The 70,324-nt window shown below is 50.7% G+C and overlaps 1 protein-coding gene across 5 annotated transcripts; it reads left to right on the top strand.

Annotated features, from left to right (window-relative positions):
- The first annotated feature begins 10,494 nt into the window (after nt 1-10,494).
- On the top strand, nt 10,495-67,279 carry LOC100354652 (C-C motif chemokine 24). 5 transcript variants are annotated; one of them, XR_011384572.1, is made up of 10 exons: nt 13,516-13,751; nt 21,421-21,532; nt 24,976-25,201; nt 37,676-37,839; nt 49,371-49,618; nt 56,706-56,818; nt 57,329-58,397; nt 65,292-65,400; nt 65,493-65,610; nt 66,343-67,279. XR_011384572.1 is itself a non-coding variant. In XM_070064496.1 (4 exons), the coding sequence occupies exons 1-4, from the start codon at nt 10,749-10,751 to the stop codon at nt 37,680-37,682; spliced, it is 426 nt and encodes a 141-aa protein (XP_069920597.1). In that variant the 5' UTR covers nt 10,495-10,748; the 3' UTR covers nt 37,683-38,845. The 5 variants fall into 5 exon arrangements, 3 of the variants coding, with proteins under 3 accessions (XP_069920597.1, XP_069920596.1, XP_017194619.1); XR_011384573.1 differs by lacking the exons at nt 13,516-13,751; nt 21,421-21,532; nt 24,976-25,201; ... (2 more) ...; nt 56,706-56,818; nt 57,329-58,397 and adding exons at nt 60,687-63,046; nt 63,884-64,066; XM_070064496.1 differs by lacking the exons at nt 13,516-13,751; nt 49,371-49,618; nt 56,706-56,818; ... (2 more) ...; nt 65,493-65,610; nt 66,343-67,279 and adding an exon at nt 10,495-10,829 and having other exon boundaries at nt 37,676-38,845.
- Nucleotides 67,280-70,324: the final 3,045 nt, after the last annotated feature.

The raw sequence follows: 70,324 nt of genomic DNA, 5'->3' as shown, positions 1-70,324 counted from the left end.
TTCCCTCGATTTCTGTGTTTATTGCTTGGCATGGTTAATTCTTTTACCCTCACTGTGAGGTTTTTTTTTATTTTATACTATGTCTGTGTTAAGTGGACTGCCTGCTGTTGGAGGAGCCTTAGAGGCTGAGATGGGTGTGGCCTGAGAGCTCTGCTTGGTTCTTCAGGGTTACAGGTGTGCAAAGGTGACACCCTCAGGTTATGCGTGGTAAATCTCTCTTTATTTATTTATTCATTTATTTTCTTTTCTTTTATTTTATTTTTTATTCAAGAGGTAAGTAATACTGCAAGGCTCAGCAGAATGGATGGTATTTAGCTTCCGATCTCTGGCTTCTACCCAAAGAGTCTGTGCAGGCTCCATTTCTCCTGCGGACTCCCACTGGGTTGCCTAGGCTACAGAATTGTAGCCTTAACTCTCCCCTTTTATTATGTATATCCCAGCTCTTTGTCTCTTGCTCGCCTTTGCAAGGTTGGTGGAGAAAGGAACTTGTCTGTACCAGTACACCCCCACCTTTTTTTTTTCTTTTCCTTCTCTCCTGTAGTCAGTCTGTTGAACTTTCCCGCTTCAAAGCCCGCTTCCCTCTAAAATTCTGTCCACCGTTTCCCCGCCAATGTCTCCTGTTACTGGGCTCACCTCCGCTTCCAGCGCCGATGTGTGGACTTGGAGCCCTGGGGGTCCCTCCTCTACCCGCTGGTGTCTGTGTCACATCGTCTCCCCTTCCCGCACTGGCGCTCAGACTCTGCGGCTCCCGCGGTTCGGCTTCCGCGTGGTGGGCGACCCTGCTCTCCCAGTAGGTCCTCTGAGTCATAGCCACTAGCTCCGGAAGAGTTTCCTCTGCAGTTTTTTCCTGATCCTTTTTCTGAGGCTACCGTAACTCCGCTTTTATTAAATTAAATTTACCCGGACTATAAGTGCGTGCCCTCACTATTCCGCCATCTTGGCTCCGCCCCCTGAGGTCTTTCTGTACAGAATAGTTTATATCAGATGAATGTGTGTGTGTGTGTGTGTGTGTACACGTGCATTCTGAAGAGGAAAGGGGACCATAAATAGTTGAGAACAAAGGACTAACTAATCAAAATGCAAATGTCATCCTATCTCTCCCTTTGTATTTTCAGAAAAGAGTTATTTGCCAAAGAGTGAATATCAAGGCCTTGACTAATGTTCTAGGGAGGGCACAGTGATCCACTCCCAAAACAATGTAACCCAGTGGTTTTTAGTAAGACAACGGCTGAATTTCGCAAAGGAATTCCTTACTGTTAGTAAGACTTCTGAAAATTCACTAGTGAGAATAAATGCCACGAAGTCTAACATTAGTACTCTGAACTGAATTTGCTTATGCCGGACCTCTAAGAAATCAATTGTATTCTGCTGTGTTGCTATGCCCGTTCATGAGGCATAGCCATTTTAAAGTAAAGCATCTTGTGGATTCCAAACTAGCAGAATAGGGAAAGGGTGGACTGCTTCAGGCTGGGGGGAAAAAAACGTGGATGAAGTGTATTCTTAGGGGAGACTTGGAGAGCAAAGCACAGGAAGTGCTGAGGAAGGAAGAAGGACACCGTGGATCGTGGTGGAAGGCCCACGTGGACGCAAAGCAGCAAACACAGACCCAAGACACGACCCCAGGAGCCGAGAGTGGGAGACTGCACCAGCTTTGGAGAGTGAGTGAGATCAGAGTGCAGAAACCCGTGACACTGGTGATCCAGCTGGAGGGAGAGCCTGGTCGACTGCACTGTCTGTGAATGCGGCCTGGAGTCCTGAGTGCGACAGGGCACCCACTTACCCAGTGGGACAAAGGGGCACATTTCCCTGTCCCCACATCCCCACAAACAGGTGGCTGAGAGAGGGCAGGTGGAATTGTGGATGTAAGTAGCAGCTGAGCAGGTCTTGGGCATGTGCCAGCAGCTGACAGTTCAGCTGGAGGATGGTGGGGAGAAGGTGCCATGTGAAACAAGGAGGGGCCGTGGGGAGTGACTCTTGGTGCACGTGTGGGATCCAGGGATATTGCCAGAGAGCAAAGTCCCTGTTCCCCACTGACCTTGAGTCTGGCTGGGAGGATGGCTGGGGGCTGTGCACCCAGGGAGGACTGTGAGGTAGTCCCAGGCACTCAACATAGCAGAGGCTCAGGGGCTCAAAATCCCAGGTGGAGCAGCCACAGAGAGCTGGTTCTGGGAACATGGCTCTCTCTCCACGGATGGGACAGCTTAATGAGGTGGAGCAGACCTTCTGACCCATGACTCGGGGAGCTTCCCCCAGGTATCCCAGTTGGATGCAGAGGCCCAGAGACATGGGCCATCATCTCTGCTTTCCCATGTGGGAGATGTGAATGAAGCTCCTGGTTGCTGAGTTCAGTCTAGCCCAACCATGGCATCCAGGATTCTCCTGGTAAACTTCTCTTTGGGGGAGGGTGTGTGGCACAGCGATGACACCACCTGGGGGGACGCTCCCATCCCATACCAGAGGGCCTGAGTTCAAGCCCCAGCTCTACTTGAGTTGCAGTTTCCTGTAATACCCCCAGGAGACAACAGGTGGTGGCTCAAGTTGCTGGGTCCTTGCCACCCACATGGACCCAGGTTGAATGCCTGGTCCTGGCTTCTGCCTGGCCAGCCATGGATGTTGTGCATACTTGGAGCGCTAAACAAGGATGGACGGTCTCCCGACCTGTCCCTTTCTCTTTTGTGTGTCCCTGTCTTTCCAATCAATACAAAAAATTTGGGGCCAGTATTGTACATAGTAGGTTCAGTCACCTTTGGTAATGGCAGCGTCCCATATGGGCACTGGTTTGTATCCAGGCTGTTCCACTTCTGATCTGGATTCTCCCTGATGTCCTGGGGAAAGCAGTGGCAGGTGGAACAAGTGCTTGGGGCCCTGCCACCCTCACGGGAGACCTGGAAGACTGGACTCCTGACTCCTGACTCCTGGCTTTGGCCTGGCCCCATAGTGGTTGTTGCAACCATCTGGGGCGTAAACCAGTTGGATGGAAGATCTCTCTGTGTCACACTCTCTGTATCTTGGGCTTTCAAATAAATAACTAATCATAAAAAAATAAAAAGAAATTGTTTGCACACTGGTCTCCACTGTCCCAAAGTGCCTCTAACCTCTGGCCAGCAGGACTGCCACTTTCTTGTGAATCTGTCCTGTGAAGTTTGCTCTTTTTACTGGCGAGGACCTGAGCACGGGTTCCTTGCTCTCCCCTCCACACCATGTCCAGCAAACAAAGCTGCTGGTTTTCATAGACAGCCCCACCCATCTGGTAGCACCACAAGCTCAGGGTGGGGAGGAGAGGGACACAGCTCCAGGCCAGCACACCACCTTCTCCCACTCTTCTTTCCTGGACGGTCACCATTCATCCATCCATCCATCCATCAGTGCTGTCTGTTTTGTTGGTTGGTTAGTTTTTTTGGTGGATTCCCAGAGTCCTTAACGGTTGTTGGTTTTGTCTTGTTTCATAGCTGTTGGACATATGACATGAAAGCAGACATGGGAAAAGCAGACATGAGCGCCTCCTTCAGCACCGGACACAGCCTAGGATCCGGCTGGGCTCAGGACCTCCCCTCCCATCTCGAGTCCCACGAGGTGAGTCGGCCCTCTTCAGTGAAGCTCTCCACTCAAACCCAGGCCTCCCCCAGCTGGCAAGGGGAGGTGCCAAAGATTGTATGTATGCCTGTGTGGGTCCCAGCACTGCCTCAGGCAGTAGTGCCCAGTGTGGTGTGCAGGTGAACTAGCAGATGGAACACCACCTTCCATCCCTAGGGTGTGCAAACTCTTACACTCAATTTCACTTCACAAGGGAGCCCACCTTTTTGGAGCTTCTGCTCAGCTAAGCTCCCCCATTGGAGCACTATTTCAAGTCCCAGCTGCTCCACTTCCCATCCGATCTCCTGCTCGTGTTGCTAGGAATACGGCAGATCCAGGCCAAGTACTTTGGCCCTACCACCCATTTAGGAGAGTAGTAGGAGTTCTCTGCTCCAGGCTCCATCCTGGGCCCTCCCTGACTGTTGGGGTCCTGTGGGAAGTGAACCAGAGGAAGGAAGACCTCTCTGTCACCACCTCTTTCACTCATTTCCATTTCAAATGCATAAATCTTTGTGAAAAATTACACACCACATGGTCATTTTCAGATCCATATGGAACCTTTATCAACACAGGCAATGAGTTGGATCTGGTTCCAGGGATTCAAACGCTTGCCACGTCACAAGGGAGGGAAGGCCAGGTCGGGTTGAGAAATACCCAGCACTCTCCCCACGTACCCATGGTGCAGCATGCACACCACAGAGAGCCCTCCATCGCCCCCCAGTCTCTTCTTCCACTGCTCTCCCCATTGTCCTGGATCCAGTGCCCTGTAGTGTTGATTTCTCAACACTGTTGCAGTGGATTGGTTTCTGAGAGGAACAGCGTGGTGGGGGCAAGAGGCGCGGAGTCACCACACAGACCCCGGGAGTCGGGTGAAAGCAGGCTTGAGGCGAGCAGCCGGCAGACTCGTTTATTTCAGTTGGACGTACATCTTACATAGCCAAGACCAGGCAATCTGGTCAAGGGGCGGTCTATGCCCCATCCGATCACAGCCTGCCAGGCAGTTTCCAAAGCCATCCAATCACAGCCTGTTGCCAGGTGGCTTTCAAAGCCATTCCTGAGTAGGTACTGCTCCCTTGCCAGTGGCCACCTTGGCGTGGCCCTCTCATTCCACCACATTTCCTCCTTTTCGTTTATTTTTGAGCAACGGGAGGCATGATTCTTGGCCATACCATTGTTGACCCCGTTTCCATGTGGTCTGCATACGCAGCTGTGCCTGTCTTAGGTTGTCCCCCAGGGGATCTTACCCGTCATTGACTAACCAGCGCTGAAATCGAGAGACCACAGGAGTACTTGCTCAGATGAGGGTAGGAATGAGGAAGAATGGTTATCAGGAGTGGCATGACCGCACACAGGCTGTGGGCCATTTGAGTGGCTGACCAGAGCTAGTGGGGCACAGAACAGTAACAGGCATGGCTATGGGCAGTTTCTCAGGGTTGGATGATAGGGCAGGTGGGTCTGCTACCAAGGCAGAGTCTTGGTCTTGTTGAGCTGGTTCTGGTAGACTGTCCCAATTCCACACTAAGCACAAGCTCAGCCTCCCCAAGCCCACCCTCCCCCTCCCTTGGCCCACCCTCGCCCTCCCTCGGGCCTCCCTCTTCCTCCCTCGGCCCTCCCTTGGCCCATCCTAGCCCTTCCTCGCCCACCCTCAGCCCTCCCTCGCCATCCCTCGGCCCACCCTTGCCCTCCCTCTCCCACCCTCAGCCCTCCCTCGCCCTCCCTCTCCCACCCTCAGCCCTCCCTCACCCTCCCTCGGCACTCCCTCACCCTCCCTCTCCCACCCTCTGCCCTCCCTCAGCCCTCCCTCACCCACCCTCGCCCTCCCTCAGCCCTCCCTCACCCACCCTCTGCCCTCCCTCAGCCCTCCCTCGCCCACCCTCTACCCTCCCTCAGCCCTCCCTCTCCCACCCTCTGCCCTCCCTCAGCCCTCCCTCGGCCTACCCTCGCCCTCCCTCTCCCTCCCTCGACCACCCTCAGCCCTCCCTCGCCCACCCTCTGCCCTCCCTCGGCCCTCCCTCTCCCACCCTCTCCACCCTCGGCCCTCTCTGGCCCTCCCTCTCCCTCCCTCGGCCCACCCTCGAACCACCCTGGACCACCCCTGGCCCACTCTGTTTGTCCCCATCCTCCATTACCCTGCCCGTGCCCATACCCCCATCCTGCCTTCACCCTTCCCTCACCCGTGTCCGCCACTCCCTTGCTCCCCGGGCCCTCTCCCCACAGACTGCTCTCCCTGCTCTGTCCCTGCCCTCGGCGCCTGTCCCTGTGCCACAGTGCTGGCAGCGAGGCCTAATAACTGCCACAGAGGATGACATCACAGAGGGGCTGGCCTGTGCCAACATGCTGTGCAGGTGACGTCATCGCCCTCAGTGGGACTGTGAGCCACGTGTGGAGCACACTCGCTCGTGTGCACTGGCCACTCTGCACATTGGTCCACTTCCCAGCCCATCACGGGGTGGCAGGTGTAGATGGGCTCTTACAGGGCTCGTGACCAATGGAACCTAGTTTTAAACTAACCCCAGAGCAGGGAGGAGTAAATGTACAGCATTCCTTCAGATCAAACACAAAGTGCTGCCCCTTCTCTGCTCACAGGTCTTCCTCAGGCTGGGTGAGAGGTCAGTGCCGTGGGCTTTACCCTCAATTGGCAGTCACCAGAAAACGATGACAAATTGAACATGCCATAGTGGGACATGGACACTGGCAGATGACCCTTCCCAAATACAACTACTCTGATGTTTTCTGAGTCTTTTTGCAGGTGGAAAATCCAGAAAGCAGGGCATTTTAAAAAATGTATTAATATAAAGATAACAGATTTCATGTATTTCATAGGTACAATTCTTTTTTAGAAAAGATTTATTTATTTGTAAGATTTTTTTTTTCTTTGAAAGATGGAGTTACAGAGAATGGTAGGGACAGAGAGAAAATCTTCCACCTGCTTGCTCACTTCCCAGATGGCTGTAATGGTCAGAGGTGTGCTGATCTGGAGCCAGGAGTTTCTTCTGGGTCTCCCACGTGGGTGCCGGTGCCCAAGGACTCGGGCCATCTTCTACTGCTTTCCCAGGCCATAGCAGAGAGCTGGATCGGAAGAGGAGCAGTGGCATTAGAACCAGTGTCCATACGGGATGCCGGCGCTTCAGCCCAGGGCTTTAACCCACTGTGCCATAGTGCCGGCCCTATTTATTTATTTATGTCAGAGTTACAGAGAGAGAGAGACCAAGAGAGAATCTTATTTTTTTAAGATTTTATTTATTTCAGAGATGGAGTTACAGACAGAAGGAGTGAGAGACAGAGAGGGAGAGGTCTTCCATCCGCTGGTTCACTCCCACCACATGGCTGCAATGGCTGAAGCTGCGCTGATCTGGAGCCAGGAGCCAGGAGCTCGTTCTGGGTCTCCTACGTTGGTGCAGGGGCCCAAGCATTTGGGCCATCATTACTGTTTTCCCAGACCATCAGCAGGGAGCTGAATCAGAAATGGAGCAGCCGTTGGGACCATCTGGGGAGTGAACCAGCGGATGGAAGACCTCTTTGTCTCTCTGCCTCTCCTTCTCTCTTTGTGTAACTTTAACTGTCAAATGAATGAAAAAAATCTTTTAAAAAGGACTACATAGAGCCAAAGACAACACACTTTTGCTTTCTTTTTACATTTTATTCAATTCTTTACTTAATTATTTTTGTATGTGAGGGACAGAGAGTCTAGTAGTGGTGGGGAGGAGAGAGAGAGAGAGAGAATTTCTCATCAGCTGATTGATTTCCCAGTTGCCTACAACAGCTGGGGCTGAGCCAGGAGCTTACAGTCCAGTCTGGATCTCCTCCCACGTGCGTGTCAGGGACCCAAGTACTGGCGCCATCACCACTGCCTCCCAGGGTGTGCATGAGCAGGAAGCTTCAGGAGTGGAGTGGGGACTCACACCCAGACACGGGGATGAGGGATGCTGGTGTCCTGTGTGGTGTCCTAACTGCTGCACCAAATGCCCCCCAGACAGCAGACTTCTAACAGGGAGTTGCAGGCTGTGTCCTCATCACCTAGTTATGAAGAAGGCCTTGTGGTCCATGTATGATATGGTATTTAGCTAACACTTAAAATCTCATAAAGATTTTAATACACAGCATGTAAATGTGTACTGCATTGGCACAGATACTGGTGTGTTTGGATGAGGTCACGGGCATGAGCACAAAGGGGTTGTTTAACAGTTACCTGCCATCCCCACTTGTCTTCAAATGTTGTGATTGAGATGGAACTCTAGCACATGAAAGCACTTGTTCGCAGAGCCCTTTTTAGAACATAAATTGATGTTCTAACAGAAGCCCTCTCTTAGCTCAGCATAATAGATAGGAGCCATCATGTGCTCCTGACCCAGGTTATGCTATGAGAAAGAATTATTTTATTAACAGCTCTTCCAAGTAGCATTAGTGATAATGAATGAAGAGATTTAATGTAATATTGATAATACTATGCATGCAAAATAGCATACTGAAAAAACATCTGAAAGCACGGCTGAATGAAAACCCAGAAGGGGAAAGGCTGTTATCAAATGATCCCCTAAAACAGACATCAGACAGGCAGTGAATATACATCGTGTTTGATGTAATTGTAGAGCAGTGAATTTTTCTCTCCTTGCACTCTCTACATTGCTCAAGTCTCAGTTAATAGGCTCGATTCTCTATAGAGAATACGTTATATCAGATGAGTGTGTCTGTGTTTGTGTGTGTGTGTACAAGTGCATTCTGAAGAGGAAAGGGGACCATAAATAGTTGAGAACAAAGGACTATCTAAATCAAAATGCACTGTCACTCCTGTCTCTCCCTTTGTATTTTCAGCAGCAGAGTTATTTGCCAAAGAGTGAATATCAAGGCCTTGACTAATATTCTAGTGAGGGCACAATGTTCCACTCCCAAAACAATGTAACCCATTGTTTTCCAGCAAGAAAACGGTTGAATTTCCCAAAGGAATTCCTTACTGTTAGTAAGACCTCTGAAAATTCACTAGTGAGAATAAATGCCACGAAATCTAACATTAGTACTCTGAACTGAATTTGCTTATGCCGGACCTCTGAACAATAAATTGTGTTCTGCTATGTTGCTATGCCCATTCCAGAGGCGTAGCCATTTTAAAGTAGAGCATCTTGGGATTCCAAACTGGCAGAATGGGGAAAGGGTGGACTGCTTCAGGCTAGGGGGAAAAAACGTGGATGAAGTGTATTCTTAGGGGAGACTTGGAGAGCAAAGCACAGGAAGTGCTGAGGAAGGAAGAAGGACACCGTGGATCGTGGTGGAAGGCCCACGTGGACGCAAAGCAGCAAACACAGACCCAAGACAGGACCCCAGGAGCCGAGAGCGGGAGACTGCACCAGCTTTGGAGAGTGAGTGAGATCAGAGTGCAGAAACGCGTGACACTGGTGATCTAGCTGGAGGGAGAGCCTGGTCGACTGCACTGTCTGTGAATGCGGCCTGGAGTCCTGAGTGCGACAGGGCACCCACTTACCCAGTGGGACAAAGGGGCACATTTCCCTCTCCCCGTTTCCCCACAAACAGGTGGCTGAGAGAGGGCAGGTGGCATTATGGGTGTCAGTAGCAGCTGAGCAGGTCTTGGGCATGTGCCAGCAGCTGGCAGTTCAGCTGGAGGATGGTGGGGAGAAGGTGCCATGTGAAATGAGGAGGGGCCGTGGGGAGTGACTCTTGGTGCACGTGTGGGATCCAAGGATATTGCCAGAGAGCAAAGTCCCTGTTCCCCACTGACCTTGAGTCTGGCTGGGAGGATGGCTGGGGGCTGTGCACCCAGGGAGGACTGTGAGGTAGTCCCAGGCACTCAACATAGCAGAGGCTCAGGGGCTCAAAACCCCAGGTGGAGCAGCCACAGAGAGCTGGTTCTGGGAACATGGCTCTCTCTCCACGGATGGGACAGCTTAATGAGGTGGAGCAGACCTTCTGACCCATGACTCGGGGACCTTGCCCAGGTATCCCAGTTGGATGCAGAGGCCCAGAGACATGGGCCATCTTCTCTGCTTTCCCACGTGGGTGATGTGAATGAAGCTCCTGGTTGCTGAGTTCAGTCTAGCCCAACCATGGCATCCAGGATTCTCCTGGTAAACTTCTCTTTGGGGGAGGGTGTGTGGCACAGCGATGACACCACCTTGTGGGACGCTCCCATCCCATACCAGAGGGCCTGAGTTCAAGCCCCAGCTCTACTTGAGTTGCAGTTTCCTGTAATACCCCCAGGAGACAACAGGTGGTGGCTCGAGTTGTTGGGTCCTTGCCACCCACACGGACCCAGGTTGAATGCCTGGTCCTGGCTTCTGCCTGGCCAGCCATGGATGTTGTGCATACTTGGAGCGCTAAACAAGGATGGACGGTCTCCCGACCTGTCCCTTTCTCTTTTGTGTGTCCCTGTCTTTCCAATCAATACAAAAAATTTGGGGCCAGTATTGTACATAGTAGGTTCAGTCACCTTTGGTAATGGCAGCGTCCCATATGGGCACTGGTTTGTATCCAGGCTGTTCCACTTCTGATCTGGATTCTCCCTGATGTCCTGGGGAAAGCAGTGGCAGGTGGAACAAGTGCTTGGGGCCCTGCCACCCTCACGGGAGACCTGGAAGACTGGACTCCTGACTCCTGACTCCTGGCTTTGGCCTGGCCCCATGGTGGTTGTTTCAACCATCTGGGGAGTAAACCAGTTGGATGGAAGATCTCTCTATGTCACACTCTCTGTATCCTGGGCTTTCCAATAAATAACTAATCATAAAAAAATAAAAAAAAATTGGTTTGCACACTGATCTTCCCCTGTCCCAAAGGGCCTCTAACTTCTGGCCAGCAGGACTGCTGCTTTCCTGCATTCTGTCCTGTGAAGTTTGCTCTTTTTACTGGCGAGGACTTGAGCATGGGTTTCTTGCTCTCCCCTCAGCACCGTGTCCAGGATACCAAACTGCTGGTTTTCACAGACAGCCCCACCCACCCTGGTAGCACCACAATCTCAGGGTGGGGAGGAGAGGGACACAGCTCCAGGCCAGCACACCACCTTCTCCCACTCCTCTTTCCTGGTCAGACACCATTCATCCATCCATCCATCAGAGCTGTCTGTTTTGTGGTTGGTTGGTTGGTTGATTTGGTGGATTCCCAGAGTCCTTAACGGTTGTTGGTTTTGTCGTGTTTCCTAGCTGTCGGACACATTGCTGGGGAAAGCAGCCATGAGCGCCTCCTTCAGCACCGGACACAGCCTAGGATCCGGCTGGGCTCAGGACCTCCCCTCCCATCTCGAGTCCCACGAGGTGAGTCGGCCCTCTTCAGTGAAGCTCTCCACTCAAACCCAGGCCTCCCCCAGCTGGCAAGGGGAGGTGCCAAAGATTGTATGTATGCCTGTGGGGGTCCCAACACTGCCTCAGGCAGTAGTGCCCAGCGTGGTGTGCACGTGAACTAGCAGATGGAACACCACCTTCCATCCCTAGGGTGTGCAAACTCTTACACTCAATGACACTTCACAAGGGATGTCGCTCCCCCTCTTCGTGGAGGAACGACACAGGACCCTGCGTTGTTCTTTCATCTGCTCGGCCCTCCCCTGGTTTGCTGCTGGTTCTTCCCGGGTTGGCTACCGACCCTTCCACCTCTGTGGAAGGGCGGTTCCCCCTGCCACTTTCCCCACTTCCGCGGGGGAGCAGCACACCGCCGGCCGGCTCTCTCGGGGGCTGCTCAGATGTTCCTCAGGTGTTCCTGGTGCATGTTGTCTCTCTCTTCCTTTATAGTCCTCTTCCACCAATCCCAACTCTGCTACCCACACGCCGAGTACGCTGCTCTCCTGCAATCAGGAGCAGGATCAGCTCCTGCAGGTCATCACTCAGGTTGGCGAGAGGCAGCTGCATAGAAGTTGTTACCTCCTCTCCCAGCGCCATATTGTGGGAGAGCAGATGCATAAAATAAGTCTTAATTCGAGTAACAGTCTAGTCCCAGTTGCTCCCCACAAAGGGAGCCCACCTTTTTGGAGCTTCTGCTCAGCTAAGCTCCCCCATTGGAGCACTATTTCACATCCCAGCTGCTCCACTTCCCATCCGATCTCCTGCTCGTGTGCCTAGGAATACAGCAGATCCGGGCCAAGTACTTTGGCCCTACCACCCATTTAGGAGAGTAGTAGGAGTTCCGTGCTCCAGGCTCCATCCTGGGCCCTCCCTGACTGTTGGGGTCCTGTGGGAAGTGACCAGAGGAAGGAAGACCTCTCTGTCACCACCTCTTTCACTCATTTCCATTTCAAATGCATAAATCTTTGTGAAAAATTACACACCACATGGTCATTTTCAGATCCATATGGAACCTTTATCAACACAGGCAATGAGTTGGATCTGGTTCCAGGGATTCAAACGCTTGCCACGTCACAAGGGAGGGAAGGCCAGGTCGGGTTGAGAAATACCCAGCACTCTCCCCACGTACCCATGGTGCAGCATGCACACCACAGAGAGCCCTCCATCGCCCCCCAGTCTCTTCTTCCACTGCTCTCCCCATTGTCCTGGATCCAGTGCCCTGTAGCGTTGATTTCTCAACACTGTTGCAGTGGATTGGTTTCTGAGAGGAACAGCGTGGTGGGGGCAAGAGGCGCGGAGTCACCACACAGACCCCGGGAGTCGGGTGAAAGCAGGCTTGAGGCGAGCAGCCGGCAGACTCGTTTATTTCAGTTGGACGTACATCTTATATAGCCAAGACCAGCCAATCTGGTCAAGGTGCGGTCTATGCCCCATCCAATCACAGCCTGCCAGGCAGTTTCCAAAGCCATCCAATCACAGCCTGTTGCCAGGTGGCTTTCAAAGCCATTCCTGAGTAACTAATGCTCGCTTGCCAGTGGCCACCTTGGCGTGGCCCTCTCATTCCACCACATTTCCCCCTTTTTGTTTATTTTTGAGCAACGGGAGGCATGATTCTTGGCCATACCATTGTTGACCCCGTTTCCCTGTGGTCTGCTACGCAGCTGTGCCTGTCTTAGGTTGTCCCCCAGGGGATCTTACCCGTCATTGACTAACCAGCGCTGAAATCGAGAGACCACAGGAGTGCTTGCTCAGATGGGGGTAGGAATGAGGAAGAATGGTTGTCAGGAATGGCATGACCGCACACAGGCTGTGGGCCATTTGAGTGGCTGACCAGACAGAGCTAGTGGGGCACAAAACAGTAAGAGATGTGGCTATGGGCAGTTTCTCAGGGTTGGATGATAGGGCAGGTGCGTCTGCTACCAAGGCAGAGTCTTGGTCTTGTTGAGCTGGTTCTGGTGGACTGTCCCAATTCCACACTAAGCCCAAGCTCAGCCTCCCTCGGCCCATCCTCGCCCACCCTCGGCCCTTCCTTGGCCCTCCCTCGGCCCTCCCTTGGCCCTCCCTTGCCCACCCCCTCCCACCCTTGCCCTCCCTCGGCCTACCCTCGCCCACCTTCGCCCTCCCTCGCCCTCCCTCGGCCCAACCTCAGCCCTCCCTCAGCCCACCCTCGCCCTCCCTCAGCCCTCCCTCGCCCAAACTCGGCCCACCCTCGGCCCTCCCTCAGCCCACCCTCGCCCCCCTCTGCCCTCCCTCTGCCCTCCCTCGCCCACCCTCACCCCACCCTCGCCCTCCCTCTTCCCTCCCTCGGCCCACCCTCGCCCTCCCTTGCCCTCCCTCAGCCCACCCTCGCCCTCCCTCGCCCACCCTCGGCCCACCCTGGCCCACCCCTGGACCACTCTGTTTGTCCCCATCCTCCATTACCCTGCCCGTGCCCATACCCCCATCCTGCCTTCACCCTTCCCTCACCCGTGTCCGCCACTCCCTTGCTCCCCGGGCCCTCTCCCCACAGACCGCTCTCCCTGCTCTGTCCCTGCCCTCGGCGCCTGTCCCTGTGCCACAGTGCTGGCAGCGAGGCCTAATAACAGCCACGGAGGATGACATCACAGAGGTCTGGCCTGTGCCAACATGCTGTGCAGGTGACGTCATCGCCCTCAGTGGGACTGTGAGCCACGTGTGGAGCACACTCGCTCGTGTGCACTGGCCACTCTCCACATTGGTCCACTTCCCAGCCCATCACGGGGTGGCAGGTGTAGACGGGCTCTTACAGGGCTCATGACCAATGGAACCTAGTTTTAAACTAACCCCAGAGCAGGGAGGAGTAAGTGTACAGCATTCCTTCAGATCAGTCACAACAGAGCTGCCCCTTCTCTGCTCGCAGGTCTTCCTCAGGCTGGGTGAGAGGTCAGTGCCGTGGGCTTTACCCTCAATTGACAGTCACCAGAAAACGATGACAAATTGAACATACCACAGTGGGACATGGACACTGGCAGATGACCCTTCCCAAATACAACTACTCTGATATTTTCTGAGTTTTTTGCAGGTGGAAAATCCAGAAAGCAGGGCATTTTAAAAAATTTACTTATATGAAGCTAACAGATTTCATGTATTTCATAGGTACAATTCTTTTTTAGAAAAGATTTATTTATTTTTAAGATTTATTTTATTTCTTTGAAAGACGGAGTTACACAGAATTGTAGAGACAGAGAGAAGATCTTCCACCTGCTTGTTCACTTCCCAGATGGCTGTAATGGTCAGAGGTGTGCTGATCTGGAGCCAGGAGTTTCTTCTGGGTCTCCCACGTGGGTGCCGGGGCCCAAGGACTAGGGCCATCTTCTACTGCTTTCCCAGGCCATAGCAGAGAGCTGGATCGGAAGAGGAGCATGTGGGATTAGAACCAGTGTCCATACAGCATGCCGGCGCTTCAGCCCAGGACTTTAACCCACTGTGCCATAGTGCTGGCCCTATTTATTTATTTATGTCAGAGTTACAGAGAGAGAGAGATCCAGAGAGAATCTTATTTTCTTAAGATTTTAATTATTTCAGAGATGGAGTTACAGACAGAAGGAGTGAGAGACAGAGAGGGAGGTCTTCCATCCGCTGGTTCACTGCCCCCAAATGGCTGCAATGGCTGAAGCTGTGCTGATCTGAAGCCAGGAGCCAGGAGCTTCTTCCGGGTCTCCTACGTTGGTGCAGGGGCCCAAGCATGTGGGCCATCATTACTGTTTTCCCAGACCATCAGCAGGGAGCTGAATCAGAAATGGAGCAGCCGTTGGGACCATCTCGGGAGTGAACCAGTGGATGGAAGACCTCTTTGTCTCTCTGCCTCTCCTTCTCTCTTTGTGTAACTTTAACTGTCAAATAAATTAAAAAAACTTCTAAAAAGGGCTACATAGAGCCAAAGACAACACACTTTTGCTTTCTTTTTACATTTTATTCAATTCTTTACTTAATTATTTTTGTATGTGAGGGACAGAGAGTCTAGTAGTGGTGGGGAGGAGAGAGAGAGAGAGAGAATTTCTCACCAGCTGATTGATTTCCCACTTGCTTACAACAGCTGGGGCTGAGCCAGGAGCTTACAGTCCAGTCTGGATCTCCTCCCACGTGCGTGTCAGGGACCCAAGTACTGGTGCCATCACCACTGTCTCCCAGGGTGTGCATGAGCAGGAAGCTTCAGGAGTGGAGGGGGACTCACACCCAGACACGGGGATGAGGGATGCTGGTGTCCTGTGTGGTGTCCTAACTGCTGCACCAAATGCCCCCCAGACAGCAGACTTCTAACAGGGAGTTGCAGGCTGTGTCCTCATCACCTAGTTATGAAGAAGGCCTTGTGGTCGATGTATGATATGGTACTTAGCTAACACTTTAAATCTCATGAAGATTTTAATACACAGCATGTAAATGTGTACTGCATTGGCACAGATGATGGTGTGTTTGGATGAGGTCACGGGCATGAGCACAAAGGGGTTGTTTAACAGTTACCTGCCATCCCCACTTGTCTTCAAATGTTGTGATTGAGATGGAACTCTAGCACATGAAAGCACTTGTTCACAGAGCCCTTTTTAGCCCTTTCTCCAGTCTTCTATGTAATATAAGCCTTCTACTCCAATAAAGCTGGATCTATTTTTTAATGACCCTTGATTTATTATTCTATTGACCCCTGTCCTCTAAGACTCTCCTCTCTTGCTGCTATAGTTCATATTCTCTTTTCTGTGTTGCCAATATCACTTTTTATCTGCCCCATTACACTTGACCTTATGGGGTCAAGTGTTCTCTGGTTGCTCTTACACATCTAGGAGTCTCACTTTCCTGACCATCTTGGCAACTCTCCATAGGTTGGGAACCATATTTTTGCGTTTTTAAAGATTTATTTATTTGAAAGGCAGAGTTATAGGCAGATAGAATTGGGGGGAGTGGGAGGTATTTTCCATCCACTAGTACACTCCAAATGGCCACAACAGACAGGGCTGGGGCAAGCCAAAACTGGGAACCTGGATCTTCATCTGGGCTTCCCACATGGGTGGCAGAGGCCTGAGAACTTGGACCATCTTCTGCTGCTTTCTCAGGTGCATTAGCAGTGAACTGGAGCAGAAATGAAGCAGCTGTGACATACATGTTATTATATTAAAATAGTATTTTATTTAAGATCTCCGTGGTGGAATCTGTTTCACACCTATGGAATCATGCCAACTGCAAACAAGGATAATTCGATTTTCTCTTTTCCAATTGCATGTTTTTGATTTCCTTGCCTTGCCTAATCGCTCTGGCTAAGACCTCAAGTTTCTTTTCTTTTCTTTTTTTTTTTTTTTTTTTTTTGACAGGTAGAGTTACAGACAGTGAGAAAAAAATAGAGAGAAAGGTCTTCCTTCCGTTGGTTCACTCCCCTAATGGCCGCTATGGCTGGCGCTGCACCAATCCGAAGCCAGGAGCCAGGTGCTTCCCCCCATGTGGGTGCAGGGCCCAAGCACTTGGGCCATCCTCCACTGCCTTCCCAGTCCGCAGCAGAGAGCTGGACTGGAAGAGGGGCAAGCGGGATTAGTACCCGGCGCCCCAACCAGGGCTAGAACCCGGGGTGCCGGCACTGCAGGTGGATTAGTCAAGTGAGCCCCGGCACCATCCAAGACATCTAGTTTCATATTGAATCAGACCAGTGAGAGTACTCTCTGCCCACTGTTATCTTTATCTGGTCAAAGATGTTAGAGGAATATTTTTGAATTCCCCATTTCATATGATATTGGCTGTGGGTTTGTCATGTGTGGGTTTATTAAGTGGAGAAATTTTTTTCCATATGCATGTGTTCATGATTTTAATCATGAATGGATTTTATATTTTATGAATCCTGAAAGCTTTGTGGGGAAAATGTGCTAATAATCTAATGGGGGTTTCCCTTAAAAGGGACCACTTGCTTTCCTGATTCAATTCTGTTTCTTTCTTGGTGTTGTTCCTTTGAGTACAAATATAAGGTGACAGAAATTTCTCTGCTAACTTTTCTCAGAGCTTTTGGGGCCTTCTGTACATCAGTGTCCATATATTTCTCCAGCGTGGGGAAGTTTTCAGCTGTTACCTCACTGTCCTGGATCTTCTCTCCCTCAGCGACTGCGGAAATTTGAATACTTGATCATGTTGTGTTCCCCTGGTCTCATGAAGCCATCTTCTTTTTGGTTCCTTTTGTCTGACTGGTATATTTAAAAAGGCTCATCTTTGAGTTCAGATATTCTCTGTTTTGCTCAGTCTAGTCTGTTGTCGATATTTGCAACTTTTTTGTCTTAATCACCTCATGTTTTGTAAGTTTTCTTTCAGTTCTTGTTCAAGGTCTCTGTCTCTGTTGAAGTTTTCATTCATTGATGTCATTCATCACTTGCATAACGTTCAGGTAACTGTCCATATTCTCTTGTGTCTCTCTGAGTATCCTCATGAAGCCCGTCTTTTGAATTCTTTATCTGACATTTTACGCACCACCTTCTTTGTGGTCAGCCACTATAGTGTTGTTATATTCTTTTTGGTAGCGTATTGTTTCACTTTTCACTCTTCTGTCCCTATGTTGATTGTTGCACATCTGGTAGATCAGTTTTTTGTATCATTTTTAAGGGAAGGTTTTCAAGGATTGCAAGATTTTTCCTGAATGTCTGTCTTTAGGTATTGACTTTGTAGCGTGTTTTGTCTCCGTTTCAAGTTAAAAATCATAATGGCCTCTCTCTATAGCTTCTTTTGCTGTAGTTCACTACAGCAGCATCAAGGGTGTAGGTATTTCTGGGGTCCAGTGGAGTTGCTTGGCTCCCTTGTGTGGAGTTCCTCAGCCACCACTAGTGGCAGGGAACAGAGATGCAGAAATGACATTCTTTCTGGAAGCACACCTGGCTGGCTCTGTGAGTGGGCCCAGTGACAGCTCACCACCCATCACCCAAATGTGATACAAGAAGTGCTAGAGATCACTGGTTCTGGGAGCAGGCCAAGCTGACGCTGGGACAGCCTGGTTATGTGGCCCTGAGCCATTGCATGATGGGCCAGAGCCCCAGGAGTAGCAGTGAAGCCCATTCGATGGGGCAAGCAGACCCCTAGTCACTGCCAGAGGGTGGGGCTGGAGCTGCTGTATTTATTTGATGCTGGGATTTGCAGACCACAGGACCTCCAGAGGGGCAGAAGTGACAGGAGTAGTGCTGGTGCTGGGCGCTGATTATTTTCTACACTTACATTATTTCAATGTTATTTTTATGAGGCAATACATCTTGGTCTAATGCTAAACTATATACCGTGATCATATCAGGAAATCTGCAGTCAGAAACAAATAATTGCATCATTCTAACGTTTTGCATATTGGTATTATTATATTATTCTCAAACATTTGATATTTCAGCTTTACTTCTTCTTTTTGTTGAGGCTTTTGAAAGTAAATACCACATTCCACAAATGTTTAGTGTAGTATATGCATGGCTTAGCCCCCAGAGTGCTTATATTCCACTAGATATAAATTTGAAAAACAAAGATATGCAATATATGTATATAACTTAATTTCAACCTTTTTTTATTTCGCCTTTGAAATCTTTTTTGGTTAAATATTTTGAAAGAAGTCAGAAAATATTGTGGGGAGTGCAACTGCTGAGTAAGGTTTTTAAAAGGCTGAGTCATCTCACCTGAGCTGCCAGGAGCCAGAAAGCAGAATATTCCTGAGAGTGGTGATTCCAGGAGCAAGAAGTGAAGGCAACTCCTCGTAAACAGCATTACCAAAAGCAGTGGGTTAAAATAAGTGAAGTAAAGGAATTGCTCCAGAAAAAACGTACCCATCAGATTTTCTCAGACTATCAAAGGTGTTAAAATAAGTATCACATAGCAGAATACTGGTAGCAATGCCACATTGCAATGTTAACTCTTGTACGGATGTTTAAAGGAAAATTACCAAAACATGAAAAAATATCTGAAAGCACAGCTGAATGAAAACCCAGAAGGGTAAAGGCTGTTATCAAATGATCCACTAAAACAGACATCAGACCAGCAGTCAATATGCATCGTGTTTGATGTAATTGTAGAGCAGTGAATTTTTCTCTCCTTGCACTCTCTACATTGCTCACGTCTCAGTTATAGGCTTGATTCTCTGTACAGACTACTTTATATCAGATGAGTGTGTGTGTGTGTGTGTGTGTGTACAAGTGCATTCTGAAGAGGAAAGGAGACCATAAATAGTTGAGAACAAAGTACTATCTAAATCAAAATGCAACTGTCACTCCTGTCTCTCTCTTTGTACTTTCAGAAAAGAGTTATTTGCCAAAGAGTGAATATCAAGGCCTTGACAATTATTCTAGCGAGGGCACAATGTTCGACTCCCAAAACAATGTAACCCAGTGGTTTTCAGCAAGAAAACGGCTGAATTCCCAAAGGAATTCCTTACTGTTAGTAAGACCTCTGAAAATTCACTAGTGAGAATAAATGCCACGAAATCTAACATTAGTACTCTGAACTGAATTTGCTTATGCCGGACCTCTAAGAAATGAATTGTATTCATTCCAGAGGCGTAGCCATTTTAAAGTAAAGCATCTTGGGGATTCCAAACTGGCAGAATGGGGAAAGGGTGGACTGCTTCAGGCTAGGGGGAAGAAAAAAACAGGGATGAAGTGTATTCTTAGGGGAGACTTGGAGAGCAAAGCACAGGAAGTGCTGAGGAAGGAAGAAGGACACCGTGGATCGTGGTGGAAGGCCCACGTGGATGCAAAGCAGCAAACACAGACCCAAGACAGGACCCCAGGAGCCGAGAGTGGGAGACTGCACCAGCTTTGGAGAGTGAGTGAGATCAGAGTGCAGAAACGCGTGACACTGGTGATCCAGCTGGAGGGAGAGCCTGGTCGACTGCACTGTCTGTGAATGCGGCCTGGAGTCCTGAGTGCGACAGGGCACCCACTTACCCAGTGGGAAAAAGGGGCACATTTCCCTCTCCCCACATCCCCACAAAGAGGTGGCTGAGAGAGGGCAGGTGGAATTGTGGGTGTAAGTAGCAGCTGAGCAGGTCTTGGGCATGTGCCAGCAGCTGGCAGTTCAGCTGGAGGATGGTGGGGAGAAGGTGCCATGTGAAATGAGGAGGGGCCGTGGGGAGTGACTCTTGGTGCACGTGTGGGATCCAGGGATATTGCCAGAGAGCAAAGTCCCTGTTCCCCACTGACCTGGAGTCTGGCTGGGAGGATGGCTGGGGGCTGTGCACCCAGGGAGGACTGTGAGGTACTCCCAGACACTCAACATAGCAGAGGCTCAGGGGCTCAAAACCCCAGGTAGGGCAGCCACAGAGAGCTGGTTCCGGGAACATGGCTCTCTCTCCACGGATGGGACAGCTTAATGAGGTGGAGCAGACCTTCTGACCCATGACTCGGGGAGCTTCCCCCAGGTATCCCAGTTGGATGCAGAGGCCCAAAGACATGGGCCATCTTCTCTGCTTTCCCACGTGGGAGATGTGAATGAAGCTCCTGGTTGCTGAGTTCAGTCTAGCCCAACCATGGCAACCCAGGATTCTCCTGGTAAACTTCTCTTTGGGGGAGGGTGTGTGGCACAGCGATGACACCACCTTGTGGGACGCTCCCATCCCATACCAGAGGGCCTGAGTTCAAGCCCCAGCTCTACTTGAGTTGCAGTTTCCTGTAATACCCCCAGGAGACAACAGGTGGTGGCTCGAGTTGTTGGGTCCTTGCCACCCACACGGACCCAGGTTGAATGCCTGGGTCCTGGCTTCTGCCTGGCCCAGCTATGGATGTTGTGCATACTTGGAGTGCTAAACAAGGATGGAAGGTCTCCCCACCTGTCCCTTTCTCTTTTGTGTGTCCCTGCCTTTCCAATGAATCAATAAAAAAAAATATGGGGCCAGTGTTGTAGCATAGTAGGTTCAGTCACCTTTGGTAATGGTAGCGTCCTATGTGGGCACTGGTTTGTATCCAGGCTGTTCCACTTCTGATCTGGATTCTCCCGAATGTCCTGGGGAAAGCAGTGGCAGATGGAACAAGTGCTTGGGGCCCTGCCACCCTCTTGGGAGACCGGGAAGTCTTAACTCCTGACTCCTGACTCCTGGCTTTGGCCTGGCCCCATAGTGGTTGTTGCAACCATCTGGGGAGTAAACCAGTTGGATGGAAGTTCTCTCTATGTCATACTCTCTGTATCTTGGGCTTTCAAATAAATAACTAATCATAAAAAAAATAAAAAAAATTGGTTGGCACACTGGTCTTCCCCTGTCCCAAAGGGCCTCTAACCTGTGGCCAGCAGTATGCCGCTTTCCTGTGTTCTGTCCTGTGAAGTTTGCTCTTTTTACTGGCGAGGACTTGCTCTCCCCTCCGCACCATGTCCAGCAAACCAAGCTGCTGGTTTTCACAGACAGCCCCACCCACCCTGGTAGCACCACAAGCTCAGGGTGGGGAGGAGAGGGACACAGCTCCAGGCCAGCACACCACCTTCTCCCACTCTTCTTTCCTGGACGGTCACCATTCATCCATCCATCCATCCATCAGTGCTGTCTGTTTTGTGGTTGGTTGGTTGGTTGGTTGGTTGGTTGATTTGGTGGATTCCCAGAGTCCTTAACGGTTGTTGGTTTTGTCTTGTTTCATAGCTGTCAGACACATTGCTGAGGAAAGCCAGACATGAGCGCCTCCTTCAGCACCGGACACAGACTAGGATCCGGCTGGGCTCAGGACCTCCCCTCCCATCTCGAGTCCCACGAGGTGAGTCGGCCCTCTTCAGTGAAGCTCTCCACTCAAACCCAGGCCTCCCCCAGCTGGCAAGGGGAGGTGCCAAAGATTGTATGTATGCCTGTGGGGGTCCCAACACTGCCTCAGGCAGTAGTGCCCAGCGTGGTGTGCACGTGAACTAGCAGATGGAACACCACCTTCCATCCCTAGGGTGTGCAAACTCTTACACTCAATGACACTTCACAAGGGAGCCCACCTTTTTGGAGCTTCTGCTCAGCTAAGCTCCCATGTTGGAGCACTATTTCAAGTCCCAGCTGCTCCACTTCCCATCCAATCTCCTGCTCGTATGCCCAGGAATACAGCAGATCCAGGCCAAGTACTTTGGCCCTACCACCCATTTAGGAGAGTAGTAGGAGTTCCGTGCTCCAGGCTCCATCCTGGCCCCTCCCTGACTGTTGGGGTCCTGTGGGAAGTGACCAGAGGCAGGAAGACCACTCTGTCACCACCTCTTTGACTCATTTCCGTTTCAAATGCATAAATCTTTGTGAAAAATTACACACCACGTGGTCATTTTCAGATCAATGTGGAAGCTTTATTTATCAACACAGGCAATGAGTTGGATCTGGTTGCAGGGATTCAAACCCTTGCCACGTCACAAGGGAGGGAAGGCCAGGTCGGGTTGAGAAATACCCAGCACTCTCCCCACGTACCCATGGTGCAGCATGCACACCACAGAGAGCCCTCCATCGCCCCCCAGTCTCTTCTTCCACTGCTCTCCCCATTGTCCTGGATCCAGTGCCCTGTTGCGTTGATTTCTCAACACTGTTGCAGTGGATTGGGTTCTGAGAGGAACAGCGTGGTGGGGGCAAGAGGCGCGGAGTCACCACACAGAGCCCGGGAGTCGGGTGAAAGCAGGCTTGAGGCGAGCAGCCGGCAGACTCGTTTATTTCAGTTGGACGTACATCTTATATAGCCTAGACCAGCCAATCTGGTCAAGGTGCGGTCTATGCCCCATCCAATCACAGCCTGCCAGGCAGTTTCCAAAGCCATCCAATCACAGCCTGTTGCCAGGCAGTGTCCAAAGCCATTCCTGAGTAACTAATGCTCTCTTGCCAGCGGCCACCTTGGCGTGGCCCTCTCATTCCACCACATTTCCCCCTTTTTGTTTATTTTTGAGCAACGGGAGGCATGATTCTTGGCCATACCATTGTTGGCCCCATTTCCATGTGGTCTCCGTACGCAGCTGTGCCTGTCTTAGGTTGTCCCCCAGGGGATCTTACCCGTCATTGACTAACCAGCGCTGAAATCGAGAGACCACAGGAGTGCTTGCTCAGATGGTGGTAGGAATGAGGAAGAATGGTTATCAGGAGTGGCATGACCGCACACAGGCTGTGGGCCATTTGAGTGGCTGACCAGACAGAGCTAGTGGGGCACAGAAGAGTAACAGATGTGGCTATGGGCAGTTTCTCAGGGTTGGATGATAGGGCAGGTGCGTCTGCTACCAAGGCAGAGTCTTGGTCTTGTTGAGCTGGTTCTGGTAGACTGTCCCAATTCCACACTAAGCCCAAGCTCAGCCTCCCTCAGCCCACCCTTGGCCCACCCTTGCACCACCCTCGGCCCACCCTCGCCCACCCTCGTCCCTCTCTCGCCCTCCCTCGCCCACCCTCGGCCCTCCCTCGCCCACCCTTGGGCTCCCTGGCCCACCCTCGCCCTCCCTTGCCCTCCCTCAGCCCACCCTCGGCCCACCCTCGGCCCACCCTCACCCACCCTCGGCCCTCCCGTGCCCACCCTCGCCCTCCCGCGCCCTCCCTCGGCCCACCCTCATCCACCCTCGGCCCTACCTCACCCTCCCTCGTCCCACCCTCAGCCCACCCTTGCCCTCCCTCTGCCCTCCCTCGCCCACCCTCGGCCCACCCTCGCCCTCCCTTACCCTCCCTCAGCCCACCCTGGCCCACCCCTGGACCACTCTGTTTGTCCCCATCCTCCATTACCCTGCCCGTGCCCATACCCCCACCTGTCTTCACCCTTCCCTCACCCGTCCGCCACTCCCTTGCTCCCCGGGCCCTCTCCCCACAGACCACTCTCCCTGCTTGTCCCTGCCCTCGGCGCCTGTCCCTGTGCCACTGTGCTGGCAGCGAGGCCTAATAACTGCCACAGAGGATGACATCACAGAGGGGCTGGCCTGTGCCAACATGCTGTGCAGGTGACGTCATCGCCCTCAGTGGGACTGTGAGCCACGTGTGGAGCACACTCGCTCGTGTGCACTGGGCACTCTCCACATTGGTCCACTTCCCAGCCCATCACGGGGTGGCAGGTGTAGACGGGCTCTTACAGGGCTCATGACCAATGGAACCTAGTTTTAAACTAACCCCAGAGCAGGGAGGAGTAAGTGTACAGCATTCCTTCAGATCAGTCACAACAGAGCTGCCCCTTCTCTGCTCGCAGGTCTTCCTCAGGCTGGGTGAGAGGTCAGTGCCGTGGGCTTTACCCTCAATTGACAGTCACCAGAAAACAATGACAAATTGAACGTACCACAGTGTGACATGGACACTGGCAGATGACCCTTGCCCAAATCTTTTATGTTATATAAGATCTTAGCTAAGGACAGTATGATGTTTCAGTTGCCAAGGTATTCTAAACTCCAATTCCCTATTTCATACCCATGATTAGACCCACAATGCATTTAATTAGACCCATGATGCAGTGTGTGTGAACTGCTTGGGCAATCTTTGGGTCCAGCAGTGAGAGCACCAGGATGAGACCTGGGGTTTCCATCCAGGCTCCACTCCGGGTTCCAGCTTCATCCTGGGGCTCCAGCAACTTGAGACTACCTAAGAGGAAAGCTCTGTCTCTCTGTCTCTCTCTCTCTCTCTCTCTTCAAATATAGAGTCCAGGCAGATTGAACATCAATGCTGGCCTTGGCTCCACACTGGCCCAGTACCAAAGGAAGGTCCTAGAACAATTGGAGCAGTGGGCAGTGCAGCCAACTGCCCATGGACAGGCACCTGTCCAAGAGTCACCGTGCCCGGCCACTAGAGTACCTCCAGCTGCCAGGCCACACCCCCCCACCCTCTTGGAACCATTTCTCCCTCCCCACCCCAAGGGGACCCACCCAGGTCTCTGCCCCTCAGTGACTTTGGGGGAGGGGCTCATATACACGGACCCAGTGCCAAGAGGGACAGCAGGTTCTGCCACCCACACCCACCCGTTAAAACCTCCAGAGTCAGCAGCTGGGACTGTGTTATGGTGTGGGAAGCTGCCTTCCAGGATCTGGGCTGCTGGGGGTCCCTGGTGCATCTGTCAGCGAGGCCAGGCCCTCCTGGGGAGCTTCCACAACCACAGCGGGGGAAGGGGCACAGTTAGAGGGAGAGAGAAGCCACAGAAGCTGACGCTGTGCCCCAACCCCTGTAGCCTCTGCACCCCTGCCCCACCTGCCCTGGCCTGGCTGGCCCCTGCAAAACCTGGTTTCTCCCCAGGAATGTTTGTTCCCGTTCTCTGCTGGGGCAGATGTTATGGTGGGGCCTCCTCCTCAACGAAGCTGTGGGACTCAGAGCCAGGCTCTGTGTGGCCCGACGATCCTGCAGACCCCGGCCTCCTGCAGACCATGGGCCGCCATACCCCTGGCCGCGTCTCCAGCTTTTCAAGTGGGAAGAAACCACCCCACTACCCAGGATCTGACTTCTGTGGGCCATCCTCAGTAAGGTCAGTGAAGGTCTACAGCCGCCTGGACCATTTCTGTGAAGAACGCTGGTCGAAGCCTTGGCTGAGGGAGTCCAGGGGTGTGGAGTTGTGGGGTGAGGACCCTTCAGGGAGAGAGGTGGTCACTGGTGTCCAGGAGCCAGCTAAGGTAGCCATGGGCCTCCCTCACCTGTCCTCGCCCACAGTGTTTCACGGTTGGTTTGGCATTTGTGGCCTCAGATCACGGGCTCCTTCGCTGATAGGTATACCCTGCAGCCACGTGGGCCCCACCCTTAGGAACCTGCTGGGCGCTAGAGGCTGGGAGCTGCCAGAGGACAGGCGATGGCCTCAGGAGCTGGTGGACACTGGGGGCAGCTGCTGAGCGTGGGTGCCCTGAAGTACGCTTAAAGGAAGAGGAGCCCAGGTCCCACCTATTCCCTGTGGAGTTTTTTTTTTTTTTTTTTTTTTTTTTGACAGGCAGAGTGGACAGTGAGAGAGAGAGACAGAGAGAAAGGTCTTCCTTTGCCGTTGGTTCACCCTCCAATGGCCGCCGCGGCCGGCGCGCTGCGGCCGGCGCACCGCGCTGATCCGATGGCAGGAGCCAGGAGCCAGGTGCTTTTCCTGGTCTCCCATGGGGTGCAGGGCCCAAGCACCTGGGCCATCCTCCACTGCACTCCCGGGCCACAGCAGAGGGCTGGCCTGGAAGAGGGGCAACCGGGACAGAATCCGGCGCCCCGACCGGGACTAGAACCCGGTGTGCCGGCGCCGCTAGGCGGAGGATTAGCCTAGTGAGCCGCGGCGCCGGCCCCCTGTGGAGTTTTGAATGCGGCTTCTGGAACACTGTCCCCTCTGGAGCTCCTGAGTTTGTTTTACATGCAGCCAGTTGTAGCCTGGCTCTGAGCTCTGCAGTCACACATATGCAGCGCACACACACTCAGTCCAGAAGTGAACTCTGAATGGGCCGTGCACAGATGCATACTTCAGCCCACAGGCCCTTCCTGACATGCTTCAACTGGCATGGGCTGGGGGGTGTGGGGCACAGACCCCTCAGTGAGCCTGAGCAGCAGGCGGGTCGCTGGCCCTAGTGGAGGGGTGCTGAGGAGGGGGCAGTTGGCTCGGGGGTCCGTGGTCTCCACTCGGAAATGCACCCGGAGAAGGGACCCAGCAAAGCGGAAAGGACACCAGCACCTGTGCTGGACACAGGTGACTGCAGATGTCCAAAAGGGCCCAGGCCAAGGGGCTGCCTCCCCCCGCCAATCTCCTTGTGATGCTCACCTCGGAGAGGATGCAGGGCCACGCTGGTACTGGCACTGGAGAACCCTGGACCCTAAGTCTCCACCCACACCCATGGCTGCTTTCATCCTGGTGAGTGTCGGAGACCCTGAAGGGCCAGGCCATGGTCCCAGGCAGAGGCCTGTCCTCAGTGTGCTGGCCCTGGCCTCTTGTTCCCTCTCTCTGGATGTGTTTGTGTCTTGCACTGGAGGAGAAGCAGCCATGCAGGGCCTGAGCAAGAGTCAGAGCTGGCCTGGTCAGGGAGTCTTCCTCCTGGCCCAGACCCACCTGGGACCAGGAACGTTCTCAGTGCCAAGGGGTTCCACACATTCCTATAAAACCAATGTGAAACCCAGTCCTCGCAGCTGCCCCTTAGGGCCCCAGGACTCCATGTCCTGAAGGCGGGGAGGGGCAGAGCACATTGCTGCCCCTGGACTCTGCTCAGAGCCCCAGCGTCAGAGTTATGCCCACCCTGATGGCTCCTGGGTGCAGTTACTGCTTCTGTTTTCCCTGTGGACCACAGCAGGCAGGCTTCCTGGAGTAAGATCACCTGTGTGGACCGTGACGGTGATGTTAGTGTGTGTGTGTGTGTGTGTGTGTGTGTTCTGTGTGCATGTAGGTTCACATGTGTATGTGCACTGTGCAAGTGTGTGGTGTACACATGCAGAGTTAATGGCTTCATCCTGGCCCGGCTCTTGTTGCTGTAGCCATTTGGGGAATGAACCAGCAGGTGGAAGATCTCTCTCTCTCTTTCTCTCTCTCTGCAAATCTGTGTCTTAAATAAAAAACATCTTAAAGAAAACCCTAAAACCCCACCATTTTCAGCACTGGGGACGCCTTCAGAGCTCTAGGAGCTCAGGCACTTGATGTTTGGTGGAATCAGGGACAACGAGGTGGCACAGCTGGGCCTGCAGCCAACACTGGCATGGCCTTCGGTGCCAGCTTGAGTCCCAGCTGTTCCCAGCTCCTGTCTTGGGTGCTTGTGAGCCGGGAGAAAGGCTGTGGAGTGATGCAGGTGCTTGGGATTTCTGGCCGCCCCAGGCCTGTCCACGTCTGGACCTCCCCCTCGCCCCTCATCAGCACCAGTAATGCTGTGTCCTTGGTCCCTGGCATCTCTAGGGCCTCTCATGTGATTCTGGGTCCTTAACATGGGGTCTGAGGCTGCTCTTACCGTTGGCTTCCGCATGGCTGCTGTCTGTTGCTTTTGTGGCCACCATGGCTCAGCCATGGCCACCTTCCCTGAAGAGTGGTTTGGGGGCTTTTGCGTCCTCTGACCCCTGCCTCCCCAGGTGTGTTCACAGGGGGCAGCCAGGATTGGAACCAGTGCCTACGATGATGGCACTCCACCCACCACACCCAGCACTGATCCCTCACCTCACCTTCCCACCCTGTGTCCTGCTCAGTGGACAGGGGCGGGCGAACAGCGTGGACCTCTCTGGTCAGGTGGCCACTGACAGGAGGAGGTGTCGAGCCAGGCCTGCTTTGTGTCTAGCTCCAGTTTTCAGGGTGGCAGCTCGCACTGGTAGGCACCTGACCAGCCTCCTCCTAGTGGCCTCCAGGGGTTGCCTGTTGGGGGATGTGGGAAGGGAGTTCTGGCACCCTTGGCGACATCTGCCACCCACCCTGTCACTTGCAGCTCTGTGGGAGATGGGTGAGGGCTCCCCTTTTCTGAGTAGGATGCCGAGAGGGAGCTATAGAGATAGAGGTGTAGACTGAGTGCTGGGGTTAGGCATGGCTGGCAGGTTTGTAAATGAAGACCTGCAGTCCTCATGGCCCTAGATTGAGGCCAGGACCTCCCCAGGCCCTGCCTTCCAGCGGGAGTCTGCAGCCCAGCCTGCACACACCACGCTCCCCTCCCCTGTCCCCCACCTTTATCCCCCTCCCCTCTCCGCCTGCCCCTTCCACAGGTGCTTCATGTGCCTCAGGCACACCAGCCCCAAAGACTGTTCTCTCAGGTACCTCCAGCCCCAAGGACGTTGCCGAGCTCCTAGCCTCGGGTCCTGCCCATGGCATCCCTCCCCTTGCCATGCCTCCTGTGTCCAGGCAAGGCTCTGGGCACCTCCAGGTGAGGCTGACCCTGTGCACTGCCAGCACAGGTCATGCCCACATCTGCCTTGCAGCCTGCCCTGGTGGTGGAGATGTTAGTGTTGGGCATCCTGCAGCCTTCTCTGCAGACTCACTAGCAGTGCTCTGTCCCCTCGTATCCCTGGCGCTGGGCGTTACGGGCGGTGCAGAACCTGAAGCCCTGCTGGGCACAGGAAAGGGAGGTGAAGCTGCGCTGGGGGGCATGTGTGCAGGCGTGAGGAGGTGCAGTTGCTGGGAGTCAGGGGCCTTCAGCGGTCAGGTTTGCTCAGCCTTCCTACCCGGCCATGACTCGGGTTCTGAGTGTGCGGGTTCACTCCTGCCCTTATCTGGGGCCTCGTGCCTGGGCTGCACTTGCCCTGTGAGCCATGGCCACCAGCAGGTGTGTCTTTGGCAGTGCAGTCTCCCTTGGCTGCAAGCCTTCCCTTGGTGGCTGCATGGTGGTGGTGGGGTGCCCAGGAGGTGTGAGTTCCAGCCCAAGGGGCACCATAGAGGTCTGGGAAGCCCTCCTCAAGACGTTATGCTGCAAAAACCTGAATCCCATTGCTCTGGGGCAAGTGTGTTGCCGGCTGTCTCAGTGCTTGTCCATCCGTGCGTCCAGTTCCTGTCCTGTGCACTCTGCTGGAGTCACCCCCTGCCCACAGCTCAGAGGCCCCACAGGTCGATCCAGCCTGGGAAGGGCCGGCAACCTGGGGAGGGGAACTTGAGCAACCCTGGGAACAGCCCTCAAAGACTCTGCAGGACCTGGGGACCCATGGTTTTCGTGCTGTGGGTAGAAAGTGGGGGTGGGCTGCAGGAGTGCGGGGGAAGGAGGGCATTGCTGGTGTCTGGGGCTGTGGTGAGCATGGGATAGGAATACTGGGTGGGGGAAAGTGCACAGTGATCCTGGCAGCCTCACCTGGTGACACCAGGGGCAGGACGAGGTGGGGCCCTGGCTGTGGGTCCTGCACTGGCCTCGGGGTCCCCAGAGGACCTTGTCACAGCCACAGGCCTCTGCATGTCCTTACCTGTCAGCCACTTTTGTCTGGGGCTCTATCTGGATGTGCAGCCGCAGGTGAGCCAAGGCCCCAGGTCTCCCAGGCAGGGAAGTGCCCATGGCCCCTAGAGGTATGAGCAGAGGTGCGGGTCCCAGCCCCTCCCATGAGTCCCTTGTTGTCCCTTGGCCATGTTCCTGCAGGGCCCTGGGAGCTGCTCTCTGTCCCCCAGAACTGTTGGGTGCAGGAGGATCACAGGTGCCATCACCGCCTTCTCCACTCCTCAGCCCTGAGAGTCGCAGGCCCACCTCTGTGTCTGGCTTTTCCCTTCTACTTCTCAGCTGAGCATGGTGCCTTCAGGGTCCATACTGCATGGACCGAGTCAGAGCCGCCGCCCATCTGGTTGTGGGGCTCCGCAGCAGGTGGACCCTGCCCCGATGTGGTCTGTCCCTCTGTCCCTCAGTGGGACTTGAGCTGCTCTGGACGGAGAGCAGGAGGGTGCTGCTGTAGGTGAAAGCCAGGGGTGCAGGGCAGGAGGGGCTTGCTATGGGTGAGTCTTCACGTGCAGCAGGGGGTGGGGCTCCGTGTGCAGCTGGGGGCTTTATTTTCAGGGCTGGGAGGAGGCATGGCTGTGAGCAGATGGACCTGCTGGTCTGGGTCCTGTGCATCACAAGGCTGCAGGGCTCATGGGGTGGGAGGTGGCATAAGTGACGTGGCTGGCATTGCCTGCAGAATCCATCTTTGGCCCACTTCTGCGTGGCCGTCTCCTTGGCCAGACAGCTCTTGGCCCTGCATGTGAGCCCTTCACTGACATCCCCCTGCCCCATGCCCCCTCAGTCCCCCCTGCCCTGTGGCAAGGGCCACAGGTCAGAGCCTCTTCCTTGGGGCCTCCTGTGGGGCCAGCATTGTCCCAGCAGTGGACAGTTTGTGCCCCTGGCTCCTGCTACAGAGGGCTGGGCTCCTGGACAGCAGCCATGGCAGGTGCAGAGTGAAGGGCTGAGTGTCAGCTCCTCAGGGACAGTGAGACTGGGCTGGAAGGGGCGATGGGGAGAGATGTGCCCCACCTCCATCATGCCCGCTGCCCCTTACAGCCACTGCCTGTCACGGCCACTGTCCCTCTAACGCCCACTGCCCACATCACACCCACTGCCCATCTCAGCCCCGCCCATCACATCCTCTGACTCCTTCATGCCCAATGTCCTTCTCACCCCTTTGTGTTTCTGACGATGGCTGGGGCTTGAGCTGGGGTCTGCAGTGGGCAGGAAGGGAAAGCAGGGTCGTCAGACCTGGGAGTCTGTGGACGCCAGCACCTGCTCCATACCAGCCGGTTCTGCCCCAGGGTGGTGCCGGTGAGGCTGGGGGATTTGCAGTCCCAGGGTCCCCTCGGCAGCCTCTCCTTGCCTCTTCCCTGCAATGCAGGCCCCGCCCCTCAGGGTCAGAGCAAGTCTCTGGGGGTGGCCAGAGCTAGGGGTGTGCTGGGAAAAGGTCAGGAGCTCCAAGTCAGGGCTGTTTCCATGTGCTGTCAGATGTCATCTTCATCAGGATTAAGTCACCACAGGTGCAGGTGGAGCTAAGTGGGGAGGGGGCACAGCTGCTAAATCCAGAAACGGGCAGGGCCCGTGGCACAGGGTCAGCCCCTTACTGCCGCTGTCACCAGCACGGCTCTGACAGGTCCTCATGCCATGGCCCTATGAATCGCCTGAGCCTCCAGCCTCTGAGAGTTGCTGTGGAGGTACCTGGGGAAGACCCACAGGACTGTGTCAAGATGCCTGTTCAAGGCCCCACCCCAGCTTCGGCTCAGGCTGTGCTGCTCCTGGGCAGTGGGCTTCCTGTGTGTGTCCCTGGCCAGGAGAACAGGGTGATGGTGTGTGCTGAGGTTTCGTGACTTCCACCTGCCCGGGTGCTGCCATAGCCCACACTGCCCTCTTGCAGTGGGGAGCAGGTGAGGACCCGCTCTAGCCTGGGGCCTGGAGGTACCCAGCTCAGCCAGGTGACCTCGTGCTGCCAAGGGAGAAAAGGGGAGAGGGAATCTCCTGCCCTCTGAGTGAGTGAGGGGACACCTGGGCAGGTGTGTGCAGGGGTGTGGCCTCCAGGCTAGGGGGTGCTTTCAGCAGAGGAGGAGGGGGTGAGGCAGCTGGGGAGGGACAGCCCTGGCTCTGCCTGCCTGCCTGTTGTCCACCCCATCTGACCCGAGTGTGAGGGTTGCTGGGATGTGGAGGGGTAGGGGACCCAGCTCCCACCCTCACGTAACACAGGGGAGGGGCTGAGGCTGAAGCTGACCTGGAGTTTCCGGAAACAGCAGGTGTGAGCCTGTCTGGTGACTGCACCACCCTCAGTGACAGATGCCACCTCTGTGACCCCACCCCGCTCCTCAAAACCACCTTTGGTGTTTTCCCTGCCTGTGAACGCAATGAAGACCCGGCATCCAGTGCCCAGGGTGGCTCCAGGACCTTTTCCTGCCTGCGGCTTTCGCAAGGTCTCCAGTGTCACAGACACCGCCTTCCCCTGCTGTTTGCTGAATCTGAAGTCTGTCATGTCCCCTCCGTCCTCTCCCCTTCTGAATTGGCCGAGTCTGTCTGTCTGTCTGCTGAAACCAATGCGTGGCTTTCCATGTCTTTCAATCCTGGTTTCCTGGTGTGATGAGGCAGGGCTGCCATGGGCCTGTTTCTGGGTGTGCAGGTCTGGGGGTACCGGGTGTGAGGCGCTGGGTGTGCATGTGGTGTGTGCATGCAGGGAATCTGCACGCATAACCCAGGCCTGGTGCTGGCCACTTGCATCTTTGTTCATAGAACTCCTCCTCCTCAGTGGCCATGGGGATCCTGGACGTACACCACATCTAGGGGAGCTGGGGCCTTGAGCCTCCAACCCATGGGACTGGGTGGGGCATATGCCCAGGTCCATGCAGGGAGGCCGTACATCAGGCGTGTGGGGAGAGCCAGGTAGCCTGTTTGGCCTTGGCAACAAAGAGGAATGGGCGTCCAGGGCGGGGACACTATTCTCTCCCTGCCAAGCACCCAGGTCAGGGGTCAGGGCCAGAGTGACCTCCCAGGGCTGTGGGCCCCCTCCTAGGAGGGCTATGCTGAGTGTCTGTGGGGGCTGTCTGCGGGGCCCGTGCCCCCAGGGCCTCCTCTCCAGTCCAGCCCTGGGTGTGCAGGAGCTGCTTGCCTTATGCCCCTGGCCTGGGCCCTTGGACCCCTCTGTGGGGGTGAGTGGCTCTCTGCCAAAGGTGGAGGTCCCACCGCAGCACTGAGGGGACCTGGAGCAGTGAGGATGCCTGCAGTCCCAGGACTCCCCATTGTCATGTGCACCCGGGCACACAAGGCCTCCTGGAGTGAACCTGGGCTGGGCTGGATGCCACCCAACCACCTGATGTCCCACCCCTGCTAGCCACAGATGGGAATTTCAGACATGGCTCAGTGCTCTGTTTTCCCACGGGCCCATAGCAAGGTCCTGGGCCAGTGTCTCCAGCACAGCTGTGGTCCCTGGGCTGACAGGTGATGGCCAGCTGTCCACAGCATGGGCCCCGCGCACACACAACTTAACGTTAGCCTTCTGACTGGACTCTCTCTGCACCAGGCTTCCTCACTCTCCTGACCAGCAGCTTCCTGGGGCGGGGGGCAGCCAGAGACCCTGCGTACTCCATTCACAGCACAAGGCTTGCCTGCTGGCCTCTGTGGCCACCCTTGGCCCTGTAGGCACAGATGGGTTGTGGCATCGCTGTCTGCCCAAAGCACTGGGAGATGATGGTGCCCTTGCCTTTCCCTGCCCTGCCAAGGCAGCCTGGAGCCCAGGGCCAGGCTAGGTACCAGCGGGGGATGGAGCTGCTAGTGGGGCCATGCAGCTCTGACCTAGAGCATCTTTGGACAGGGCTGGGCACCTGGGGCCCGACAGCGTCCTCCTGAGAAGGATCCTGGGCACTGAGTGTCCTCACAGAGAATCTGGGACTGGGTTGGGCCCCAGGCACCCCCACACCTGGATGCCAAGGCTGGCCCTTCCTTCAGAGCAGGCCACGCACCCTGGGGTGCACTCTCCATTGGCCCTGGACACTGTTGACAGGGCTGTCCTTGCCTCTGAGCTGCCCCCACACCCCCACTTTAGAATGTCTTAATTATTTTTCACGGAGTGATAGGGGTGTGAAGATAGGGGAAAAGAGAGAGACAGAGAGAGAAATGAAGACAGGTTTTCTATCTACTGGTTCACTCCCCAGATGGCCACAACAATCAGGACTGGGCCAGGCCAGAACCAGGAGCTCCACCCAGTTCCCCCAGGTCCATGGCTATAGGGGCCCAGGGACTTGCACCATCACCACTGCCTTTCCAGGGTGCATTAGCAAGAAGCTGGACACAGGCAGAGGTGAAATGTGCCAGCGCTCAGATGTGGGATGCAGGGGTCCCGTGTGCAGCTGGATCCCCAAGCCACACACCAGTCCTAGAGCCCCTTTCTGAGGTGGGGCAGGGGTCTCACCTTGGCTGTGGCCAAGCTGTCTGATGCAGCCTGCTCCTCCAGGGATGACGCCCATGGCTGGAGCTGTCTGGATCCTGCCTGCAGCTTATGGAAGGGGCTACATCAGAGATGAGTGCCCCCTGGACATGTGCCTGGCCCCTCCCCTGTGCCTAGCAGTGACCCTTCCCCCCGGCCCCAGGAAGTCCCTGACAGAGCTGCCCTGCTGTCCAATTCCCTCCACACTCCCAGGTCCCCAGCCCAGGGACCACCCCCTTGCGCGCTCGCACCTCTTGTCAGGGCCATCACCTCACACTCAGGGATGGTTCAGAGCAGACGCCTGGCTGCAGCTCCTCTCCCCTAGGATTTGCAGTCTCCTGGGCTCCACACAGCAGGACCTGGCCTCAGAGCTCAGCTCAGCTGCATCAGAGTTGAGGAGTGGGGGCAGGGCTTCTGGTGGCCCTGGCACCTCTGGTGGCTTGGGTCCCCCTGCCTGCTGCCCTCCCAGCCCTGGCCAATCACTGGCCTGCCAGCCGTGTCCCTGGACCTATTAGAAGCCATCCCTGAGCAGGTGCTACCAAGGCCCTGTGTGTCCACCCCTCTACTGACGGGTGTGGCACACTCACACTGTGGAGGATCATCCCGGCCATCTCCCCACCAGCATGCACTTTGTCTTTTGGAAGAGCTGTCCTGCAAATGGTATGGTCTCGATGGATGCCCCTCCTCATCCTCATCCTTATGTCTCTGCGAAGAGGGTGCCTGTCTTCTGTTGGGTCAGCTTCTCCTGTATTTTGGATCCTCTAAGTTGGCTGTTGGGGTCTTAGGGGCTTGCACTGTGTCACTCACATTTGAAAGCCAGATGGGGAGATAGCTCCCACTAAGGGGCTCCCTCCACTGGGGCCCACAGCAGCTCAGGCTGGGCTGAGGGCTCCTACGTGGGTCCCTGAGCCAACATGGTGGCCTCCAACATGCACCCTGGCAAGGAGCTGGGATTGGGATCTTGGGTGTCCATGTGACAGGCTAGAATCCTCACCCTGGGTCAGATGCCAGTCACAGGAGAGACAAGGCCTTGCTGGGTGGGCTGGGATGTGCCCCTCCCCTCCAATCTTCTAGAAAAGTCTGCAGATTGGGTCTCCCGGCAGAGGTCTGCCCTGCTGCCCCTTCCTTTCTCCTCTCCCCCTGGGCCACGCCCCCTCCTGACTCCAGAGCCTGCCTCTTTCCCTCCTCCATCAGCCAGTGCCGGCAGGGGTCTGGGGGTGCTTGTGTGTTCCACGCTTGGTGGTGCTGAACTTAAGTTCCTGGGGGCCACTGAGGGGTCAAGAGATCTGGGGGACTTGGCTTACAGAGGGCAGCCCCTTGGATGCATCCCGGGGCCCACATGTCCCTTCCTCGTCCTCTCTCACCATTGGGGGCAGACTTGGAGATCAGGAGCAGAAGAGCTGCCCGTCCTGTTGTCCCCATCTGTGGCTGCTTCCTGGCATTCTGGAGTTAATAGAGCTGCTCTGACAGGTGCATGGGGTCTCCAGAGGTTTTGTCAGGTCTTGTAGGGGGTCTCCAGAGGTTTTGTCAGGTCTTGTAGGGGCTCAAGGGGGTGTCCTAGAAGCTCAGCGCCGCTTCTAGGGGCAGAGTCTCCTGCAGGCACATGGTTCTCCCAGGATCTCATTTGGGGCACATGGTTTTGTTTTTTTTTTTTTTTTTTTTTTTTTTCTGATATTAGAATAGCTTTACCAGCTCTTTTTTTTCTGCTTTCCATTAGCCTGGAATATCTTTCCATCCTTTCACTTTCAGTCTGTGAGTATCTCTGTTGGTGAGTTGGTGTTTCTTGTAGGCAGCAAATAGACATCCTATGTATGAATGCCGTTCCAGACCTGGCTGCTCCACTTCCAGTCCAGCTCCCTGGTAATTCATCTGGAAAAGCAGCAAAAGGTGGCCCAAGTGCTTGGGGCGCTGTCACCCTCATGGGAGGCCCAGATCGAGTTCCAGGCTCCTGGCTCTACTCTGGCCCAGCCCCAGCCATTGCGCAGTCATATGGGATAAGAACCAGTGGATGGAAGATCTGTCTTTCTCCCTCTTTCTCTGTAACTCCACCTTTCAAACAAAAAAATCTTCTAAAGAATAAAATTGTATATTTGGAAAAACAATAAAATAAAACAAAGTAGAAATGTATATCTTTCATATATTAAAGAATCTTAGTCCATTTTCTGTTGCTATAACAAAATACCTGACACTGGATAATTTTTAAAGAATAGAAGTTTATTTGGTACATGGTTCTGGAGACTAGGGACTCCAAGGGCATGGTGCCAACCTCCATTCTGTATCTGGTGAGGGCCTTATTGGTGTCATTATAATATGACGTAGGGCATCATAAGTGTGCTAGCTCTGCTCTTTCTTCCTCCTCTTGTGAAGCCAACTGATGCTACAATGGGTTTTCCTAATTACCTCCCCAAGGTCCCACCTCTAAATACCGCTAACATAGGAACTTGGGGAGTATGATTCCAATACATGAACTACTGAAAGGCCTGCTCAAAACATAGTGATGCCCTAATATAGTCTATTCAGGTGTGATGTGGTGCTCTCGGGGTAGCAAACAAGGCTTGTTTTACATCATTGCTCTGCCCTTCTCAGCACAATCTTATGGTTCAAGATGGCTACCCATGCAGCCATCACTCCTACATTCCAGAGAGCCGGGAGGAAGAAGGGAGGGAGTGCAAGAGGTATTGATCTTTCCCAGCACACTTTCTAGATGTTGCCTATGTCACTTCTACGTACAGCTCATAAGTGGAATTAAATCATGTGGCCACAGGTAACTGAAAAGGCGGCTTGGAGATCTAGTTCATATTAGGAGCAGCCATGTGTCTAGGTAACGTTCAACAAAGGAAAGAGTAGCTATACTAAAGAGGACAGAGAGAACAAATCAGTGTTCCACGCTACATGGGTATTATTAGAGAACCTTGGTTATCATATTGGAATAGTCTGTATTTAGTTCATCAAGGAATTTGGAGACAGGAAATTATTTTGAGGCAAAATGTGACATTATTTTTGGAATCTAATCCATTGGGCAATGATGTGAAGGATGGATTGAATGAAGAAAAACTTAGAGCAGAGAAGCCAAATAGGTGGTTGCAGTAGATAAAGCCGGGAGAAATCTGGACAGAGTTGGGGGCAAGAGCAGTGGGATTAGAGAAGAGACACTCAGTTGAAAGGATGGAACCAAGAATTTGGCAGCTGAATTTCTGGGGTAAATGAGCGAGTTTCTGTTGTGATCTCCCCTCATGGAGTTGCAGGAACTCAGATATCTACAGGGCCCTGTAGATAAATGATTGGGCAAAATGGGCTTCCATCCCCAGCAACAGGAAGGCAGGCAGCCTTTTGGGGGCCTGGCAACAGGAAAGCTGCTCAGGCCCACGAGGCATCTGCTCAGACTCCGAACACCACTGGGACAGGCTGGGGAAAATGGGATTTCTTCTGAGGCGCTTATTGAAGGGGAAATAGAGCACTTAGCAATATCTCATGTTTAAAAAGTCTCAAATTGCATTGCCTAGTGAGTACAAAATACTGTCCACACTAGGGGGTGGATAACCATTTTTATCCTAAGACTCCAAGATGGGTAGTGATTATAAAATAAATCAGCATTTCTACATGCCCTGTCACTTAAGGACTAACATGTATATAAAATGTCCTGTGGCTGTTAAGGTTGTATGCAAAATAAACAAGCTATTTATTTCACCAGCCCCTAAAATGCACACGTTCCACGTGAGGAAGCTGAGGAACATTCATGTTGAGTCATCCTCACTGCTAGGAGGAGATGGAGTCGCGACTGCAGCTCGGGCTTTCCTGCTTTGTAATCCCGACGCCTCCACCACTGCTGAATGGAAGTAGTTACTTCTGGATTGGGTAGGTGAGCGCATGCCGTGCATTTTGGCTACTGCACAGAGCCAGGAATCTGGGAACCACAATTATGTCACCTCCAGAAAAACTGCTTCTGTGTGGGTGAGTAGGCAGTGTTGCTGTGAGAGGACAGTTTTCTCTCCAGCTGGGACGCTGAGGGTGGGTAATGTTTCTGACTCCCCTAAACCCCTGGGTTGGTGTGGCAACTGCTCCTCCTGTTGCTCACCAAGCATACTGAGGCTTCTGGGCTGGCGAGTGATTTGTAGTATTTCCTAAACTCTTCCCAGCTACACTTAAAAGACAAGGACCCTACTTGCAGGCTCCATCAGAGAAGTAAAACTGCTAACCTGAAACAAAATCTATCTGAGAAGTAATGAAAAGATTAAGTATATTGTAGGGAAAACATGAGGAATTTGGAGACAGCCTTATGTGCCCTGTTTATATCATCGTGAGCAAGTAATAATTTATTTTCTCTGTTTTCTTATCTGTTAATTATACCTTTTCTTGCCTCCACTTTGACTATGACCGTGTCTAAACAAGATAAGAGTCGGAACACTCAAAAGGCTTCCATAGCCTTGGAAACTCATGACTGGTGCATAGGGAGATTACTGATGCCATAAACAGGAGTGTCAATTTGTAAAGTCAACAACAGGAGTCACTGTGCACTTACTCCTCATGTAGGATCTCTGTCCTTAACGTGCTGTACACTGAGGCTTAATGCTATAACGAGTACTCAAACAGTATATTTCACTTTGTGTTTCTATGGGGGTGCAAACGATTGAAATCTTTACTTAATGTACACTAAACTGATCTTCTGTAAAAAAAAAAAAAAAAGAAATTATCAATTCCCAACTTGACTCTCACTGGGATTAAACATGACAATAGGTCTGATCTGATTTCATCATCATTTAAAAAAATCATCTATTATTTTTCACTTTATGTTTCTGTGTGGGAGCAAGCTGTTGAAATCCTTACTTAAGGTATACTAAGCTGATCTTCTGTATATTAAGATAATCGAAAATGAATCTTGATGTGAATGGAAGGGGAGAGGGAGTGGGAAAGGGGAGGGTTGTGGGTGGGAGGGACGGTATGGGGGGGGAAGCCATTGTAACACATGAGTCGTACTTTGGAAATTTATATTCATTAAATAAAAGATAAAAAAAAATTATACCTTTTCTTTTTATTTTTCTTACTGGTTACCCTGGAGTTCCCAGCTCTATAATTACAAGTAATCCAAATCCACTGTTAAATAACACTATCCCACTCCACAGTAAGTATCTTATAATCATAAAATATTTCTGATTCCTCCCTGTCATCCCTCAAATATCATTACTGCCATTCATTTCACTTATATGCAAGCTTGCATGCAAATATATGTGTGTGCATACATAGGTACATTTTGCATTATTATTTTGAACAAATTAGTACCTGATCCACTAAGAATAAGAAAAATATAATACTGGACATTTTTTAAAAGAATGGGAAAAATAAGTTTTTTTTTAATTTTTTTGACAGAGTGGACAGAGAGAGAGAGACGAGAGAAAGGTCTTCCTTTTCCATTGGTTCACTGCGTAAATGGCCACTACAGCCAGTGCACTGCGCCGATCCAAAGGCAGGAGCCAGGTGCTTCTCCTGGTCTCCCATGGGGTGCAGGGCCCAAGGACTTGGGCCATCCTCCACTGCACTCCCGGGCCACAGCAGAGAGCTGGCCTGGAAGAGGGGCAACCGGGACAGAATCTGGCACCCCAACAAGGACTAGAACCCGGGGTGCTAGCGCCGCAGGCGGAGGATTAGCCTAGTGAGCCGTGGCGCCGGCCAAAATAAGTTTAATTTTGACTTCCCCTTATTCCTTCTCTGATACTTTCTTTAAGGAGATCTGTGCCTTTGACCTGTATGGTTTTCCTTCTCTTTGGGAACCCTCTTTTAACATTTCTTGCACAGCAGGTTTACCAGCAACAAATTCCCTCAGTTTCCCATGATGCATAGTTCTAGTTGGGGTTTTATTCCTCTCAACTGTTTGAATGTCCCACCTCACTCTCTTATTGCTTACAGAGTTTCTGAGTAGGAATTAGGTGTAATTCTTACTTTTGCTTGTCTACAGGTGAGGTGTCTTTTGATGCTTGTTCAGTTTTTTTTAACTGATTTTTGATTTTCTGCAGTATGAATATGATATGTCAAAGTGTTGAGTTTGGGTTTGTTTGACATTTATCCTACTTGACATTAATTCTGGAAATTCGCAGTGATTATCACTTGAAATGTTTTCTCTATTCTTTTCTCTCTTTCTTCTCCTTTTTCTATTCCTGTTGGGCATATGGTATGCCTGCTGTTGTCAATAGTTCTTAAATATTCCTTCTAGGGTGTCCCTACTTTTTAAGCTTTGGATGTTTCTGTTGAGATATTCTCAAGCTTAGAGATTGTTTTCTCACCTGTGGAGTGTCTACTGATGAATCCATCAGAGGTATTCTTCATTTCTGTTAGTGTTTTGACCTCTAGCAATTCATTCTGATTATTCTTAGAATTTCTGTTTCTCTGCTTATGTAACGCATCTGTTCTTGCATATTGTCTACTTTCTTCATGAAAGCCTCTGCCATATTAGTCATGGTTGTTTTAAATTCCCAATGTGATAATTCCAAAATCTGCAACATATCTATGAGTGGCTCTCTGATACTTGTTCTGTCTCTTCAAGCTGATTTTATTTTTTGCCTTTTAGTATACCTTGTGATTTTTCTTTTTTTTCTTTTCTTTTCTTTTTTTTTTTTTTTTTTTGACAGGCAGAGTGGACAGTGAGAGAGAGAGACAGAGAGAAAGGTCTTCCTTTTGCCGTTGGTTCACCCTCCAATGGCCGCCGCGGCCGGCGCGCTGTGGCTGGCGCACCGCGCTGATCCTGGCAGGAGCCAGGAGCCAGGTGCTTTTCCTGGACTCCCATGGGGTGCAGGGCCCAAGCACTTGGGCCATCCTCCACTGCACTCCCTGGCCACAGCAGAGAGCTGGCCTGGAAGGGGGCAACCGGGACAGAATCCGGCGCCCCGACCCGGACTAGAACCCGGTGTGCCGGCGCCGCTAGGCGGAGGATTAGCCTAGTGAGCCGCGGCGCCGGCCGTGATTTTTCTTGATAGCTAGATATGCTGTAGGCAAAAGGAGCCTGATGTTGGCACCCATGGTGGTTTCTGCCTATGGGTTTTTGCTCTGATAAATAGTGATTTTCTGTTTGCCTTTGGGACCCTGAATTCCAGGGGCAGCGGTTTGCCATGTGGCTTCACTTCTCTGACAGATCTAAAAAGAAGTGATTTTTTTATTTGTTCATCCAAAATACTTATAGTTATTAGTGTTGACATATATATATATTTGGGTGTTATCACTGTTAATCTTTGTTCCAATTTTTCTTCTAGTGCTTTTTCTTTACATCATTCAGATTAACTGAGGATTCTCAGTAATCTTCCTAAGTTTTTCTGGCCGCTTTTGAAATTTTTTCTTCTTTGTGTCTATATATGTATTTCTGTATTTTTTACTTTGGGATTCATCTGGATTGTTAATCCTGTAGAATAATTTATTTCATTAATGTTGGATAATTTCCATCCATTATCTCTCAAATATTGCTTGTAACTTACTTTTCCTCTGCACTTCTAAATATATTTACTTAATTTTACTTCAATTTGCTTAATTTACTTAAATTAGATTTTAGTATATTAAATAGAAACATAATTAATTTTTCATCACTACAAGTACAGTTTTGGTCCACTTGAGTGTTGCCACACATGGATACAGTTGGACATCATGGGACTAGTTCTGATTTTACTAGATTAACCTCTGTATGGCCTGGGTTTTAAATATGAAAAGTACAGATCTCCTAGCAGATCCAAATATATTCTGTCCATTGGTACCCCTCCCAATCCATTTCCTAGAACAAAAGTATTTGCCTGAACCTATCATTTTCTTGGTGTGGATTCAAGGTCCGACAGGGCCTTGATAATTTCATTGTCAGGGAGACTTGTTTTTTAACTTGAGCTTTCTGGTTACCTATGTTTTTATAAATGGAGCTTTATTCTGCTAATTTATGTCTACTTAGAAGAGCAAGAGCCTCTGTTCTCAATGAGGAGTACCCTTTTGAGAACAACTCCTCTTAGCCCAACACTCATGCACACACACAGAGGATGTGTTTGTACTAGGAGGCTCTGTGACCATGAGTGATCAGAAGTAGGAATCAGAAGTGAGAAAGCTCTGTAGTTTCTACCAGGTTGAGCAGAGAACTCGAAAACACAGGGTGCAGGCAGTGGTCATTTGTATCTTGTACAAAGAGATGCCAAGAACCAGGTTGAATGAAAAGAGGAGGAGGCAGTTATGATGAGAAACCAGATAGCCCCAGAAAGAGACCTACAGAGGGGCAACTTGGGTACCCAGTAGCCAGTAGCTCCAGGTTCTTGCCTCCGAGGAGGCCTGACTATACCTCCTGCCTCAGCTTCCTTGGGGATCTGATGTGAACTGGTATGGTCGGCTGTCAGATGTCTCTCCAACATTCAATCTGCCTTTTTTCCTACCTGAAACCTGATTTTATTCAGAGCAGCTAAGACCATGATTCCTAGGCCCCCTTACAACTGGGGTAGACCATGAGAACTAATTAGAAGTCACGGGGCAGGATTTAAGAAGCTTCTTAAAGAACGTAGACTCCATTAGGAAGCATGCCCTTTGCCCTTCCCTTTCTTGCTGGTGCCTGGAAGCAGATGTGATGGCTGGAATTCTAGTTGCCGTCTGTGGTCACATGGGAACATTGAGGATAAAAGTCAGTGCTGTGGTTGGGGGAGTGGATTCCCTGGTAACAAGGTGAAGTCTTCATATGACGCCAAGACTGGCTCCTGAATTTCACACTGTGTGCAGATTTGATTAGGTCACTGTAATTTTGGGTTTATATTGGCATCAGGAAAATCTGAATGACACAAGTGGGTGATAGGTCCTTGTGGCCAATCCTGAAGAGTTTCACATATCTTATTACACATTTTATTAAAAATTTCTTTTTTCAACTTTTATTTAATGAATATAAATTTCCAAAGTACAGCTTATGGATTACAATGCTCCCCCCCCATAACTTCCCTCCCACCCGCAACCCTCCCCTTTCCCGCTCCTTCTCCCCTTCCATTCACATCAAGATTCATTTTCAATTCTCTTTATATACAGAAGATCAGTTTAGCATACATTAAGTAAAGATTTCAACAGTTTGCACCCACATAGAAACACAAAGTGAAAAATACTGTTTGAGTACTCGTAATAGCATTAAATCACAATGTACAGCACATTAAGGACAGAGATCCTACTTGAGGAGTAAGTGCACAGTGACTCCTGCTGTTGACATTTCTAAGTACAAGCAAAGTCAATGATGGTGACTATGAAAACTTCAAAGAGCTAATCATTAAAATGACTTGAGGAATTGTTTTCAGCAGTCATAAAACTGAAGTTCAAAACAAACTGTGTGCATGGAAGCAAACTCAAGCTGCTCATTTAAAATATTAAAAGATTTATTTGGATATGCAAATTCATTACTTACCATTACTCAAGGCAAATATAGTTAATTTTTCCACAGTCCTTCCATAAGGACGACTCACATGCCTCCCAATTCAGACCTTTGGACCTAGTTTTCATACAAGTGTTAGCCCTTTCTGTGGATCTGATTTTTGCAAAAGGCTGGGAAGGTACAGAGCCCATTTCCCCTGGTGTAAACCAGTTCAGCCCCATCCTTGGGTGATACAAACAGAGAGCTGAGTCTGTGCCCATGCAGTTCTCACCACATCACCAGGGCCCTCACCCCTCCTTGCACCATGTCCTCTCTAATGGACTCAGAGGGCAATTTCCTAAGACAAATGCCTTGAGTATGCCTGTAATAATCACTCAGGTTCCCATGGTTTGCAGGAAAAGTGTCAATTAGATATGAGATCTGATGTTTAATTAAAAACAGTAATAAATTCCTGTTTATAAATTTCCTAGTGTAATATGTTTTCCTATAGCAACCCAGTCAGATTCAGATGGAGTAAATAGTCAGCAAATTTTGGAGAGAGGGGAGCATTGTGGCACTGCCGGTTAAACAGCCACTTAGATAAACAACATCCCATATCAACGTGCCTGGTGTGAGTCCCAGCTCGTCCAGTTCCAATTCAGTTTCCTGGTAACTTGCCTGGGAGGCAACACATAATGGCCCAAGTACATAGTTCCTACACCCGCGTTGGAGGTTAGGAGGTAGTTCCTGGATCGTAAATTCTGCCTGGCCCAGTCCTGGCTACTGGGGGTATTTGAGGAGTAAAACACCAGGTGGAAGGTCTCGCTGTGTCTCTGTCAGTCTGCCTTTCAGAGGAATACAGAAATCTTTTGGAACAACTTCAGAGATGACATGACTTTGCAGAATAAAGTCTCCCACCCCCATGCCTTGCCTTTCCATCCACATGGCCCCCCGGAACAGCTCCACCTTCTATGCTCTCCACGCTGCTGCCCAAACCTTTGAGGAGTGTCTCTCCCTCCAGGATTTTGTGGGAGATCAGTGCCCTGTAACCATCTCTGAGAACCGAGACTTACAGGTCTCTGGCAGTGAGATCCTCATTATGAGCCCGAGAACACAAAGAAGAAAGGTTAAAACTAAAAATGAGTTCACCAAAATTTAATCCAACAAATATTTATGGGAGGTTTGCCACAGGCAAGGCCTAGGGCTAGGGAGATCTGCCTCTACCCCATCTCATGCCTTACCTGACCCTCGGATCCCTGGGTATTTGCATAATTGGCAGCCCAGGCAGAGGTCTCTCTTTTCCAGCACCAACATTGCAAGGTGCTGCAGGCAGCGGAAGGCACACTAGAGTGTGGCAGGGGCGCATAGCTTAGGGAAATGCTGGAAGATGTCAGTCCATGGAGACCTGAGAGAATGGAGGATGAGGGAGCCTGTGAGAGCCATTTTTTCCTTTGGGCTCTGCTGTGGGTTTCAGTGGAGGAGATGGCTTCCTAAGTACCCTTCTGCCAGCCACCCCAGGGATGAAAGTGCACAGAACCAGAACGATGTTCCCAGACCAGGATCAGAGCTGGAGCAGGTGCTGAGGGTGGAGAAAGTGGCAGAACTTTGTTCCACCCCCAAGTCTCCTCCCTTCACTTCCTTGGACCCTTGATAGATCTCAGAACACTGCCCTCCATTTCAACTAGGCAAAAGAGCTACCCTGATTGATGGGAAAGGGTAGATGTTCAGTCCTAGCAAGCTCACGCTAGGGAGTGGGCAATACAGACAGGGCATGGGTGAAGAGTTACTTGGGCAGCAGGAGGCAGCCCAGCCTTGGGACAAGCTGCACAGTGAGCCCAGCACACCAGCACCGGCATTTGTGCCGTTGTAGGGCCACCAGGCCAGAATGCACTGCCCTGCCACCACTACCACTGCCTCCAGACCAGCTTGGTACCTGGCAGGGATCCGGTCCCAAAGGTGCCACCCGTGCAAGCTCCCGGCCCCCTGACCACGTCTCAGAAACAGGCAGGGATAGGGCGACAGGGCACAGCTGTGCAAAGGGGAGAAGTCATCCACGGTCCTGCTCCATGGTAGCAAGGCCTCATCACCTCCACAGCCTGAGGGAAGGAAAATTAGGAAAATGTCCAGCACTGGCTCGGGCCCAGCGCACCCTGAGCACAGGCTAGGAACTGGCCGGGCCCCCAGCACTTGTTTACTCCCCTGCTTACTACTGCATGGTCAGTCGTCTACAAGAGACTTGGGCATATACCCAAACGTAGTGTATGGTAATAATTGGATGTTAATACTATAATAAAGTAATGTACATATATTAATAACAATCAGTAGAAAACGTGTCATTCAGCGGTAGAAGGTGCTGGGAGAGAATATCTAACCATTGGACATTAAGACAGTTTTTTTTTTCATATAATAAAATCACATTTCCAAATGGACTAAAGGTTTAAATGTAAAGTATAAAGCCATATTTCAGTTAAAATGGTATATTCTGAACAAATGCGTATACATCTCTGCTCCCTCCTAAATGCCATTTATCAATAGAAAGCATTTTTTAAGAAGTCTTAAACAAACACGGAACACAAAGACTGCGAGAGAAAGTGACAGCAACAAAACTTTGTAAACTGGAAAGCAGATGAGCAGGTGGGACATAGATGTGAATTGTGAACCTGCGGTGAGGAAAGCTGAGAAATGGCCTTAATAACACAATGGAAACCCCCCCCCCCCAAGCCTCAGACTCTGAGGTGGGCGTGAAGTTGAGGGTGAAAAGATGTTTAATAAGCACCTTCACAGCACCCTGGGAGCAGCTACCCTTCCCGCCCAGGCTGTAGCCAAGGTTTCATTCTCTGGAGAGGGTCCTCTCGGAAGAGTTGAGAAAAAGATCCTATGCTGAAAAGATATTCAGTGAAGACTTTTCACTGAATATTGAGGCCTTAGTTTCTCTCAGATTTTAAGAGTTTGCACGGTCAGACTTCTGCCCTCCAGGCAAAAAAATTGGCCACAAATTCCCTAGAGAAAATTGACCAAGTTAAGAGAAAAAAAATAACAAGCTAAAAACATTGGAAGCTTACCCAGCTTACCCTAGCAAATCTAAGACGGCTCAGCACCAGGCCAGAGAAAAATCCATAGGAAATCAGGGGATGGAGCGCCTCACACTCCAGGAGATATCGATGGAATTATTAAATCTACGCCATATGGACTGCCCCTAAAGAGAAGCCCCTACTGGTATTTTTGTTTGTTTGGGGAATTCATTTGTATATTTGAAAGAATTATAGAGAGGAAGAGAGAGATCTTCCATTGGCTGGCCAACTCCCCAGGTAGCCACAAGAATCTAGGAGCCAGGGTCCCACCTTGTCTCCCCACAAGGGTGACAGAGAGCCAAACAATTGAGCCACCCCCACTGTCCTTCCCAGGCCACTAAAAGGGAGCTGGGTTGGAAGTAGAGCAGCCAGGATAGGAAGTGATGCCCACATGGGATACCAGCACTGTACATGGTGGACCTACCCACTACACCACAGCACTGGTCCTGGCCCCACTGGTTTTGACCATACTTGTAAGAACAGTCTTCTGAGAAGGGCACGTCTGACCCAGCTTGAGTTGACTTTTATATATGGTGAGTGGTGTGGATCTCATTTAATTCTCCTTTGTAAATACATCCAGTTTTGTCAGCACTTTTTGTTGAAGAGATTGTTACACCAATATATGGTCTGAGCCCTTTCATCGAATATCAAGTGGCTGTATGTATTTGGGTTCACTTTGGGATTCTCTGTTTTGTTCCATTGGTCTGTGGGTCAGTTTTTATGTCACTACCATGATGTTTTTGAAGTCGGGTATTGTGATGTCTCCAGTTCCATTTTTTCTTTCCTCTGGATCACATTAGCTGTTCCACTTCATCTGTAATTTCATTTGAATTTAAGGATTATCTCTAATAATGTAAAGAATAACATTTTGATGAAGATTTCATTGAATTTTACACTGCTTTAGATTACATGTTGTAATGATAAAGATTTTTCCAGTCCACAGGAAAGAATGTCTTTCCATTTTTTTTGTCCTTGATGTTTTCTTTAGTCAGTATTTGATGATTTTCATTATAAAATTATAAAGATGTTGCACTTCTTTGATTAAATTTATTCCTGTTTTTTTTTTCTGTTTATTGCAAATGGGATTTTCGTTGATTTCTCTGTCAATGGGTCCATCATTAATGTATAAAAAAGTGGCTTTTTTATGTTTACTTGAATCCTGCAACTTTACTGAATTGTTTTATCAACTCTAGCAGTTTTTTGACGGAGTGTCTAGGTTTTTCTAGGTACAAAATCGGGTGATCTACAGATATTTATTATTTGACTTACTCGTTTCCAATTTTAGCGCCCTTTAATTCTTTTTTTTTTAAGATGTATTTATTTATTTGAAAGTCACAGTTACAGAGAGAGAGGAGGAGAAGCAAGAGAAAGAGAGAGGTCTTCCATCCACAGGCTCATTCCCCATTTGACAGCAATGGCCAGAGTTGCGCCAATCTGAAGCCAGGAGCCGGCAGCTTCTTCTAGGTTTCCAACATGGGTGTAGGGGCACAAGGACCTGGGCCTTCTTCTGCTGTTTTTCCAGGTCAAAGCAGAGAGCTGGATCAGAAGTGTAGCAGCTGGGACTTGAACTGATGCCCAAATGGGATGCCGGCACTGCAGGCGCTGGCTTTACCTGTTTTGCCACAGCGCCATCCCCAGTGCCCTTTAATTCTTTCTGCACCCTACTCGCTGCTGTGAAAATTTACAGCACTTTATTCAGTCTGAGTGGTGAAAGTGAACATCCTTCTGTAGGTACAGATTTCACAAAAAATACTTTCTCCATTTTTCCCATTCAGTATAACATTATTGGTTGGTTTGTCATGCATATAGCCTTTATGATTTTGAGGCATGTTCCCAGGAAGGCAGTGGAGGATGGCCCAAGTGCTTGGGCCCTGCACCTGCATGGGAGACCAGGAGGAAGCACCTGTCTCCTGGCTTTGGATTGGTGCAGTGCGCCATCCGTAGCGGCCATTTGCGCGGTGAACCAATGGAAAAGGAAGGCCTTTCTCTCTTTCTCCGTCTAACTCTGCCTGTCAAAAAAAAAAAAAAAAAAAGAAAGAAAAAGAAAGAAAAAAAAGAAATGGGGACTTGTGCAACCTCAGCAAAGAGTTCTTCAGTGGAGGCACTGGGGTGTTCATGTCATATTTCCCCCTCTGAAACCCCAAGGAGTAAATGGAAAGATTAGCTGCTGGTTTCTGGAGAAGACAAGTAGTTGTAGACAAACAAGTAACCCTTGTGGGGAATATCCTCACCTGTCCATTCAAGAGAGGATCTTGAACTCACCAAGTGCAATGAAAGCAAGACTTTATGATCAGTCCTGCAAGATTGGGTGTCTGGTGAACAGGCATACCTGCAGCATTTAAAACAAGAAATTTATATCCCAGCACACATGTCGTTCCCCACCCCCCCCACCCCCCCACCCCCCCCACCCCCGGTTCTTCATGGGCTGATTTCTATGGATTGTGGGTCCTCCTGGATGCCTTTAAGTTACAAAGTTATCTTCCTCCTTCCTTCTCTGTACTCTCATTTCCTCTAGTGAGTTGGCTTCTCCAGAACATCTTGTCTGCCTAGTGAATTTTGCTACATCTGCCAGTCAGCTAACAGTAATTGTCCATTCTGTGTTGAGAATACACACCATTTCCTTACACCCTGTCCACAGGATGCTCTCCCTGTGTTCAGTCTTGTGTCGCATCACACACTTGACCCTCTCTTTGGCAGTCCTACTTCTGGAGTGTACATGGACTCTGGCGTGAACAGTTACAGTAGGAGCAGGAAGAGGTCGCTGCATTCTCCCTTTGTGTACTTGTTAACTCTGCTGCTCCGTGGTTACTCATGCGAGGAAATATAAAGTGTGACAGTTATAGGGTCTAGGTTATGAGTCTTCATCTAACGAGAATCCTGCATTGGAGCGGGATCTCTGACATCCCACCCATCCCCAGTCTCAGTTCTTGGGAATTACACACATTGTGCTGATCCTGCCCTGTTTCTCTTCTGTTTCTGTCCAGGTGACAGCACTGTCCCTCGTGCCCTCATAGCTAGATTGCCAAGCAGCTGTTTGAAAGCAAGTCTTCCCGCTACACCAGCCCTGCACATTGTGTGTCCTCCAGAGGCACCATAGATTGGAAATGAATCCTGGCACCTGGGTAGCAGGACAGCAGTGGCCAGTGAGACGTGACGAGACCCCAGAAGGAGAGTATATGTGTGGACTTACCCTCAGGCTCCTCTGCACCCTAGCTTTACTGCCAACGCACAGGTAAAGTACAAATGGTGTCCACCTCAGAAATGAATCACATTCTGAGTCTATTACTTTCCTATCTGGGCAGGCTTTTCACTCATTCTCCTTCTCATGCTTGGCTCACAGAGTGGGGATAGAATGGTGGATGCCTGCATGTTCCTTCTGTATTTTATTTTGTTTTACTTTTTTTAGTGAATACAAGCCACACATTTCTTTTTTTTTTTTTTTTTTTGACAGGCAGAGTGGACAGTGAGAGAGAGAGACAGAGAGAAAGGTCTTCCTTTTGCCGTTGGTTCACCCTCCAATGGCTGCCGCGGCCGGAGCGCTGCGGCCGGCGCACCGCGCTGATCCGATGGCAGGAGCCAGGAGCCAGGTGCTTTTCCTGGTCTCCTATGGGGTGCAGGGCCCAAGCACCTGGGCCATCCTCCACTGCACTCCCTGGCCACAGCAGAGGGCTGGCCTGGAAGAGGGGCAACCGGGACAGAATCCGGCGCCCCGACCGGGACTAGAACCCGGTGTGCCGGCGCCGCTAGGCGGAGAATTAGCCTAGTGAGCCGCGGCGCCGGCCAAGCCACACATTTCTTAAGTACAATTTTAGGAATATATTAATTGTTCTCATTGTTCCCGCCCTATCACTCCCACTCCCACCCCTCTTCTTCCTCCATCTCCTATTCCCAGTCCTATCTTATACTAAGATCTATTTTCAATTAACTTTATGCACAAATTATTAACTCTATAGGAAGTAAAGAGTTCATCAACTTTTATGATAAAAGAAAAATAACTAAAAAAAGAATGAAACTGTTTTTTAACAGTCTAGACAGGGGCTGTGCTGTCATTGCATCTTGAAGTTAATTCCATGCCTTTTGTTTTGAGAAACTGAAGAAGCACCAAGAGTGATTCATTTTTTGCTAACACTGACACTTAACTGTGGCTTATGAGACGTAAGAGTATCTTTCACTTAACACATTAGGAGAAAGTACTTCTTTTGGAACAATCTTGTTGTTAATTACGGAAGCATCTAAGAAAATAAGCAATGGAATTTGATACTTTGGCCTAACTAAAATTTTTGAGACACATTATATCCTCCACTTAATATGCTAAAATGGAATAAATCTTTGAAAACAAGTTTTATTGATACCTCTCCTAATACAACTCTTTGAGGGCAGAGGTGCTGCATGGGAGGTTAGTGTACCACTAGTGGTTCTTGTTGTTAGTTTAACAACTAACACTCTTAGGTGTGGCCTCAGTGATCACCCAGGGCTCTTAACTTGAGCTGCCCAGGCTACAGAAGCCTTTTGAATCCACAGATTCCATCAGTATTTAGATAAGGACATCAGCAAAGTGGAAGATTTCTCCTCCCTTCAGGGAAACGTGCATCCTTCTTAGATGAGCACTCCTCCCACTGGGGTCTCACCATAGAGGTCCGTCATGTAGGTCAGTTTTTCCTCAGTGTCTTGCTTTCCATGTCTTAAATGCTCTCATTTTTTAGCTAGGCAGGATGCCTTCAGGGCTGAATCTGAAGTCAGAGTACTACCTAAAACAATTATCATTCTGTGAGTCTGCTGTATGAACTACTTCCCATGTTGAAGCCCCCCTTGCTCCTTTTTAATTTTTTCCATTATTATTACTGGACACTGTCGCTCCCCCTCTTCGTGGAGGAACGACACTAAGCCCTGCCTAGGCTTCATATCCGAGTCACGGCACCATTATGTCACTCCCCCTCTTCGTGGAGGAACGACACAGGACCCTGCGCTGTTCTTTCGTCTGCTCGGCCCTCCCCGGGTTTGCTGCTGGTTCTTCCCGGGTTGGCTACTATCCCTTCCACCTCCGTGGAAGGGCGGTTCCCCCTGGCCACATTCCCCACTTCCGCAGGGGAGCGGCACACCACCGGCCGGCTCTCTTGGGCGCTGCACAGGTGTTCCCTCAGATGTTCCCCTTAGATGTTCCTGGTGCATGCCGTCTCTCTCCTCCTTTATAGTCCTCCTCCGCCAATCCTAACTCGGCTGCCCACACGCCGAGTACGCTGCTCTCCTCCAATCAGGAGCAAGTCCTACAGTTTATTGGCTGAACTGGAGGCAGCTGTGTAGAAGCTGTTTTCTTCTCTCCCAGCGCCATATTGTGGGAGAGCAGATGCACAGAATAAGTCTTAATTCCAGTAACTTAGTCCAGTCCGGATTGCGCCCCACAGATCCCCCTTTCTTTTTCTTTTTGGCGTTGATACGCGCCTGTCTTCGGTGCCCCGTGGCACACACTCTGCTCTGCTTGCTAGAGTTGCCACAGGTTCTTACAAGTCCTATCAGTCAGACAAACCGAATCCGGGTCCTCTCTTCGCCATGTTGTGAGGAGGTTTTTAGGCGCTGATGCGTGCCTGTGTTCGGTGACCTGCGGCTCATACTCTGGTCGAGCCGCCTGCTGGTGCTTACCGCCTTAATCAGGCAGACCGAATCCAAGCTTTCTCATTGCCATGTTGTGGGGTGACTTATTGGTGTTGATTCGTGCCTATCTTCGGTGCCATGTTGAGGGGAGGCCTTTCTATTTCTCTATTTCTCTATCTCCGGGCATTCCTATTTCTCCCATTTTACTTCTATCTTCCAGCATTCCTATTTCTCTCATTTTACTTCTAAACTTCTGTTTCTCTTATCCCTGCGGCTTCACGGCGCCTGCCCCGAGGCTGCTTCTCGGCGGCTTTCCGGCTCTGAGCCGCTTCAGCCTGCACCTCTCTCATCTGCGCGGCTCGGCTTTGCGCGCACACTCCGCGGTCTCGCACTTAGCCCAGCGTTCCCTATCTACTTGTGCCCCGCACGCTCTCTCTGCGCGCGGCAGCCTCCACGAGTCACACAGTGTAGCTCACGTCTCCGCCACTAGCATTCAATCCAAGTTCCCCGGGCTAGCCTGGCGAATTCAACCCAGCTCACGTCTCCGCCCCACGATTTGGCTTCCCGTCCTTTGCTCCCCGGGCTAATCAGACGGATCCCAATCTGGCTTACGTTTCTGCTTCTGGTTTCAACTTTTCGCCCCCTATTCCCGGCTAACTTGAGAATCCCAAAGTGGCTTTCGTCTCCGCCTCGGCCTGCCCCCCGCGGCTTCAATTTCCCTAACATTTTTCTCTACCCGGTCGATGTTTCCCCAAGCTTTCTTCCAACAATACTCCTCCCTCATTTCTCCTGGCCTCTCCCCACAGTCCGCATCCGAGTCTGTTTGTTCTAGCTTTCACTTTCGCTTTCGACCCTAGAGATTTCTCCCAGCTTCCCCCCGTAGTCCGTATCTGAGTCTATGCCTAGGCTTTCAATAGCTTCTTCCGGCACCTTTTTCGTCCAGCTTTTCCCTAGGCTGTTTGCTAGTCTCTCTCTCCGATATTTTCCCAGTTCTTCCCGTTTCTTCCCTCCTAAGTTTGCTATCCGAGTCACGGCACCATTATGTCGCTCCCCCTCTTCGTGGAGGAGCAACACAGGACCCTGCGCTGTTCTTTCGTCTGCTCGGCCCTCCCCGGGTTTGCTGCTGGTTCTTCCCGGGTTGGCTACTATCCCTTCCACCTCCGTGGAAGGGCGGTTCCCCCTGGCCACATTCCCCACTTCCGCAGGGGAGCGGCACACCACCAGCCGGCTCTCTCGGGGGCTGCACAGGTGTTCCCTCAGATGTTCCCCTTAGATGTTCCTGGTGCATGCCGTCTCTCTCCTCCTTTATAGTCCTCCTCCGCCGATTCTAACTCGGCTGCCCACACGCCGAGTACGCTGCTCTCCTCCAATCAGGAGCAAGTCCTACAGTTTATTGGCTGAACTGGAGGCAGCTGTGTAGAAGCGGTTTTCTTCTCTCCCAGCGCCATATTGTGGGAGAGCAGATGCACAGAATAAGTCTTTTTTTTTTTTTTTTGACAGGCAGAGTGGACAGTGAGAGAGAGAGACAGAGAGAAAGGTCTTCCTTTGCCGTTGGTTCACCCTCCAATGGCCGCCACGGCTGGCACGCTGCGGCCGGCGCACCGCCCTGATCCGATGGCAGGAGCCAGGAGTCAGGTGCTTTTCCTGGTCTCCCATGGGGTGCAGGGCCCAAGCACCTGGGCCATCCTCCACTGCACTCCCTGGCCACAGCAGAGGGCTGGCCTGGAAGAGGGGCAACCGGGACAGAATCCGGCGCCCCAACCGGGACTAGAACCCGGTGTGCCGGCGCCGCTAGGCGGAGGATTAGCCTAGTGAGCTGCGGCGCCGGCCAGAATAAGTCTTAATTCCAGTAACTTAGTCCAGTCCGGATTGCTCCCCACAGACACTTCTTCCTACTTGTTTATATGAGCACTTTTACACTTAATCCTAGCTATATGAGCATTTTAACACTGAATTTTATCTATATGATCACTTTAACACTTAAAATGCTATTTTTACCCCCACCAGCTTAAAAGGATTTAGGGTCTCATGGCAAGTTTTTAAACTGTACCCTTAGAAGTAAGTCTATAGGAGGCTGGCGCCGCGGCTCACTAGGCTAATCCTCCACCTAGCGGCTCCGGCACACCGGGTTCTAGTCCCGGTTGGGGAGCCAGATTCTGTCCCGGTTGCCCCTCTTCCAGGCCAGCTCTCTGCTGTGCCCAGGGAGTGCAGTGGAGGATGGCCCAAGTGCTTGGGCCCTGCACCCCATGGGAGACCAGGATAAGTACCTGGCTCCTGCCTTCGGATCAGCGCGGTGCGCCGGCCACAGCGTGCCAGCTGCATTGGCCATTGGAGGGTGAACCAACGGCAAAGGAAGACCTTTCTCTCTCTCTTTCTCTCACTGTCCACTCTGCCTGTGAAAAATAAAAAAAAGAAGTAAGTCTATAGGAATGTATAAAGAATAGTACAGCTTTACTGTTACAAACTGCTTACATTTCCTAGTTACAACTTTTGGAACATGGCGATTGTCCCCAATGTGTCAGCTCCCACCCACATTTCCCATCCCTCTTCCTATTCCCTCTCTAGTCCCACTCTTATTTTTTACTAGGATCCATTTTCAATTAACTTATACACATATGATTAGGTTTAGTAAAGAGTTCGACAAGTTGTCGAAACAAAAAGTGTCCCTGAATAGTCAAGACAAGGGTTGTTGAGTCATTGCTTCTCAGAGTGTCAATTTCATGGCTATACATTGTGTTTTCAGTGCTCTCTCAGTTATCACGGGTCAAGGAGAACATATGGTATTTATTCCTTTGGAACTGGCTTTTTTCACTAAATATTGAACACACTTCATCAAGTTGGAGAGACAGCTCTGCCTGCAGGGCCATTCCAAGGGAATGAATTTGATTGTGGGTGCAATAGGAAGAAGCAGAGTGGAGATACTGGAGAAAATATTTTATTGCTTTGGGAAAAGCTGATGACCTAAGAGAAACACCATAAGCCTTAGAAAAAAAACAATGAGAGAGAAAAATTACACTCTGCAGACACGGAGCACTTAGCCCACTATCTGCAGTCATCTGTTACAGATGACCCCTTTGACTTAGGCCAGCAATGACGTTTGTAACGGTGATAGGGGTCAGCACGGCATAATGCACCAGAAATGAAAGTGTTCACTCAGGAAAAGATCGGAAATAATGACTGAACTTGCACTCCTCAGATTTCAGTTAGAAGTACCTGCCCTGAATTGTTGCTGCCACTAATGACCTAGGTAAAACATTTGTTGATTTCTTTGAAAGAGTTACAAAGCAAGAGGGAGAGACATATTTTCCAACTGCTGGCTCACTCCCCAGATGACTGCAACAGCCAAGGCTGGGCCAGTATAACCAGAAGCCAGGAGCTTCACCCAGGTCTCCCACGTGATTTCAGGTACTTGGGTCAACCTGTGCTGCTTTCCTGGGCCGTTAAAAGAGTGTTAGACTAGAAGTAGAGCAGCTGGCATGTTAAAGAACATTCATATGGGATGCAAGCATCACAGGTGGCAGTGTTGACCTGCTATACCAAAATGGTACCCAGCATTTAAGTAATGGTAGCACTGTAATCCAGAGATGCTAACAGAAGTGGCAGATAGGGCCGGTGCTGCAGCTCACTAGGCTAATCCTCCGCCTTGCGGCGCCGGCACACCGGGTTCTAGTCCCGGTCAGGACGCCAGATTCTGTCCCAGTTGCCCCTCTTCCAGGCCAGCTCTCTGCTGTGGCCCGGGAAGGCAGTGGAGGATGGCCCGAGTGCTTGGGCCCTGCACCCCATGGGAGACCAAGAGAAGCACCTGGCTCCTGCCATCGGATCAGCGCGGTGCGCTGGCCGCAGCGTGCTGGCCGCGGCGGCCATTGGAGGGTGAACCAATGGCAAAGGAAGACCTTTCTCTCTGTCTCTCTCTCTCTCTCACTGTCCATCCACTCTGCCTGTCAAAAAATTAAAAAAAAAATAGAAGTGGCAGATAGCATTACACCCTCTGAACATCCAACAGGATGCAGGTGAAAACAAGACAGGAGACCTCATGTATAGAATTCTGTGTAACCAAAGATACAAGCTACAACCTGGATAACCCTTGAAAATGTTACACAAAGTGAAGGAAGCCAGATGCAAAGTTCCAAGTGTACTAATAAAATGCCAGAAATATTCCAGATATGAACTTCAGAGGGAAAGTGGGGGAGTGGGGGATGCCAGGCATTGTAAGATGGGAAAGTGACTGCCAATACAGAGTTCTTTCTAAGGTTACCAAAATGTCCTGGAACTGGGGATGATTGAAAACCCTTTGCGACTAGTCTAGTAAACCCGTGCCTAAAGGTAGTAGATTTTATAGTAGCTGAATTTCACTTTAATAATAATAGTAATAATGTGTCTGTCAACATTGTCATGCCTCAGTTTCTTCTTTCTATAATAGTTCCTTATTTCTAAATTATTTTAAAGTCAGAGAAAGGAGGAGTGGGAGCAAGTGAGAGGGAGATCTCCCATCCCCTGGGTCATTACAAAAATGCCTCCAACAGCATGGCCTGGGCCAGCCTTAAGAAAGAATAGACCTTAATTCAGGACCCCCGCATTGGTGGCAGTATTTTCTAATCTTCCTCCCAGGAATCGGAAAGAGGAAGCAGAACTGCAGTGTTTGCCCAGCCAGTGATATAGAGTATGTCTTTACAGCAGTATCTTAATCCTAGTGCCAAATATCACACTCACCCTGCTCTTGTTCCCAACAGTGCATCTCCAGTTAATAGTCAGTGGCCAGATGTGGTGCTAATGATCCATTGTGACAAAACCTCAGATGAAAACTTTGGATTTGTGAGTGGCTTTTGGCAGAAATGAGGTAGAGGTAAGTGATGTACCTATGTGGAAATACCTCTGTCAACTGAATTGGAAAGTGTTTTAAGGGGTTTGTGCATAGAGGGATCCCTACCTGAGATCTGGCTCCAGTACTCACATCAGGGCAACCCTGGGCAATACTCACTCCACCTTGTATTCTTCAAATGCAATGCTTTCCTCACAAGTTGAATGCATTTGAAATAAAAATCATCTCACCAGGTGTGAGGTCAGTGACATCAGTGGGTTCCAACATGGTAACTCCTTTGCTCTAATAAGTATGAAAAAGTGTTATTTGTATAATTATTTATTCTCTATAGAAATCAGAACAATTCTCAGTTCAGGGAAGATAGCCTAAGCCACCAATTTCATCTTTCTAAGAGTAAAATATTCTCTATTATGCATATACTGTGGGTCTAAAATCCAAAAGTCTTCAGGGGGAATGCTAAGTATTAAGGAGTTGATTCCAGGAAAGCCATTCAAATGAAGACTCAAGTCTTGTCCTTCTCTTGATATCCTAAAGGACCTGAGTATGTCTGTGTCGCCGGAGTGGTTTCGCATCGTACAGAAGAATGCTGCAGACACCTGCGCACTTCTCTATGATCCAGGTGTTAACAGTGATTTTTAGTGGAATTCAGCCATCATTCAATAGGGTTCAACCATATAAGAAAAAAATTCATAAGGTAGCATCACATAGGAACTACCGCTGGGCCCTGTTCAGTTCTGTATGTGGTGGAACTAAAGGAAAACATCTGAAAAACAGCATCAGCTTCATTTCTATTCCAGAAATAGATGGTGACTGTGTGTATGCAGGATAATAGATGTAAACTATTGCAGTGTCTTGATACCTTGAAAATGATGTCTTTTGGGGCTAGAACAAAACATGTAAATGACAAGTATGAAATGCTGTTTGTTTAATGACACCAAAACCAAAACAATGCCCCCAGAGTCTGAGGAAGGACTTAGGATGTAGGAAGACCTAACTGATTTTAGTAGTGTGAAATGGCAACATGCTGCCCGTGTGAGGGAAAAGAAGCCATTACAACACTGAGTACAGCCAAAAATATTTTGAGAAAGGACACAAATTGTTTTTGAAGATAAATTATTCATTCTGTACGTGCTTTACTCTGCTTTCTGGCCTTCCGTTTCCCTTGTAAAAGCAGGCATTCAGGCATTCCAGAGATAGCAAAGCTTACCAGGGACAGCTAGCTCGGTAGACCAAGGACAGCACAGGAGAGATTGCTGAACAAAGTAACTCCCTGTGCCCAGAGCTCCCGAGCTGTATGTAACTCTTTTCCTGCTGATGTAGCCCTTTTTTCCTTTAAAAACTCTCCCAAACAAAGACCGGGGCTCACTCCTTCTTCTGCTGTGCCGGTTGGTTGGATGGGAGTCCCTGTCACGGCTTGTACTCCCGATAAACCTTGCTTTTGCAGTTCGGTGTGATCGACTTTCTGGGGGTCTCTGCGGGGATCTAATGATCTGGGCACAGCATATTTTTTGGTGCCCAACATATTTGGGAGCTCATCTGGGATTGTGATCCCCAAAAAGCCCCCCAGCGACCTCGACCCGGAAGGTTTGCTCCAATCCACTGGGTGAGTTTATTAGTCTAGTTGTTCATTGTTTAACTGTGTCTAAATCTGAATCTGTAGCATTGGCCATTGCATCTGCATTCTGAATCTGTGGAGGGTCACTGCCTGAGCGGACGCAATTGCAGGGCACACCCCAGAGGAAACGGGAGACGTCCCGATTCCTTGTCTGGGACCTGGGGAGGTCCAATCTGTATCTGGGGACCTGGAGGGGTCCAATCTGTATCTGGGACCTGGGGGGGGGTCCATTCTGTATCTGGGACCTGGGGGGGTCCATTCTGTATCTGGGGACCTGGGGGGGTCCAATCTGTATCTGGGGACCTGGGGGGGTCCAATCTGTATCTGGGACCTGGGGAGATCCAATCTGTATCTGGGACCTGGGGAGATCCAATCTGTATCTGGGGACCTGGGAAGGTCCATTCTGTATCTGGGACCTGGGGAGGTCCAATCTGTATCTGGGACCTGGGGAGGTCCAATCTGTATCTGGGACCTGGGGGGGGGGGTCCAATCTGTATCTGGGGACAAAGAGAAGAGGGACTGCTGCAGAGTTCTCGTCCCATCGGTAAGGTCTTTGGTCTCCTTCAGACTCCTGGAGGTTTGCCCTTGGAGCAGTGGAGACCTTCTGTAATATGACCACTTGAATCTGTCCACGGAAATTCTGTACGGGCCCCGTGTTTTTTCATTTTTTTGTTAAGTGGTGTTTGTGTTATTTCTGTTGACAACTGACTTAACTGGACAGAACATGGGGGTGACTCCTTCCTCTCCACTAAATCTAACTCTTGCACAGTAAAAAAAAAAAAAGTGGCTCATGATAATGTAGGTTAAGGACTGGGTTGGTCGGGCTGGGGCATGAAGCAGGACTGGGTACGCGCTGTGGCTGGATGAGGCACTGCCCCCCCCGGGGGGGGCACCTGGGGAGCTGGCAGCGGGGGCAACTCTGGATGCAAGCTGGGCCCTTCCCATGGATCACCCCAGCTGCATCAGGAGTTGCGGCTGCCTTTGGGGAGCCTGGCGGGTGCTCCCTGGGTCGGGGTTCGAGGAGGAGACCCCTTCCCCCCCTTCCCCCCCCCACACCGTGGTGCCGCCCGGGCGCATGCCCCCCCCCCCCGCCGGGCCTACCCCTGCGGCCCTGGTTCCCCACAGCAGCTGGCCTTGACCGGCGCCTAGCAGCTGACTTAGAACTGGTGTGGACCAGGCGAATTAAACTGTTAAAACATCGTGAGGGCCCATGGCGTGTGTTGACATGATGTGATTTCTGCCCAGTACTCTAAATGTCAAAGTAAATTCAATAAAGCGCGGAAAGCCAGCGGGAGCCCTGGAAGGCTGGCATACGGTGAGCTCTTGCTGGCCCTTAAAAATCCAGGAAAAGGGTGTAAATCTCGCGCCGAGCCATACCCATATCTGCAACAGGTCTCCAAGATGAACAGCCTCTGGCATGTTGGAACAATGTAAATGTTAAAAAGGACAATTACAATTGGGTTAATTTCTGTAAAGGAGAGACTCCATGTCTATTGCCAGGCTCTGTTGGTGAGTCTCAAAGCAGCGGCACCGCAGGCAAGATTGGCGCAAAATTCAAATTTGGCCTTGGAGACTGGCATGGCCTGGGTGACTCTCTTCCCCCTTGCCTTATCTCAGAATTTGAACTTTACCTTAGAACCAGGTCTGGTCCCAAGTGTACTCTCCCTGTCTTATCAGTGAAACAAATCAGGTATCCCACCCTCCTGATGGCTCTTCTGTTTTATCTCATGCAAGCCAGAAGATATTACTTTGTAACTTGCAATTTGTTTTAACAAATTTCTGGGTGGTCAGTACTCAATAAAACAGTAATAGGTAATTAGTACTTGTTTTAAATAAATACAATTTTAATTAAATTCAGATAGAGATATATAATATCAACATCTTAAGTCATTTAGGTGTGACTGCTAATTTAAATTAGGTAAAGACAAATGAGATAAATGTGTCTAAACGTAAACTTTGGTACTTTCAACACCTTATATTCTATAAAAAAACTACTTAAATTTGCTAACGTGTTTTCATAAATTGTCCATATAAAAATAGTTCAACATCACTTAAAAGTAATTAATGCTGAAACTTGATGTGTTACCTTGTTTAAAAATGTTGTCTTAATTTTAAAATTTTAATAGGTTATTTCAAAATGTGAAGCAAAAAAATTAACAGATAAAAACATCACAAATATAAAAATAAAATGTTTCAAGTAAGTTAAAAAAAAGTGTGTAAAAGTCACAAAAAGTCATAAAAAAATTTTAGACATAAAAACTATTACTGATTTTCTATTAGAGCAATAAGTTAATCTATTATGTTCTCTTGATGTCTCTGTTAAATTCTAATTGTTTAAAAACAACCGAGTTTTTATTAAGAGCTGTGGGTTATTTAAATATGTGCTTATTTTCAAACATTTAAATAATCACCCTGTAACAGTGATCACATTTGGTCTGTATTATGTCATGATATAAAATGGTATTGATACAGATGTCTAGAAATTATAAAGTCTGGTAATCTAGTGTTACTAAACATAATGGTCATCTTGGTGAAGGGGCCCCAGAGGCCTAAAAAAGTTAAGTGTGCCTTGTAAAATCTTATAGGTGCTTTCAAAAATGCTATGTAAAGTAAACAAGTGTCTCTTGTTGGTTAACAAGTTTGTAATTTTAAATATAACAACTTAAGGTCTTCTGTCATCCACAGTTTTGTATATCAGATTTACTACTTATAAAACTAAAGCGTTGTTGGCTCTGTGTTTAACTGTCCTCCTATAGGTTGCAGTGGACTTTTTCCAGCTGCATCTATTGTATTCAGTACTTTGGGATGACTCTGTAAACTGATAAAGCCAATAATGTATTACAGGTACCAACTGGAAAAAAAGTATAGTTAACTGAGGTTACTAAGATCAGAAAGTAATTCAAATCAATTGGTAATTTATAAAAAAAAGATTAAAGATTCTAACAACTATCACTGAAACTGCCTTATTGTTATGATGTATGTAACCCTGTAATTTGCTGTGAAACTGAATGCATCTATCTAAATGTAAATCAACTCCTCTGTATCATTTATGTATGTTTTTCTAATGTCTCTGCTGGACTAAATGTTGTGTATACAAAAGAGTTACCTCAAGTGTTCGTATTGCTGTAGAGCTTGATTATGTTGTAGTCTGTAACAGAATGTCTCCCGTAAGTTTAAACAGCTAAAGTTAATCGGAAATTCGAAAATCCGTGTAACCTAAATCTCTGTAAACTTGTTAAAAAAAAACTGAAAACATTTTATATACTTGTGCTTAAATTTGCTGGTTAAACAAGCTAAACCATGTTGGGTATTTAAGAGATGTTTCCAAGTACATGTATTCTTAACATTTGTAAAGGACATTGGACCTACTGGTAAGTGTTTTCCTAAGTTGTTGTCTAATAATTAAATCTACTTACTAAGTTTTCATTTGATATTACTCTTTTTTTTTTGACAGGCAGAGTGGATAGTGAGAGAGAGAGAGAGAAAGGTCTTCCTTTTGCCGTTGGTTCACCCTCCAATGGCCACCACGGCTGGCGCGCTGTGGCCGACGCACCGCGCTGATCCGAAGGCAGGAGCCAGGTGCTTCTCCTGGTCTCCCATGGGGTGCAGGGCCCAAGCACTTGGGCCATCCTCCACTGCCTTCCCGGGCCACAGCAGAGAGCTGGCCTGGAAGAGGGGCAACTGGGACAGAATCCGGCGCCCCGACCGGGACTAGAACCCCGTGTGCTGGCGCCGCTAGATGGAGGATTAGCCTATTGAGCCATGGCACCAGCCTGATATGACTCTTAAAATGTTTGTGCATGGAAGAGCTGCCCTACCTTTTGGACCCTACTGCCATATAGGATTCTTCCTTGTGAGATTACTTAATTACTTAAATTAAAGACTAGCATAAAAAAAATTAAAGCCACTGTCAGGCAACACCACACAGAGTAATGTATCTGTTTTGCCTCTGGTGATGCAAGGTTTTCTAAGCGTGGCTGGTAACTGGTAAGGTTTTGTAGTGACAATCTGGCAGTGTCCTTGCATAGCTATTTGGGTAAGGACATAAGTCAGTTCTGTTAAAGGTCAACCATGTTCAGAAATCAGAGTAACAGCCCGGCTAAATATTCATCAGAAACATGCCTATGACTCTAGATTTCTAGTCTAGGCAACGAAAATTAGAGGTGGGACTGAGCACTCCCTTGACTTGCATTCTCTGGTCTGATTTAACAAAAACCAGGAGAAAAAGAGAGCTGGGCATCAGAAACAATGTAAAGATGGGTGGCAGGCCTATTACAGGCAGCTCTGTGCAGTGATCTGCCCTCAGGGAGACCCAACAGGCCAGTCCACTGCAGTGGCTTCTGATGAGGTAAGCCTGGGCCTCAGCAGAAGTCAACTTATGAAGAGCCCTGGGAGCTCTGCCAGCCAAAAGTTGGATCACTGGAAATGGACCTGCCCTGGAGTCGAAGGACTTCAGGTCAGAGCCACAGATCTTATTGGCTCTAAGTTGAAAAGCCCTTCACTTAGCCCAGCCTCCAAAGTGACCGCCACTGTTGAAAGAATGGCCAAGTAGGGTCAGTAACATTGCAGACAGAGCTGTAAATGTCCTGTTGGAGATGCCACCTGCCTTTACCTGGCCAGCTCTCCTCCCAGGCCAGGTAAGTAATAAAAGTCAACAGAGTGCCTTCCCCAAGGAGGTTCACTCCTCCCTTAAGATGTACCCTATGTAAAAAGATAGATAGGCCTAGGTCCCTTAACTTACAAGTCCTAAAGCCCACCAGGTTATTATCAAGCCCCTTCTATCAGGTTCTCTTTGCCTCTCAATCAGAAAACTTATTTGTAACTTAGACAACAGCTTTCTTGACTCCTCTAATAGCAACTCTGTCGTTTGTTCTGGACCCTGTCTGGCCCACTCCTGGGCCTCATGCCTTTGTAATTTTGTTGCTTATTAAAGTCAGTGGTACACAGACATTCTGTACATATCCTGTGGGGGCAGCAGTATATCTTTTATTAAACAGTATTACCGTACGTAGTATACTTCAAAATGTAAATTACCTTGTTTAAAACTGTGACTTATGTTAAAGTAACATCTGTGTAATTAGTGCATATGGTATCTACTCTCCATTATCAGAATAATTCATTATTAGATAAATTTGGCTAGTAGGGAGTACAGTTCTGTGAGCAGTGTTTCCTATTAAATATCAGCTACTGTCTCAGTTACACGTAGCAGCAGCAGCTCCGCCTTGCTCGGGAAAAGTAAATGCACAAACTTAAAAAGTTAAGACATGCTGCGAATAGCTAGTCATTATTCTGTGTATAAAAGTAGAGCAGAAATTAAACGCTGAGGATTCCTGTAAATTCTTTGTTCTCTGAGTAGATCGCCGTTTATACTCCCAACATGTGTGTACTGGTAATCCTCTCCCACACTAATGAGTGGCGTTTCTCCCGGTTTTGGCTGGAATCTGCTTTAGTCTCACCCTGTCTCTATACTACAGTGTCTGGTTAAGTATTTACAGCTGGTGATGGAGCAAACCAAGGCCTTCGGCAACCAGGCGGTCAACCAAATGCTACTAGAGGAATGTGCTCGGCTCCCCACCCAGGAGACAGCAGCTTAAGACATCGCCCCATGGCAGCGCAGAGTGCCTCGTTGCTCCACGTCAGCAGGGGTGGCTCTGAAGGTGGATCGTCATCCCTCTGCACCTCTTGGACTTCTGGGACTGATGTGGTGGGCTGTGCGCCACTCTGGGAAAGAATGCTTCTTTTACGCCCATCACTCGGGCCTAATAAAAGATTATGGTTGGCTAAGGTCAGGGAGGGGCTGGCAAAACGAAAAAGAGAACGGGAGGCCTCTCAGGGGAGGTTTGAGTCTTGGTTCAGTTCTTCTCCCTGGTGAGCCACCCTACTATCAGGACTCATAGGGCCGCTTGTTAATTTTAACGTTTGGCCCTTACATTGTTAACAAACTTGTACAGTTTATAAAATAGAGATTGGGCACCATTCAATTAATGGTCCAACGGTCCCAATAGAAACCAAAAATGTTTGTAAAACCTATAAAATGTCAGTCCAAACCCATGATTGGGTTTTTCAAACATGTACAAAAACAAGGGGGGAATGAAGAACCAAAGTGACTCCATTTTAAAACAAACAAAAAAAAAAGCAGCCTCCGTTTCCCATAGCAGACCCGGGTCCTTGTAAAAGCAGGCATTCAGGCATTCCAGAGATAGCAAAGCTTACCAGGGACAGCTAGCTGGGTAGACCAAGGACAGCACAGGAGAGATTGCTGAACAAAGTAACTCCCTGTGCCCAGAGCTCCTGAGCTGTGAGCCCCCCATGTAACTCCCTGTACCCAGAGGTTCCATGCTGTATGTAACTCTTTTCCTGCTGATGTAGCCCTTTTTTCCTTTAAAAACTCCCAACAAAGAATGGGGCCTCATGCCTTCCTCTGCTGTGCCGGTTGCTTGGATGGGGTCCCTGTCGCGGCTTGTACTCCTGAATAAACCTTGCTCTTGCAGTTCGGTGTGATCGACTCTCTGGGGGTCTCTGCGGGGATCTAACGATCTGGACACAACAAAGTTTTTGGTGCCCAACAGACCCCACGGGGAGCAAGCAGCACAGGCAGGAACCCCACCATGAACCCGAGGCCTTGGCCCTGGCGTAGGCAGGGCAGTGCCCACCCATCCTCAGCCCAGCTCTTTGTTATCGAGCCCCAAATGATCCCTGACTCAGCTGGGCCACGACTTCCTCCTTCCTGACCACAGAGGCTTCAGGATTTTCAAGGAAGCCCGAGAGGGGTGGGGCTCCATCAGTAGGACGGTCCGGCCAGCGCTCCTATAAAAGGTGGGACAGAGGGTGTCCTGCAAACAGCCGGGCTCTGACCCCCAGGCCCTCTCCTCCTGCACCCAGGCGTGGATCCCTGAGCTTCTGCACCCTCCCCCGGACATGGCAGGCCCTGCAACCATCGCAGCCAGCCTCCTGCTGCTGGCCCTCAGTGCCCACCACTTCACCCCTGCAGGTGAGACCTCCAGCCTGGCCTGGGGACGTGACGGGGACAGCAGGGTGGGCTGGGGCATCTGGAGACGGGGCTTTTCTCTCACCGTCTCTTAGGCACCGTGGTCATCCCCTCCTCCTGCTGCATGAACTTTATTCCTAAGAAGATCCCTGAGAGCCAAGTGGTGAGCTACCAGCTGTCCAGCGGGAGTGTCTGCCCCAGGGCAGGTGTGATGTGAGTAACTCCCCGTGGTCAGGTCAGGGTGGGCCACCAGGGTCCCTGGGGGCTAAGTGTTGGCAGGACCCAGCTCTGTGCATCCCCGGGGAAGTCAAGTGATCTCTCTAGGCCTCAGCTTTCTCACTGGTGAATCTAGGAGGGAGCCATTTACCAAGCACAGAAAACATAGGAGGCCCTTCCCGGGGCACCCCATACTGCTTAGCTAATGCTCTCAACAGCACTGCGGAGTAGGGAAGGTGGTTCCCGTCATGTAGAGACGGCACCCGAGGCCCGGGTAAGGGACTTGCTCCAGCAGCCGGGTCTCTGGGCTCCAGATACCTCTGGGGCTGCCTCTCACACAAGGAGTGGGTGTGAACTTGCTTTGTGAGCAGTGTGAGACCGATCTTCCCCAGCCAGTCCCCGACTCAGCTCCACAGCCTGGCACCACCTCCAGCCCAGGGCTGGCTTCAAAGGGGCCTTCCCCGTCTTCCCCAACCCTGGCTCTGGCATTCTCAGTGGCCGTGCTTGGCATGTGAACTGGTCGCACCTGCCTTGCCTCTGGTTGGGGGTGGGGGAGGGGGGGGGTTTGTGTTCTGTGGCAGATTTTACTCCCCTCCCCTCTCCATCCAGAGACACCAACACCACGCTGGTAGCTTGCTGGGGGCTCTGGGCCTGCAGCGGAGCCTCTCTGTGCTCCTCCACCCACCTCCCCATCAAGTGAATCCCCTGTCCTTCTCTCTCCCCCTCCAGCTTCACCACCAAGAAGGACTACCGAGTCTGCGGCGACCCCAAGCAGCAGTGGGTGCAGAGCTATGTGAGGGACCTGGTTGCCAAGTGGAGGAGGCCTTCCACGGGGGCCAGAACGCCAGGCAGCAGACGTCCCGGAGAGATGCGTGCTTGAGGCAGCCCACCGTCTAGTCACCGCTCGGCCCTCTTGCCCTGAGTGTGGGACAGAGGGGCGGGGGCTACTTTTCCTGTCTCTTTAGTGTCACTCCCTGGGGGCCAAGCAATGACCTCCAGCATCCTGGGCCTTCCTGGCCTTGCCTGAGCTGGGTGAGAAGGTTCCAGAAGGAGTGTAGCCCTTTGTCCTTCTCTGCCCGACCTGGCGCTGGCCTGCCTCCGACTTGCATCAGAGCCCAGACGCATGGCTCGGCACCTGTAGGGACAGCTTGCTTGGTGCAGCCTGCAGCTGGCTTCAGGGGGCCCTGTGGTCTCGGGGTGGGGCTGTGTGTCTGGGGACGGTGACCTGTCACAGTGGCAGCTCTGCAGCACGTTGGGGACCCCCCAGGCTGGTCCCCTGTTGAGCACTTTTGAGCCAAGGGCTCCCGTGCTGCCTGCCTCTCCGGATCCCATCCTTCCCTAGACACCATCCAGGGGCTACAATGAATCAAATTGTATAAAGAAATGGATGTGCACTATGGCAGCCGGCTGGGCAGTTTCACTGCTCTGTGTCGACTACAAGACATTCTCCTTGATGGCCCCAGCTCTGTGCTGCTTCGGGGACAAAGATCTGCCCTATTTTCCAAGCTGGGCTTTTTCTACATTTTGGTGAGGGGAACACAGGGTGGGAGCTGAGGAGGGAGACAGACCCCAGCTTTTTTCCCGCATGTATGAGATACTGTATGATTTATCCAGTGTACACTGTTCTCAAATCAGAATCCAAGTAAAAGGCGATTTCTCCTCCGAAGGTGGTCGTGTGTGCCTGTCCTCGTCTCCTGGGGGGCAGGGTGGGGTGTGAGCAAGGGCGGGCACCCCAGGCTGCCCAGGGTGATTGTGGTTTCTCCCCCAAGGTTCATACGCTGGAGCTAGGCTCCTGGTGTCATGGCATTGACAGGTGACAGGTGGAGCCCGCAGTGGTGCCCTCCCATAGGAGCAGCAGTCCCAGCTGCTCCACTGCCTATCCAGCTCCCTGCTAATGAGCCTGGGAAAGCAGCAAAAGATGGCCCAAGTGCTTGAGTCCCTGCACCCATTTGGGAGACCTGGGAGAAGCTCCTGGCTCCTGGCTTTGGCTTGGCGCAGCCCCGGCTATTGTGGCCATTTGGGGAGTGAACCAGCGGATTGAAGATTTCTGACTCTCCTTTCTCTTTGTACCTCTGCCTTTCAAATAAATAAATCTCGGGGCGCCGGATTCTGTCCCGGTTGCCCCTCTTCCAGGCCAGCTCTCTGCTGTGGCCAGGGAGTGCAGTGGAGGATGGCCCAGGTGCTTGGGCCCTGCACCCCATGGGAGACCAGGAAAAGCACCTGGCTCCTGGCTCCTGCCATCGGATCAGCGCGGTGCACCGGCTGCAGCAGCAGCCATTGGAGGGTGAACCAACGGCAAGGGAAGAGCTTTCTCTCTCTGTCTCTCTCTCTCACTGTCCACTCTGCCTGTCAAAAATAAAAAAAAATAAAAAAAAAAAACTTTAAAAATTTTATACGCAGATTTTCATTTTATTTGAAAGGGGAAAGAGAGAGAGAGAATTTGATCTTCTCTCTACTGGTTCACTCCCCAAATGCCCCCAACAGCTAGGGCTGAGCAGGTGGGAGCCAGGAGCCTGGAACTCCATCTGGGTCTCCCATGTGAGTAGCAGGGGCCCAACTCCCTGAGCCATCGCCTGCTGCCTCCCATGATCCTACATCAGCAGGAAGCTGGAATCGGCTGTGGAGCCAGGACTGGAATTCCGGTGAGAGGCGTGGGCATCCCAAGCAGTGTGTCAGCTGCAGTGCCCAACACCAGCCCCTCAATCAAACTTTTAAAAAATGTCAACATAGCGCGTTATTGCACAAGGAGCCATCATAGGTATGAGGAGGCTATAGAGTTACAAATTATGTCTCTCACTTCAAGGAACTGTCAACCTTGGGGCTGTGGTATAGATGGATAAGCATCCGCCTGCAGTGCTGGCGTCCCAAATGGGCACCGGTGTTAGGCAGGAAGTTAGAAATGAGCCTGTGTGTGTGAGAGGGGCCTGAGAGAGACACAGCATCTGCAGAAACTCACCTGGGAAGCAGCCCAGGGTTTCACACTGCAAGGTCCTGCCCAGACCCTGACAACTTCCCAGGTGGTGTCAGCTCCCCACCGAGGAAAGCCCCCGGGAGAATCCTCTCTGCTCAGCACCAAATGGGCTACCTGGCCTGATGACACTGAGCCATAAAACCTTCCCAGCCTTCCTGCAAGGCGGGCACCTAGAGATGTCCGTGGGAGGCTTTCTCCTGTCCCCAGGGTCCATCAGTGATCCAGTCTCTCTGTGCTCTTGATCCTGGTCTGAGCCCTGGTCCTGAATCTCTGTGGGGCCCACCGACAGTCATCTCATTAGAAACGAGGCTCAGCAGGGCCCAAGGAATTTAGCAGCTCTCTGCGAGATGTTCCCATCACTCCCTTCATTTGGCAAGGTATAAGTGTTTTAGGATGTCTATGCAGAGAACAGGTCAAAGACCAAATACTGGGGGCGGGGGGCACTTGGCCAGGCATTAAGGCACCTGCATCTCACATCGGAGTGCCTGCGTTCAGTCCCCTGCCCAGCTCCTGGCTCCAGCTTCCTGCTAATGCACCCTGGGAGGCAGCAGTGATGGCTCGAGTGACTGGGTTCCTGCCACTCATGTGGGGGACCTGGCTTAAGTTCTTGGCCTGGGGACATCATGAGCATTTGACGCAGTAGACCGGGGAAGGGGAGCCCTGTCTGTCTGTTGCTCAAATAATTGCTTTTTAAAATTTATTTTTTAGATTTATTTTATTTTACAGAGAGATGGACAGAGGGATCTTCCATCTGCTGGTTTGTTACCCCCAAAATGGCTGCAATGGCCAGAGAGGGCCAGACCAAAGCCAGGAGCCAGGAGGAGTTTCTTCTGGGTCTCCCATGTGAGTTGCAGGGGCCAAAATCCTTGGGCCATCCTCAGCTGCCTTACGAGGTGCATTAGCAGGTAGCTGGATCAGAAGTGGGGCACCAGGGACTTGAACCACCACCCATCTGGGATGCTGGCGGTGCAGGTGTAGCCCACCCCTACTTTTTTTTTTTTTTTTTACAGAATATGAGAAAAAAAAAAGATGCTCCCAGCATTCCTATTACTTGGGATTTGAAGAGTGCTGTGTCAAAAACCAGAGACAGAGACCAAAAACATGATTCCTACTATGTCACACCTTGAAGTACATCACTCACCCTCGCAGCCCCAGATTCCTTTCTCTGTAAAGTGGGGACAATAAGATCTTTCAGCCTTGTTGGAACTTCCCCCAGACACAGAACCTGACACCAAGATCTGATGCTGATACTGGGCAAAGGAACTTTGAGAAGATCATGGAAAATGGAATGAAAAGATCCAGCGTGGGGGCCGGCACTGTGGCTCACTGTGGGTGAATGCCCTGGCCTAAAGTGCAGGCATCCCATATGGGCGCTGGTTCTAGTCCCGGCTGCTCCACTTGCGATCCAGCTCTCTGCTGTGGCCTGGGAAAGCAGTAGAGGATGGACCAAGTGCTTGGGCCCCTGCACCCACGTGGCAGACCTGGAAGAAGCTCCTGGTTCCTGGCTTTGGATTGGTGCAGCTCCGGCTGTTGCAGCCAATTGGGGAGTGAACCAGTGAATGGAAGACCTCTCTCTCTCTGCCTTTCCTCTCTCTGCATAACTCTTGCAAATAAATAAATAAGCTTTTTCATTTTTCCATGGAATTGTTTTTGAAGATACCTTCTTTCTCAGAGGGGCAGGGAATAACACCCGGAGACGGGGAGGTCAGACGTGGAGGGGAGGGGCCGAGAAGGCAGAGG

Source organism: Oryctolagus cuniculus, chromosome 19, assembly GCF_964237555.1.
Source record: "Oryctolagus cuniculus chromosome 19, mOryCun1.1, whole genome shotgun sequence".
NCBI lineage: Eukaryota > Metazoa > Chordata > Mammalia > Lagomorpha > Leporidae > Oryctolagus > Oryctolagus cuniculus.
Note: the sequence above shows the minus strand (reverse complement) of the source record. Positions and strands in the feature narration are given on the sequence as shown.

What these genes read in the sequence shown, in the direction of transcription:
- LOC100354652 (XM_070064495.1), top strand. Translation starts at nt 10,749, where the DNA reads ATGAGCGCCTCCTTCAGCACCGGACACAGCCTAGGATCCGGCTGGGCT. An exon ending in CCCATCTCGAGTCCCACGAG is followed by an intron (nt 10,830 to 21,420) that starts GTGAGTCGGCCC and finishes CTTGTTTCATAG; the next exon opens with CTGTCAGACACATTGCTGAG. An exon ending in CCCATCTCGAGTCCCACGAG is followed by an intron (nt 21,533 to 24,975) that starts GTGAGTCGGCCC and finishes GTTTCTCCCCAG; the next exon opens with GAATGTTTGTTCCCGTTCTC.